The 72,089-nt window shown below is 36.7% G+C and overlaps 1 long non-coding RNA gene and 1 pseudogene across 8 annotated transcripts; both read left to right on the top strand.

Annotated features, from left to right (window-relative positions):
• Positions 1-2,845: 2,845 nt before the first annotated feature.
• Positions 2,846-4,682, top strand: LOC130812839 (uncharacterized; annotated as a pseudogene).
• Positions 4,683-23,706: 19,024 nt separating this feature from the next.
• LOC130812710 (uncharacterized) lies at positions 23,707-51,823 on the top strand. Of its 8 annotated transcripts, none has more exons than XR_009042107.1 (7): positions 23,707-24,209; positions 24,839-24,924; positions 39,636-39,665; positions 46,900-46,952; positions 47,572-47,733; positions 50,169-50,460; positions 51,368-51,823. It is a non-coding gene; the product is annotated as an uncharacterized LOC130812710 (long non-coding RNA). The 8 variants fall into 8 exon arrangements; XR_009042102.1 differs by lacking the exon at positions 39,636-39,665 and having other exon boundaries at positions 23,707-24,001; positions 24,085-24,209; positions 46,900-46,948; positions 51,368-51,822; XR_009042106.1 differs by having other exon boundaries at positions 46,900-46,948; positions 51,368-51,822.
• The last annotated feature ends 20,266 nt before the right edge of the window (positions 51,824-72,089 follow it).

Here is a 72,089-nt window from a genome sequence, read left to right as displayed (position 1 = left end):
GAGTGTCAGATGGGCTTTCTGGGAAACCGCCCTCGGAAAAGTAACGTTGTTCGTTCCTAAATTAAGTTGATAAATATACCATTCGATAAATACACCTTACAATTTAAGTCCGACAAAAAGCCATGAATTCCAAGAGAAACATGCAAGCTAATACGAGGCAATTATAACACCATTCGGTCAATTTGGTTCATGATTAGGGGCCAAGTCCGAACATGGCTCCGCCGCCGAACTTCATTACTCAGCAGGACTTGGATGCTTTTGCCGCAACTATCACAACCCGTTTTCAGGAATCATTGCAACAACCAGTTCAGACTCTGCCGAATATCCTGCAACCCCCATAGTAGACTATTTGGCATTCTGCCCGTCGACAAACAGAACAGGTTCCAACCTTTAACCAGCAGAATCAACACCAGGGTCAAGACCTCTAGATAGAGGATGTAGCGGAAAGTCAGGAGTCCGCCTATCGGGAAGAATATGCCCACAACCGCCAGGCTCAGCAAGAGACGTTAGGGAGTCGCCGTCCATTGAATTCTCCGCCCCGGATCCTAACCCGATTCCTACAGAGATAACTGATCAGGACCCTAGTAGGCTCTTGAACACTCAAGGTTTGACGCCCACCATATTATCAACAGGAGGAAGTTGAAAAGGCAAGACGCAAGGACCTACCTCAATTCAAAAAGGGTAGGAAATGAAATACTAGACGAATCTTACCACAGCCCCCTTCGGCAAGGAGATTACGTGAGGGAGGAACCCCTTTTTGCCCCCGTCGTTTTCTAGACGCCGCTATCAGCCCAAATACTATCCATTTAGAACCTGAACAAGGACAAGGTGTCGGCAGTCAAGCCTTTTGATGGGTCAGATGATCCTGATGAACGTACCGCATCATACCGCGCCCATATGGCAGTCAGTACGACATGCGAGGCTATGCTATGCAAGTTTTTTCCCTACTAGCCTTTTAGGGTTGGCCCTCAACTAGTACACGGTCCCTACCACCTGGAAGTGTAGATAGTTTTGCATCCCTCGAGTCTCTTTTCCTTGATCATTTTTTTGCTGCTTAGAGGCAAAGGAAATCCAACCTCCACCTGATGTCCGTGATCCAGAACGAAGGAGAATCTATCACTTCATATGTTCAGAGAACGATGCAGCCACGGTACCGGCTTTAATCAATGGTGTTCGAACGCCCAAGTTAAAATGGAAGCTCCTAGAGCACGATATCTCTACCTATGCCGAAGCTGTTGTGATAGTTCAGAGGTTTATTCGCGCATCGGACATATGCACACCCTTAGATCCGACGAAGAAGAAGGACAAGGTGGGAAGATCACAAGAACGGACGCCTAACCGGTGTAACTCGGACTCCTATGGGAGAGAGTGGTTACGCTCGCCGATGGTACCTCCCCAGGATGAAGGTAGGAGACAAGCACAGGCTTACCCTACATTTGAAACAAGGGATAACGGAGAATCCCGTTTCAACAGGAGCTAGAAGTATTTGTTCTATTCGGTCGGAGAACAACTATTAGTCCATCCTAGGGTATCCACCTCCCAGAATAGGAGAAAGATGGATTTATGGTGCGAGTACCACAAAGAGCACGACCACTCTTTGTCTCAATGCCGTGAATTGAAGAAAGTCTTGGATAAGTTGGCCGATTAAGGAAAGTTAGACAGATATTTAAAACATGACAGCTGCCGAGCCCGAGGCCGTCGAGAAGATAATCGCTAGAGGAATGCAAGGCGTTCGGATGGGAACGATCAACAGTTCGAGACCACCGAAGGCATAATCTATATGATATCAGGGGGATATTTGGAATACTACCCAAGCAACCGTTCAGTCAAGGACATCATTCATACCTTGAAAACTATGACCATCGAAGATAAACAAGCAGTTGACGCACCCAAGATGATATTCGGAGAAGCTAGTCAGCCCATTCAGCATATCCCTATTCTGACCCAATTGTGCTTACAATCAAAGTCGGCCTCATGAACGTCAGAAGGGTCATAGTGGACACCGGCAGCACTGCATACTTGATAACTATGGACTCTTTGAAACAACTCAAATACGGCCCCGAACACTTAGAGAAGCTTGAATGACCACTGGTTGGATTTGGAGGCAGCCGAGTCTGCCCATCTGGTACTATAGTTCTACAAGTCAGATTTGGAGAAAAAGGAAATGGCCGAACCTTGCTGGTTTGCTTTACTGTAGTTGACATTCTATTTCCCTACAATATTATCATAGGTCTTCCCCATATTAATAAAGTCAAAGTTGTCATATCCACACACCAATTGGTCATCCAATATGAAAAAGACGATGGCAAAGTCGGGATCTTGTATGGGGATCAAAAAATTTTGAGAAAATGTCATGTCAATTCACTTAAAATGGGGGCTGTAAGCAATGAACGACAGAATGAAAGTCGGAAGAGAAAAGTAGAGCAGGTAGAGTCGGTTTTTCATTTGGCCGATAATGACGCCCATAAAACAACTCAGCCTCAACTTGTAGAAGGATTAGAAGAAGTTGCCATCTGGGGGCAAAAAAAAAAAACGCATTGGCAAGAATCTAGTCGGACCCCTCACGGAGGACCTAATAGCTGTTATTCGGCAATACCGGAAGGTATTCGCATATACCGTCGAAGAAATGCCTGGGATCCCAACGGAGGTAGTTTCACATTACCTCGACATCAAACCCAGCTACAAGCTCGTTAAGTAGAAGCAATGACATCAAGGTGCAGAGAGAGCGCAAGCCGCCAAAGAAGAAATAGATCTGCTGCTGAAAGCCGGGTTCATTAAAGAGTGTAAATACTCGAACTAGTTAGCTGATGTGGTCCTTGTGAAGAAGCCATCCGGGAAATGGAGGATGTGTGTGGACTTCACGGACTTAAACAAAGCCTGCCCAAAGGATGACTATCCGCTATTCAAGATTGACGAGTTGGATCAATCTACTACTGGTCATGCTTTATTGAGTTTCATGGATGCCAACACCGGCTATTACCGAATTCCGCTAGACACAGAAGATAGGCCGCACACGGCCTTTATCACACCTACGGGGGTATAATGCTAGATGGTGATGCCTTTCGGCTTGAAAAATGCAGGGGAAACTTACCAACAGATGGTTAATAAGATATTCAAGGATCAAATCGACAGAAATCTAGAGCTATACGTCGATGACATGATAGCCAAAAGCAAGAGGCTCCGGCCATGGCTCTAAGCTACCAATTTCTTTCCCTTTGTTCATCGAACTCTGATCAAGCACATCCTTTTTGAGCTCATGGCAAATTCCACAGCTCACGGCTCGAGCATTTGTACCCTGGCTTAAGTGCGTGGGCCCACGGCTCAGGGCAAGGTTTCGACCATGGTTCTATTCTACCTCCTCCCCCTTAAGGAAAATAGTGTGTGTTTTTCCTTGTGACCCAAGTGGTAACCCAAGTGCGGGTTAAGTTATTCCATCTTTTTGTTTTTAAAAGTTACAATTTATTTGGCCAAGTAAAGAATCATAACCCCCTTTTTTTGCATCATAGTGATTTTTGGGGAGGAGTGTGGGTGGGACAAATCGAAACAACATAGGGCTGAATCTCAGTGGATCCTGGCAGCAAGGCCACTCTGCCACAGAAAATACCCCGTCGCGTATTTAAGTCTTCTGCAAAGGATTCTACCCGTCGCTCGGTAGGAATTGTACTTCAAGGCAGCTAACGCGGCACATCTACCGTGCTAACATAGCCCATGGCAATTGGACAGTGGGCACATGCGTCGCTTCTGGCCTGGATTCTGACTTAGAGGCGTTCAGTCATGATCATGCGCATGGTAGCTTCGCACCACTAGCTTTTCAACCAAGCGCGATGACCAATTGTGCGAATCAATGGTTTCTCTCGTACTAGGTTGAATTACCATCGCCACATTATCATCAGTAGGGTAAAACTAACCTGTCTTACAACGGTCTAAACCCAGCTCACGTTACCTATTGGTGGGTGAACAATCCAACACATGCTGAATTCTGCTTCACAATGATAGGAAGAGCCGACATCGAAGGATCAAAAAGCAACGTCGCTATGAACGCTTGGCTGCCACAAGCCAGTTTTCCCTATGATAATATTTTTGACACCTCTAGCTTCAAATTCCGAAGGTCTAAAGGATTGTTAGGCCACGCTTTCATGGTTCGTATTCGTACTGAAAATCAGAATCAAACGATCTTTTACCCTTCTCTTTTCAACACAAGATTTTTGTTCTCGTTGAGCTCACTTTAGAACACCTGCGTTATCTTTTAACAGATGTGTCGCCTCAGTGATACTCCCCACCTGACAATGTCCTCCGCCCGGATCAGTTCGCAGAGCGAACCTTAGGTCCCAAAAGAGGGGCAACGCCCCGCTTCAGATTCACGGAGTAAGTAAAATAACGTTAAAAGTAGTGGTATTTCACTTGTGCCGAAGCTCCCACTTATCCTACACCTCTCATGTCATTTCACAAAGTCGGACTAGAGTTAAGCTCAACAAGGTATTCTTTCCCCGCTGACTTTGCCAAGCCCGTTCCCTTAGCTGTGGTTTCGTTGGATAGGGGACAAGGACAGTGGGAATCTTGTTAATCCATTCATGCGCGTCACTAATTAGATGAAGAGGCATTTGGCTACCTTAAGAGAGTTATAGTTACTCCCGCCGTTTACCAGCGCTTGGTTGAATTTCTTCACTTTGACATTCAGAAAACTTGGCAGAAATCACATTAACATCCGCAAGGACCATCACAATGCTTTGTTTTATTTAAACAGTCAAATTCCCCTTGTCTGTACCAGTTCTGAGTTGGTTGTTCCACGCCCGGGGAAGGCCCCCGAAGAGGCCATTCCCAGTCCGTTCCCAGGCCGGCATTCGACGACTAGCTCTCGCCGCGCGAGCAGCTCTAACAGTCCAACAACAGCCGACAGGTTCGTTGTTGCATTGACTAGCACTCCTCAGAGATGAGCACCACCCAACGTCGGGAGGTGGGGCAATAGCTCGTTCATAAGGCTTCGCTAGGGCACCCCGCTGCACTTATGATAAACATGTTTGCTGGTCAATCTGCTAGGCAGGTTTCAACAATGATCCTTCCGCAGGTTCACCTATGGAAACCTTGTTAAGACTTCTCCTTCCTCTAAATGATAAGGTTCAGTGAACTTCTCGCGACGTCACTGGCGGCGAACCGCACACGTCGGCGCGATCCGAATACTTCACCGGACCATTCGATCGGTAAGAGCAATGGGCGGTGTGCACAAAGGGCAAGGATGTAGTCAACGCAAGCTAATGACTCGCGCTTACGAGGAATTTGTCGTCGAAGACCAACAATTGCAATGATCGATCCTCATCACGATGAAATTTCAAAGATTACCCTGCCGGCCAAGGCTATAGACTCGTTGAATACAGCAGTGTAGCGTGCGTGCGGCCTAGAACATCTAAGGGCATCACAAACCTGTTATTGCCTCAAACTTCCGTGGCTTGGTACAATCAAACAAACTATAACTGATTTAATGAGCCATTCGCAGTTTCACAGTCTCAATTAGTTCATACTTACACATGCATGGCTTAATCTTTGAGACAAGCATATGATTATTGGCAGGATCAACCAGGTAGCACCCTTCGATCGACATCAGCACGGATGAGCCCTCTCGTTTGCATGAGAAGCTCAGCCCTTACTAGATAGTTGTTCATGCTTAGCGTATAATGCTTTATTTAGGCATGCAACATGTCTACGTCCATCCCCAAAACAGCACTACCTTGAATAGGCATGCAACACAAGAGACCGCAACTCGCCCAAGGAACTATGCACTCTTGGAGAAAAAACTGAAGAGGTATGCCAACATGCGGTTCAATGCACAAGCAAGGACCTCGCAAGCCAAAAAAACCAATTACCACTCACACTCCTAGTGTATAAATTTGCCGGAATCTTCCCCACCAACAGCCATACGAATACATCGTACTCGAATGAATGAACAATGACATCCTAGCAAGCACCGTTTTGCGTGAAATGAATATGGGGACAACATACCGCACCATTCCCCAACCCGTTATGCCATAAGAGGAAGCAATAGAGCTCACGGGATGCAATGTCTCAACTTAACATCCTGAGCTTGGCCAATACAAGCCATGGAACCGAGGTGCTCTACTAAGCATCCGAAAGGGACAAGCAACCAAAAGGGACAAAGATACCAAGTCCAACCGAAAAAGCACTACTATGTCACGCCCCAAAAATTAATCATGCCATCGAAGAAGCAATGACACTAGTGGAAAAAAATTTATTTGCTGCTCATCATTTGCTGCGGTTTTTGTATATTCGCAGCAGTAAATAGGAAAATGAATTAGAAAAAAAAAACATTAATTGCTGCGGTTTACAATGGAACCGCAGCAAATACCCTTCACAAACACATTAATTGCTGCAGTTTAAGCAAAACCGCAGCAAATAACTCTTCACAAATGCTTTATTTGCTCCGGTTTTGCTTGAACCGCAACAAATAAACCTTCACCAATTTCTTAATTTCTCCGGTTTCCTCTGAACCGCAGCAAATGACCGTTGGAATTTTAATTGAAAACCCGCCATCAGTTTCTTTTTTCACAAAACCCTTCACAAATACGTATAACTTCGCTTTGTTCTCTCAAACGAACCCATTGAAAAACGTAAATCCTTGCTGCTGTTCTACTGCGTTCATCTTCATTTTCATTCACAAACCCAGAAATCAAACTTCTTGTTCACAAACGTTTGCTTGTTTCGTGCATTTGCTTGTTCATCTGCTGTTCTACTGTTGTTCTACTGTGTTCATTCTTCAAAACCTTTTGAAACCAAAGGCATTTGCTTGTTCATCTTCAAAACTCACTAATTAAGGTATTATTTCCCTTTTTAATTTCAATAAGCATTGAATAAATGCATTAGATTTTACCTTGATAAGTCTATTGTGTTTTCATCTTCAAAACTCATCTTTGTTCTTATGTTTACTATTTTACCTTGATAAGTCTATTGTGTTTTCATTCACACCGACTTTACTATTGCTTAAGATTTTATTGACAATATCATCCTCTTTAATCTCATCTCTATTCATTTTTATTAAATTGACTACATTTGTTACTCTTGTGTAGTGATTATTAATATTTTCTTTAGAGTCCACACTAAGATTACCAAAATCTCTTCTTAAGTTATGAAATATGGTGGTCTTCTTAAGTTATACTTGTCTTTAATTATTAGAATTAGAATACTTATATTTGTAATGTTAAATGATTTAATTTTATTATTTATATTTTGAATGTAATATTTCTCAGGTTATACAATGTTAATTATTCAAAGCATATTTTTTTAGGGTTAAATATGTTTGTTAGAAATAAGTATATATGTTTAAAAGTTGTGTATTAATTTTGTTTTAAATTAATTAATCGCACTAATTAGGATGACAAAAGATCGTTCTTGGATGTATCGAAGCATTGAATCGTCGAAATTTATTGATAGCGTATTAGAATTTTGTAGTATTGCGGTTGAACATCAAGTTAGGACGGGGGAGTTGGTTTTTATTGCCCATGTGTCAGTTGTGGCAATGTATCAAAGGTAGATAGTGTTGATATCCTTAGGGAGCACATACTTCGACGTGGGTTTAGGCCTCAATATCATGTTTGGGTTTGGCATGGTGAGGAGGGAGTTTACAAAGAGAAAAGTGTTGTTGAGGACGTCAATAATGTGGCCGATGTCAATGAAGATGTAGTAGATCATGTTTATGGGTATGAGACAGACGAAGAGAATGTCGATGAGGATGTGGATCGTGTTGATGAGATGATGGAGGGAGTCGAGGATGAGTTAGGAAAACGTCCTCGTGTTTTTGACTTGTTGACAGAGGCTTCTCAAAAGCCTTTGTACCCTGGATGTACAAAGTTCACTTGGAGTGACGCTAGTTTCACAATGTTATTAGAAGCATTATGTGACATGCTTCCTGAGGGAAATGAACTTGACATATTATGCCAAAAAGCTCATGTGTCTTTCGGCTTAGAGTACCAGAAGATTCATGCGTGTCCGAATGATTGCGTGTTGTATCGGAATGAAAATGAAAACTTAGAAGAGTGTCCTAGGTGTGGGTTATCGCGCTACAAGCGTAAAGGGGCTCGGGATGCTAAAGGGCCCCCGGCTAAGGTATTGTGGTATCTTCCAATAATACCTAGATTCAAGCGTGCAAATAGGGTGAAGAAAGGTCACTTGCTCACATATCCATCTGATTCTCTAGAGTGGAAGAGTATTGATAGGTTGCATAAGACTTTTGGGGATGAGGTTCGTAATTTAAGGCTCGGACTGTGTACGGATGGAATGAACCCATTCGGCAATCTTAGTTCTCAACATAGTACTTGGCCGGTACTTTTAGTGATCTATAATTTGCCACCTTGGTTGTGTATAAAGCGTAAGTACATAATGCTTTCGCTTCTTATCTCGGGTCCTTAAAAACCTGGAAATGACATAGATGTGTATCTTGCACCTCTCGTTGAGGATTTAAGAAAGATGTGGGATGATGGCGTTTCAGTGTTTGATGCATATGCTAATAAGGAGTTCACCTTGCGTGCAATGCTTTTATGCACCGTTAATGATTTTCCGGCATATGGCAACTTATCGGGGTATAAGAACAAAGGGAAGAAAGCATGCCCAATATGTATCGATGACATGGAATCCACGTGGATTCCTAAGTGCAAACACGTATTCATGCACCATCGAAAGTTCCTCTCACGAGACCACCAATATCGTAAGAAGAAGAAGTTGTTCAACGGGGAGGTTGAGAACCGTGTAGCTCGTCGACCGTTGACCGGTTATGAGGTTTATGAAAAGGTTAAGGGAGTTGAGACTGTATTTGGTATAATGGGCAAGTGCAAGGGGGTGAAGACCGATTATGGTAAAAAGAATCAATCTTTTGGAAGCTTCCATATTGGAGAGATCTACAGGTTACGCATTGTCTTGACGTTTTGCATATAGAGAAAAATGTATGCGATGCCATACTCGGGACTCTCATGAACATTCCGGGTAAGACAAAGGATGTTAGGGCCGTGCGAGATTGGTTTGAATGTAAGGGTCTTCGTCCGGAGTTGTAGGCACATGTTAAGGTGAGTAAGAAAAGAAATAGAGCTGATGAAGTTGGTGGCAGTAAGAAGAAGATGAGTAATGACAAAGTTTATTTGCCTCCAGCTTGCTACACATTGTCTAAAGCAGAGAAGCGGACATTTTGTGTGTGTTTGTATGGCATTAAGGTTCCGTCTGGGTACTCATCCAACATGAAGAGATTTGTGAGCCTAAATGGTGAGCTGAAGTTGGGAAGCATGAAATCTCACGATTGCCATGTAATGATGCAAATGTTCTTACCAATTGCAATCCATGGAATACTGCCAAAACATGTGAGATATGCTATTACTGAGCTCTGTTCGTTCTTCAACACAATTTGTAGTAAAGTTCTTGATCCCTTTAAACTTGATGCACTTCAACTCGACGTGATTGTAACTTTATGCAAGTTTGAGATGTATTTTCCACCTTCTTTCTTTGACATAATGGTTCATCTTATTGTCCATCTCGTTCGTGAGATCAAGCTTTTGGGTCCAGTTTTTTTAAGGTGGTGTTATTCTTTTGAAAGACACATGGGTGTTTTACAAAACAAGGTGAGGAATCCAGCACAACCCGAGGGGAGTATGATTTAAGGCACTGTGAGCGATGAGATTAGTAACTTTATAGCCGAGTATTTGGCCATGGCAAAGCCTATTGGACTTCCCACCTCTAGACATGAAGGGAGGCTTGAGGGAAAAGGAACAATTGGCTCCAAATCAGTCACACCTCCTCGAGAAAGCCTTCTACAAGCACACTTGTATGTTTTGCATCATATTCCGGAAGTTCATTCTTTTTTGAGTGAGCATTTTGATATCTTGCGCTCAAAACATCCTTCTAAAGGGGATAAGGCATTGATGCAGTTGCATAACAAGACGTATATTAATTGGTTTCATAATCGAGTAATATGCGAAGAACTCAAGGGTGAATCCGAAATTGTTAGGTGGTTAGCTTTTGGTCCTGGTGATGATGTCAACAAATATGAGGGTTACGATGTCAATGGCTTCACATTTTGGACTGAGGGTCAAGACAAGAAGTCATCATATCTACAGAGTAGTGGGGTTTCTATTTTGGCGTCATCTACATATTACGCGAGTGCGAAGGATCAAGTGCCGGTTGATGCTAAATTGGTATACTACGGGCGGGTACATAAAATATGGGAGCTTGACTAATCTACTTTCAATATTGGTCTTTTCAAATGTAAGTGGGTAGATAATAATCGATGATGCATTAAAAATGACGACCCTTGTGGATTCACTCTTGTAGACTTAGTTCGTTTGCGTGATAGTGAGGAGCCATTCATACTAGCTACCCAAGCCAAGCAAGTATTCTACATTGTCGACCCGTCTGATAAAAATGGTCTATTGTTGTACCGGGAAAAAGAAGTATCCTTGGTATAGGTGATGTTGAGGATGAGGAAGAATATGATGCTTTTGAAGACTCCCCTCCCTTTATCAATCCAAAATCAATGGATCAAGATGATGTAGATGTTGATTATATGCATGTAGATCACACGGAAGGAATACATTTGAATTTAATATTACTTAGCTTATGTTCTAATATATTTCTATTTATACACTTTCAGGTACTGATATACAATGCATCTATTCAGAGACGAAATTGTCCCCGAGATTAAGACCTCGGATAATGAGCATCGTAGTTATGACAGCGAAGAAGACCAAATTGTGAGATACGAGCGTAAGGCTTAAGACGCTCCACCGATTGACCATGATTTTGAAACTGAAGACGCCCCACCAATGGATGCTCCCACTACTAGTAAGAAAAGAAAAGGGCGAGGTCCTACGAAAAACCTCAAAGTCATAGAACCCATGCATTTGGAATACAATGCATTTGGAATACAATATGGAAAACAAGTGGGTCTATGTATCCGCAAGCTTTCCATATTGCACGCATGGAACGAGGTTCTAGAGGTTTTGAAGAACTCTCTATGGAATGATACTGTGGTAAGCAACTTTACTATTTTTACTCATTTATTTTCATTTTAAAATTAATTTGATTGACAGTAATAAATATAAATTTTTTTTGTAGAATCTTTTCCACATCGAGAGAGATGAGGACAAGAAGAATGTGTTTCTTTCAGCTGTTGCTGAAAGCTTCAAAGATTTCAAATCCAAGCTAGTAACTGGCTGGATTACGAAGACGCGTGCCCGTACGACCAAAAAGGTCAAAACGGGAAACGAAGGTGGAGAACAATCACCTTCGAATATGCCCTACGAAATATGGGGGCACATATCGAAGAGGGATTGGGAGGCCTTTGTTGCCAAAAGAGCAACTCCCATAGAAATTGTAAGTATTTCATATTATATTATAATTTACCAATTTGAATTTACTTCTTTTGATTCAGTCATTAAACTAATAATGACATTCGATTTCTATTGATTAATTAGGAAAAGCGTGGTAAAGCTTCTGATTCTGCAACCAAAAGGAAGTTTTACCATCGCTTAGGCCAGAAAATGTACGATGAGGTCCGAAAAGAGTGGGTGGATGCGAGTTTATACCCCAATCAAAATTCATCCACGCCCTCATCTACGACTACCTCCACATCCGTGAATACTCCTGCTGGAGATCGGGTGCGTGATTGGTATTGCGGGCTTCATTCCCGAGATGCAAGTGGTAAATTTACAATTAATGATCCGGGAACGAAGGTTGCTGATGCTGTGGTAAGTTTTGAAATTATTAAGTATATTCTTGATTTGTTTTGTATTCTTTGGCTTTGATGTACTTATACTAATTGTTATATATGTCACTTTTTATTTGAACAGATGGGCTGGAAGGAAAAAGAAGCTACGGGGGAGTTCACCCCAAGAGGCAATGTTGACGCATTGCATATGGTCTTAGGGAAAGACCACAGTGGGCAGGTAGTCGGAAAAGGAGGCGTCAGCATGGGGTTACAGAAGGCATTCGGCAAAGAGTGTGTTGCTACTCAATCCCGAACGGCGCTGCGGGATGAAGTAGCAACCCTCCGAGCGGAGATTACGAAGGACGTTCTCGCCAAGCTGGCCGCCGTGTTGCAGAAGATGGAAGCACCCATTGTGGACTTGTCAAACCTGATTGTCGAGGATCAGGAAAGTCAACATGGGGATCCTACCGCTTTGGTCGAGCCAACACCCGAGCCCATTACCCCCGTAGCACCCCAGCTCATTAGTAATACCCCTGAAGGGGAAAACCCCACACCGGAGAACATAAACTTCGTTGCTCAAAATCCGAAGCCAACTCCAGAGCCAGTGCTACAGGCACATAGATTTTAAATATATAAGCACTTATTAGTTTAAATTGCAACGCGTTTTAATATTTTATTATGATGCTTATTATACTAAACGACACAATTTTCATGAGGCGACTCCCTGTTCTCTTTTGCTACCTCAGTTAGGTGTTGCTAGTGATGGCGACTTAACTGAGGTTGCATATGGTGTGGCCCAGCCAAATAAAGAAAGCCAAACAGTGCATTCAATGCCTGTTACAAGTGGCCACATCAGTGTGGCCGTGGAAACTATTGTAAAGGTGTTTGAAGATTTCTTACTCCCAATTCCAATGCCAGCATGAAGCCTTGAGAAACTATAAGACGCCCTAGGTAATTTCGTCACATTGCCATATGCTTGGGTCCGATTCACTAACATGGTAAGAATCATTTGTACCTTATTTATTTTTTTTTAATTGCATGCTCACACTAATTTAATTGTATAAATTGAAATAGCAAAAGCGTCCAAAGGGATCTTGGAGAGAGGTCGGTTCCTCAGCAAAGGTGTCGACTGGGTCAAAGTCGATGCCAAGCACTCCAATTTTGACTGATGAGGAGCTAAAAGATCTCTCTTAAGATTGCAAATGGCTGCATTATTGTGCATCTCGCATAAGTGAGGAGGACCCACTCATTCTGAATCTGCTGAAGGAGCAATACTGCTTTTTAGAGAGCCCGTTTGTAATTATTGGTCCTAGTGACATCGGGCAATTTTTGAGAGGAGAGATGCTGAATGTAGCTTTTTTCCATGTCTACATGAGGTGATGTTCATTATCTTACAAGTTAGGCATTGTTGTTTAATTGTTTTAATAACCGAATTACTAACAAAATTTTCTTATTTGTGAGTTTAGTGCGGCTTACGAGGAGCTGAATTCTTGTGAACCTCCAATAAAAATTGGATGGTTTTGTCCAGAGTCGATTTTGGGTAGTTTATGTGTAAATGATCCAGATGACGTCAGAGCATACATTGAAACTGCTTTGACTAATTCCCTTCCATCTAAACACACATTCATTCTGGCTCCATATGTGAAAGAGTAAGTTTTATTTTTGAAATTAAACTTATCTTTTGATTTTTAAAGTCACCTAATCTCTAATTTGATGATTTTAAATTTGCGTTTGTAGTTTGCATTGGATACTTTTGGTCATATGTACTTTAACGAACACTGTGCACGTCTTCGACTCATTACAAAAACCTCAAAGCCCACCTCGCAACACAAAATTCTAAGCGTTGTTGAATGCGTACGTAATATTAATTATTTTACCAATTTGATTTAATTAAACGTTATATATATATATATATATATATATATATATATATATATATATATATATATATATATATATATATATATATATATATATATATATATATATATATATATATATATATATATATATATATATATATATATATATATATAGTATTACTTTTCCCATGCGTTTCAGCACAATGAAAAAAGTGCGTGGACAAATGGGATCTACATCCAGAGCCACATTTCCAAAATGGACATCAATTAAGGTACACAAATTAGATTTTATGCATTTGTAACCGTTTTTGTCAATTTCGCGCGTAAAGTAGGTCAAACATGGTTTGTTATTCTCGAAACTTGGCACACAACACTATTTGGCATATATTATTGTGTTGAAATGGTTATAATTGAAAATAATAGTCATATGCTAGAAATTAGGTGTTAAGTTGCGATTTTAAGGGTTTTTAAGCGTTTTTGTCAATTTCACGCGTAAAGTAGGTCAAACTTGGTTTGTTATGCACGAAACATGGCACACAACACTATTTGGCATATATTATTGTGTTTAAATGGTTAGAATTGAAAATAAAAGTCATATGCTAGAAATTAAGTGATAAGTTGCGATTTTAAGGGTTTTTAAGCGTTTTTGTCAATTTCGCGCGTAAAGTAGCTCAAACTTTGTTTTGATGCGAAACTGGGGCTGATTAAGGCCTTGGTTATGCAAGGATTAATGTTGTGTGTAAGCTTTGATTAATGAAACAGATAAAAACTAAAAATGATCATGAAAAGGACACGAAACAACCGCAAATAATAGTTTGTTTTGGCGATTTTAAGGATTTTTAAGGGTTTTTAAGCGTTTTTGTCAATTTCACGCGTAAAGTAGCTCAAACATGGTTTGTTTTGCACGAAACTTGGCACACCAAACTACTTGGCATATATTATTGTTTTGAAATGTTTAGAATTGAAAATTATAGTCTTATGCTAGAAATTAGGTGTTAAGTTGCGATTTTAAGGGTTTTTAAGCGTTTTTGTCAATTTCGCTCGTAAAATAGGTCAAACTTTGTTTGTTATGCACGAAACATGGCACACAACACTATTTGGCATATATTATTGTGTTGAAATGGTTAGAATTGAAAATAAAAGTCATATGCTAGAAATTAAGTGATAAGTTGCGATTTTAAGTGTTTTTAAGCGTTTTTGTCAATTTCAAGCGTAAAGTAGCTCAAAATTTGTTTTGATGCGAAACCGGGGCTGATTAAGGCCTTGGTTATGCAAGGATTAATGTTGTGCGTAAGCTTTGATTAATGACACAGAAAAAAACTAAAAATGATCATGAAAAGAACATGAAACAACCGCAAACACTTAAAGAATTTTGATCTAGCATACTGTCGAGCAGCCCTTCTTCAGGCCAGCTTCTAGGAGTCCACGGGGATTATTAGAATGGGTTTAGGATCTTGATAGCTAGATCCAAATACCAAGATACCATTTCCACTTTAGCCTAGGTCCTGGATGCATAGGTTTGGTCTCCACGTGTCGTGCAAGGTGGTCTGGTCGCTAGTTTGCTGCTGCGTCAATTTCGCGCGTAAAGTAGGTCAAACTTGGTTTGTTACGCACGAAACATGGCACACTACACTATTTGGTATAAATTATTGTGTTGAATTGGATAGAATGTAAAATCATAGTTATATGCTAAAAATTACGTGGTAAGTTGCGATTTTAAGGGTTTTTAAGCGTTTTTGTCAATTTCGCGCGTTAAGTAGGTCAAACTTGGTTTGTTATGCACGAAACTTGGCACACAACACTATTTGGAATTATTATTGTTTTTAAATGGTTAGAATTGAAAATAATAGTCATATGCTAGAAATTAGGTGTTAAGTGGCGATTTTAAGGGTTTTTAAACGTTTTTGTCAATTTCGCGCGTAAAGTAGCTCAAACATGGTTTGTTTTGCACGAAACTTGGCACACCACACTACTTGGCATATATTATTGTGTTGAAATGGTTAGAATTGAAAATAATAGTCTTATGCTAGAAATTAGGTGTTAAGTTACGATTTTATGGGTTTTTAAGCGTTTTTGTCAATTTCGCGCGTAAAGTAGCTCAAACATGGTTTTGATGTGAAACCGGGGCTGATTAAGGCCTTGGTTACGCAAGGATTAATGTTGTGCGTAAGCTTTGATTAATGACACAGAAAAAAACTAAAAATGATCATGAAAAGAACATGAAACAACCGCAAACACTTAAAGAATTTTGATCTAGCATACTGTCGAGCAGCCCTTCTTCAGCTCAGCTTCTAGGAGTCCATGGGAATTATTAGAATGGGGTTAGGACCTTGATAGCAAGATCCACATACCAAGATACCATTTCCACTTTCGCCTAGGTCCTGGATGCATAGGTTTGGTCTCCACGTGTCGTGCAAGGTGGTCTGGTCGCTAGTTTGCTGCTGTGTCAATTTCGCGCGTAAAGTAGGTCAAACTTGGTTTGTTACGCACGAAAGATGGCACACTACACTATTTGGTATAAATTATTGTGTTGAATTGGATAAAATTGAAAATCATAGTTATATGCTAGAAATTACGTGTTAAGTTGCGATTTTAAGGGTTTTTAAGCGTTTTTGTCAATTTCGCGCGTAAAGTAGGTCAAACTTGGTTTGTTATGCACGAAACTTGGCACACAACACTATTTGGCATATATTATTGTGTTGAAATGGTTATAATTGAAAATAATAGTCATATGCTAGAAATTAGGTGTTAAGTTGCGATTTTAAGGGTTTTTAAGCGTTTTTGTCAATTTCACGCGTAAAGTAGGTCAAACTTGGTTTGTTATGCACGAAACATGGCACACAACACTATTTGGCATATATTATTGTGTTTAAATGGTTAGAATTGAAAATAAAAGTCATATGCTAGAAATTAAGTGATAAGTTGCGATTTTAAGGGTTTTTAAGCGTTTTTGTCAATTTCGCGCGTAAAGTAGGTCAAACTTTGTTTTGATGCGAAACCGGGGCTGATTAAGGCCTTGGTTATGCAAGGATTAATTTTGTGTGTAAGCTTTGATTAATGAAACAGATAAAAACTAAAAATGATCATGAAGATCATGAAAAGGACACGAAACAACCGCAAACTCTTAAAGAATTCTAATCTAGCATACTATCGAGCAGCCCTCCTTCAGCTCAGCTTCTAGGAGTCCACGAGGATTATTAGAATGGGTTTAGGACCTTGATAGCTAGATCCAAGTACCAAGATTCCATTTCCACTTTAGCCTAGGTGCTAGATACATAGGTTTGGTCTCCACGTGTCGTGCAAGGTGGTCTGGTCGCTAGTTTACTACTGTGTCAATTTCGCGTGTAAAGTAGGTCAAACTTGGTTTGTTATGCACGAAACTTGGCACACAACACTATTTGGAATTATTATTGTTTTGAAATGGTTAGAATTGAAAATAATAGTCATATGCTAGAAATTAGGTGTTAAGTGGCAATTTTAAGGATTTTTAAGGGTTTTTAAGCGTTTTTGTCAATTTCGCGCGTAAAGTAGCTCAAACATGGTTTGTTTTGCACGAAACTTGGCACACCAAACTACTTGGCATATATTATTGTTTTGAAATGTTTAGAATTGAAAATAATAGTCTTATGCTAGAAATTAGGTGTTAAGTTGCGATTTTAAGGGTTTTTAAGCGTTTTTGTCAATTTCGCTCGTAAAGTAGGTCAAACTTAGTTTGTTATGCACGAAACATGGCACACAACACTATTTGGCATATATTATTGTGTTGAAATGGTTAGAATTGAAAATAAAAGTCATATGCTAGAAATTAAGTGATAAGTTGCGATTTTAAGGGTTTTTAAGCGTTTTTGTCAATTTCGCGCGTAAAGTAGCTCAAAATTTGTTTTGATGCGAAACCGGGGCTGATTAAGGCCTTGGTTATGCAAGGATTAATGTTGTGCGTAAGCTTTGATTAATGACACAGAAAAAAACTAAAAATGATCATGAAAAGAACATGAAACAACCGCAAACACTTAAAGAATTTTGATCTAGCATACTGTCGAGCAGCCCTTCTTCAGGCCAGCTTCTAGGAGTCCACGGGGATTATTAGAATGGGTTTAGGATCTTGATAGCTAGATCCAAATACCAAGATACCATTTCCACTTTAGCCTAGGTCCTGGATGCATAGGTTTGGTCTCCACGTGTCGTGCAAGGTGGTCTGGTCGCTAGTTTGCTGCTGCGTCAATTTCGCGCGTAAAGTAGGTCAAACTTGGTTTGTTACGCACGAAACATGGCACACTACACTATTTGGTATAAATTATTGTGTTGAATTGGATAGAATGTAAAATCATAGTTATATGCTAAAAATTACGTGTTAAGTTGCGATTTTAAGGGTTTTTTAGCGTTTTTGTCAATTTCGCGCGTTAAGTAGGTCAAACTTGGTTTGTTATGCACGACACTTGGCACACAACACTATTTGGAATTATTATTGTTTTTAAATGGTTAGAATTGAAAATAATAGTCATATGCTAGAAATTAGGTGTTAAGTGGCGATTTTAAGGGTTTTTAAACGTTTTTGTCAATTTCGCGCGTAAAGTAGCTCAAACATGGTTTGTTTTGCACGAAACTTGGCACACCACACTACTTGGCATATATTATTGTGTTGAAATGGTTAGAATTGAAAATAATAGTCTTATGCTAGAAATTAGGTGTTAAGTTACGATTTTATGGGTTTTTAAGCGTTTTTGTCAATTTCGCGCGTAAAGTAGCTCAAACATGGTTTTGATGTGAAACCGGGGCTGATTAAGGCCTTGGTTACGCAAGGATTAATGTTGTGTGTAAGCTTTGATTAATGACACAGAAAAAAACTAAAAATGATCATGAAAAGAACATGAAACAACCGCAAACACTTAAAGAATTTTGATCTAGCATACTGTCGAGCAGCCCTTCTTCAGCTCAGCTTCTAGGAGTCCATGGGGATTATTAGAATGGGGTTAGGACCTTGATAGCAAGATCCAAATACCAAGATACCATTTCCACTTTCGCCTAGGTCCTGGATGCATAGGTTTGGTCTCCACGTGTCGTGCAAGGTGGTCTGGTCGCTAGTTTGCTGCTGTGTCAATTTCGCGCGTAAAGTAGGTCAAACTTGGTTTGTTACGCACGAAAGATGGCACACTACACTATTTGATATAAATTATTGTGTTGAATTGGATAAAATTGAAAATCATAGTTATATGCTAGAAATTACGTGTTAAGTTGCGATTTTAAGGGTTTTTAAGCGTTTTTGTCAATTGCGCGCGTAAAGTAGGTCAAACTTGGTTTGTTATGCACGAAACTTGGCACACAACACTATTTGGCATATATTATTGTGTTGAAATGGTTATAATTGAAAATAATACTCATATGCTAGAAATTAGGTGTTAAGTTGCGATTTTAAGGGTTTTTAAGCGTTTTGTCAATTTCGCGCGTAAAGTAGCTGAAACTTTGTTTGTTTTGCACGAAACTTGGCACACAACACTATTTGGCATATATTATTGTGTTGAAATTAGGTGTTAAGTTGCGATTTTAAGGGTTTTTAAGCGTTTTTGTCAATTTCGTGCGTAAAGTAGCTCAAACTTGGTTTGTTTTGCACGAAACTTGGCACACAACACTATTTGGCATATATTATTGTGTTGAAATGGTTAGAATTGAAAATAATAGTCATATGCTAGAAATTAGGTGTTAAGTTGCGATTTTAAGGGTTTTTAAGCGTTTTTGTCAATTTCGCGCGTAAAGTAGCTCAAACTTGGTTTTGATGCGAAACCGGGGCTGATTAAGGCCTTGGTTATGCAAGGATTAATGTTGTGCGTAAGCATTGATTATTGACACATAAAAAAACTATAAATGATCATGAAAAGAACACGAAACAACCGCAAACACTTAAAGAATTCTAATCTAGTAAACTGTCGAGCAGCCCTCCTTCAGCTTAGCTTCTAGGAGTCCACGGGGATTATTAGAATGGGTTTAGGACCTTGATAGTTAGATCCAAGTACCAAGATTCCATTTCCACTTTAGCCTAGGTCCTGGATGCATAGGTTAGGTCTCCACGTGTCGTGCAAGGTGGTCAGGTCGCTAGTTAGCTACTGTGTCAATTTAACGCGTAAAGTAGGTCAAACTTGGTTTGTTACGCACGAAATTTGGCACACTACACTATTTGGTATATATTATTGTGTTGAATTGGATAGAATTTAAAATCATAGTTATATTCTAGAAATTACATGTTAAGTTGCGATTTTAAGAGTTTTTAAGCGTTTTTGTCAATTTCGTGCGTAATGTAGGTCAAACTTGGTTTGTTATGCACGAAACATGGCACACAACACTATTTGGCATATATTATTGTGTTGAAATGGTTAGATTTTAAAATAATACTCATATGCTAGAAATTAGGTGTTAAGTTGCGATTTTAAGGGTTTTTAAGCGTTTTTGTCAATTTTGCGCGTAAAGTAGCTCAAACTTGGTTTGTTTTGCACGAAACTTGGCAAAAAACACTAGTTGGTATATATTAATGTGTTGAAGTGGTTAGAATTGAAAATCGTAGTCATATGCTAGAAATTACGTGTTAAGTTGCCATTTTATGCGTTTTAAACCGTTTTTGACACTAACATCTATTTTCTCTTAGTGCTTTCAACAACCTTCTTCTTCCGTTGACTGCGGCTACTACGCCCTGAAGTATATGTACGATATTATACAATCCGTGAAGGAGTTTGGAGTCGAAAATATAGATGCCGTAAGTATTTGTTATGTTCTTAATTAAATATATTATTGGTAAAATATGTTTCTATATTAATCTTTTATTTTTATATTATATTATAGGTTTTAAACGACATTTCGAGGGAAACACGCCCTTTGAGAAGTGGCGAGATGCGCGAATTAATGGACAAGATTGCCGCGTATCTTGCTAATATTTGTCCTTTATAAATTGTAATTATTTTAGATTATTTTTTATACTTTTAATGTATATTATATATATATATATATAAATATATATATATATATATATATATATATATATATATATATATATATATATATATATATATATATATATATGTACGTACATAATATTATATTATATATATACGAGCGAGAGTTTATTATTACAAAGAGATTATTGTTGATTATCTGTGATTATCATTGGATTAGTCACGGTTATTACATTGTATTATTATTGGATTATTATAAGGATAAAACGAAAAAAAAAAAATAGAAGTATTTGCTGAGGTCAGGGGCACAATCGCAGCAAATATCCCTCCTTATTTGCTGCGGTTTTGCCTCTGACCGCAGCAAATAATGCTCTTATTTGCTGCGGTTTATAACCGCAACATTTAAAGTAGGACATTTGCTGCTATCACTATTGCTGGGGGCCAAAACTGCAGCAAAAAATGGCCAAAAAACCGCAGCAAACGAGGTTTTTTCCACTAGTGTGAAGACTCACGAGCGCAACCTTTTGCACTTTCTCAAGGGCTCAACACCCAACCTAATCCTAAAGGCCGAGGACTTATGAGGAAGCATTACTAAGAAGCGACCCAAACACTCGTCATGCCACCAAAGCAGCAATAAGGGATCACGAGACGTGATCTTTCACACCGTCCCCAAGAGCTCAAAGCCAGCACCCTTAACTACCCACCCATCTAAAGGCCAACCCCTTAAGAGGAAGAATTACTAAGCCATGACCCAAACACCAGTCATGCCACCAAAGCAGCAATAAGGGATCATGAGACGTGACCTTTCACACCGTCCCCAAGAGCTCAAAGTCAGCACCCCTAACTACCCACCCTCTTAAAGGCCAACCTCTTAAGAGGAAGCATTACTAAGTGTTAACTACATTTTACCTTTATTCTTACCCCTATTGGAAGAGGAAACTACATGTTATTGCATTGGTTTATTGGATTTTACGTTTGTTTTGTTGCTTTGGTATTTTATTTCATTTCAGGATCTAATCATATACACCGAGCAAAAACTAGCCCCTTTAGTTGCATACATTGCTTAACTAAACACCGAGGGCTCAAAGACGCGAAACATCATGAGCCAAGCCTGAAGAACAAGCCAAAAATAAGCCAAAATAGATCCACTCGACCAGAACAGGCTTGAGACAAGGTGGCTCGAGCAGCATTGCTCGAGTTAGAAGCAGAGAATTACACATCTGACACTCGCTCGACCGGTCGAGCAAGTTGGCTCGGATCGAGCGAAGTGCATTCACATTTCCAAAGCTTCTGATCATCAGCAGGATTTAATTCAGGAGCACAATAAATCTGCTCGACTGGTCGAACACAATGGCTCGGGTCGAGCGGAGCTGAATTTTACATTCTGTCCCATTCTTGAAGTTTCTAAAGTTGGACCTGAAGGTGGTTCTACTGGTCGAGCGGGATTCGCTCGGGTCGAGCAAAATGGGCGGCAGGAACATGTGCGATCTTTTAAAAGCATCATTTGAGGTCTAATTATATTTGTTGCTTCTAATTGCTGCTGCCAAGACTGCCAGCCACCCTATCCTATCCACTATGGGTGGCACCCCCCCTCTTACAACCTAGGGGTGGTGGAGCAATCATGAAACCACCACCCCCACTTGTTTTTGAAGCCTATAAATAGAGAAGAGGAAGAAGGAGCTTGCATCTCAGTTTTCACCTTTCATCTTGAGTAATTTATGTATTCTTCATAGCTTTGCTTTCATTTCAATTAAGAATTAGTGTTAGCATAATTTCTCTTTCAATTCAATCTAGTATTTTCACTTTCCAAATACAATCTTTACTTCATCCTTTATTGTAATGTTATGCAACTTGGAATTCTTCAATCATTGATGTACTATTATTGATGCTTTTGGAAGGTATTACTTTGAATCATCAATTCATTTTGTTCATCCTTAGATTGAGTTCATAAGAGTAACGTCTATCCTTGCTTATATTGTTTTCATTTCATGTCACTTAGTTCCTTTGATTGTTTGCTTTAGTTTCATATATTCATGCTTGTAGTTCTTCAACTTATATTTCTTTCATCTCTTTAAGATACTCTAGCTTAATTTATTCATCTATGATTCTTGACTTGTTGCATTCTATAATTTCAATATGAGTATGAGTGAGTAGTTTGTTTTTGCTTAGGCTAGGCATTATCACCATGAATGTAGTTTAAATTGCTTTCTTTACCTTTGGTTTGGTTGTGTTGTTTATGGCTTAAGATGGATTTTTCTATCATGTTGTATTGTCGTTGAATTAAGGGCGAGAGTCGATTTTTAATGATAATCTATGCTTAAAAGTTAAGACAACTCCAAGAGAATAGGTAGTTGAGTATGGTTAGGAAGCTTTTGTTGCTCGAGATAGCACATTAGTACTTATGATATGTTCTTCCCCATAACAAAATATCCATGACCTTAGGTTAATATTTAGTAAACACTACTTTGGTGAGAAAGCCTAGCCTATGCCTCTTAGTTTATTGATCATTTTATCCTTGCTTTTAGTTCATTGTATCCTTATTTACTTTTATGATTTTTTTCATTAAGTATTTTTTTTAGTTGCTTGTTTTGATTATTTCTATCTCCAAACATCATATTATATGTTTTCGAACACACTAATCGATCGAGAAACTATTAACTTAACCCCCACTCCTTGTGGATTCGACCAGTACTTGCCGACGTACAACGCTACGCCGTGCACTTGCGGTATTACTATTGAAGGACATAAAGCTCCCATCACTAAGCCACGACCAAAACACCCGTCATGCAACTAAAGCAGCAATAAGGGATCCCGAGACGCAACCTTTTCACAACAACCCTAAGAGCTCAAAGCCAACCTAGAGGCCAAACCCAATAGAAGAAGCCTTACTAATCCACGACCTAAATATCCATCTTGCTGCTGACATAGCAATCAAGGATCACGAGACACAACATTTCTGACTTCCTCAAGGGCTTTGTAGCATCAGAAAGGGACCATCAACACGAATCGGCCCGCGTACTAAATCACGTCCAAAGCACGGGACGCAACTTTTCCTTAGGCCTCAAGCGTTTGGGTAGTTAGGGGTTTGGGATTCCAAATTCACTAGAGGTTTTTTATTTGACCACAATGTTATAGCAGAATGTTAGTTTATTAATACCTCTTCATCCTTTTGCCTTCGTTTATGCATTCATGTTATCTTAATGGAAAAAAAAGTTGTCAGTATCTCTACTAGTAAGTATTGGCATGGCGCAATCAAATTGACGGGTGACATTTACATGTGGGATGGGATGAAAGCTAAGGACAAGCCACTAGAAGTGACTATGCCATTCACCGGGGCTTCGGTCGCCGGCTCCCCTGTCATCAGATCACCAACTTCCTTGACCTTCCGGCCCCACTGGGAGAATTTCATAACTGTGGAGATGGTCATTAATTACAAACTAAGGTTCGCGGGGGAATCCTAGAGGGGAAAGCGCAAGTTCTTACATTATTTCAAGTAAAATCTTTCCGTAAGCTTCGTCAAGCCCAGCTCTATAAATCCTTTGCTTTCCACTTCAAAAGGCCTTCCAAGCTTACTCTTTTTTTCTATTAGAGTCGCGTAGTGAAATCTTCTTCCGAAGCTTGAGCCGAGCCTCCACCTATTGAAGTAGAAAGATAAATTCCCCGACTCAACGGATTATTATGCCCTAGTCTTGCATTATCAAATGGATAGACCAGGTACTATTTCACTAATTTTATATTTTTTTGCTCCTTTCTTTAAATTTGCTTATGTGTTAAACTATTAATTATTATAATTGCATTCATATTTATGTATATAAATAATCATGACTAGAAACCAATGTGCTTATGATTGGCTGTATGAAGGATCTAATTAATATCTTAATGCAATTAACATGAAAATTTCTTCGTATTTAAATAACCTTAATTGATTTGATCAGCTCTGCTTAAGTAGTATCCTTATTCCTTAGGTAATGAATCATCCGATTAATTGTTGGGTAAATAGCCAATTCCACTCTATTCTCCTTTTGTGCCTTCTAGAGGCTATGAAGAAGAATGGCGTATACACCTCTCATCTTGAGGCGCTTGATGGTGGATTACTTTTTATCCATTAATTTCCACCCTTTAAAGATTGAAAGTAGACTTGAATTGCATGATAACATTTTGGCATGGTTTCTATTTAATTTGATTAATTAAAATAAGATAGATGTGACTAGATTAGCATAGCGATAATTAACAAAATTGGGCTTTTATTTCATCAACAAAGCATAACAATAATTAACGAAACTAGGCATTTTTTTATTTCATCTAAAGCTTTTAATCCTTATTACCTAACAATTTTTCTTAAGGGTCTTGATGTTATTTTCAAATGGAGTTGATTTCCAAGCTTAACAATCCATACATTGCTGAATATAAATATTCTTGGGTGGACAAGGTAAATATAGACATTCCATATGAAGTATATATTTTATGTTGTTTATGTCATGTTGTATTATTTGTTTGCAATGTGATTGATGAAGCAGATTATGATAACATGGAAGGTTGAGAAGTGAGAGATAATGTGTTGCACTATAGAGTTAAGTAAGAATTCTTGGATGATTAGAAAATAGAGATTTGAGTTGTTTTGGGGCTAGAAATGGAAGGGTGATGGATAAGGCCAGTTCGTAGTTACGTAATTGTTGGTATCTAATGGTGGTAGGTTATTTCTCAGTCGCCTAAACTCTAACCAAAAATAAATTCACTTAGTTTATAAATACAACTTAAAGTAGTAGGGTAGTAAGGTTCGTATCCATAGAGAGATGGGATTTAAGAAGGTTTTAGTATGATATGTGCTTTGAAAGATGAAATTGAAAACAATCAATAACACAAAGAAAAAGGGGGGGGTTTTGATTTGTCTTTCTAAAATAAAATAACTTGAACAAGCAATGAACTAAGTGAAATATATAACAATTGTGCTTTCTAAAAATCAATGGAAAGGATATCTTGAGTTAATTTTATTTTTATACTTCTTGTTTCTCATTGACCATTGAATACTTTACTTAAGAAATTCACTTTTGACTACCTATTGTGAAGATGATTATAATTCTATTCTCCTTAAGTGTAGCAAATCATCAAAATCAGTTTGAATGTAAAGTTCTTATCATTTGTTAATTCACTCCAATCAGGGAATGAATTCAATCCAACAATAGCTTTAAGAAAAGAGAACAATAGGTTTGCTAAAACTATTCAAGAAAATAGTTTTCAATCAAAATGAAAAGTTCATTTAGATTCTAATCATTCATAATCTAGATTCACAATTAGAAATAGTTGCTACCATTAATTTAAGTACATAACTAACTGATTCAGCAAATAGATTTAGCATAAATAAATATTGCCATAATAAGAACAATAGTTGATTTCCAATTCAAGCAATATTCATAAGATTATACTAAGAACTTTTCAATAATCAAAAGTATATTAAGTAGAGGAATTCTTACAATAAGTAATTAGAAATTTCCAATCGACTTTCCTAAATAAATGAAAATTTAAGCTTGAAGCTCCGTAACCATGGCAAAATAGAAATGAAGAAGTATTTTAATGAAAAATTACAAGATGATCTCATTCCTAAGCTTTCTTGCCTATTTATAAAGATTTTATGAAGCTTCTTGCCATTGGATTTTCTCATTATTCCTCTTTGCAAGTCGCCTCCAAAACCCCTCTAAACATCCAACTGAAAATGAAAGTCAAAATGGGAAAAATGAAATAGCTGCCCAGCCTACAGACTGAACTCCACACCCCGCGTAAAACTCCGCGTGGCGCTCACGTGCGAGCCGCGTAAAACTTCGTGGGTCGCGCATCTCAGTTTTATCCGATTCTTTGCTTGCTTCTTCTTCTTTGCTTGAAATGATATATTTACATAATGACCTTCTAAGAAAGCTAGGATTATCATCTTAGAGAATTACATCAATAAAACTATTCTATAAAGTAATTTCTCTAATTGTTATATAGTCAAATCTAAATTCTACTTAATAAAACCGAAATTGTAATGGAAAAGTACACAAAATAAGGTATTATCAAATTCCCCCACACTTCAACCTTACTCGCCCTTGAGTAAGTCCCAAAATGATAAATCAAATCCCAAAAGTAATTTCAAAAGAATTTATCAACCAAAAGAATTTTAAGTTTCAAAAAGAAATGACACTCTCATGAAAAACATACAAAGAATCCTTGAAATACTCGTGCCTAGTTGTTGCTTCCTTCTTGCATGAGTAGAGAGCTTCAGTACGTGCTTGAACTGGAGATGTTGGTGTTCTTTCTTCCTCTCTTTTCTTTTATCTCTTGATTCATTTTGCCTAGTCGCCCTTTCGGGTTTTCACATAGCCGCTGTTTTTACCTCATTTTCTCTCTATTCTTTTGTCTCACCACTCACTTACATAGCCTCTTGTTTTTGCCTAAGTACCTTTGAAATGTTTGCCAAAATCATTACGATGTTAAGAACGATGCAAACAACAATGAACAAAACAATGTTTGATAATGTAAACTAAGCAAAATAGACACAAAAATTTAAGGAGGTTCACCCAATGATGGCTAGCTACGTCCTCCGTGGTGTGTAGTTTCTGTTTATATTATATCAAAGAAGTGCAAACAACACTTACAAATGAAGTATTACAATTGTGTAAGAGATAAAAACATAAGGCTATGTGTTTGGCTTAGGGGTTGTGTTTGATGATGTTTTTGAGTGAGTATGAGAGCTCTATATATAGTACTAGATACATGAATGTCAATAGCTCACTTGAATACAAAGTTAATATAGAGTAATGAATAATATGAAATAACTCCAAGAACTTGGAAGGTCAAAAATCAGCATCCCATGCATATTAGAGAAACCGCTCGACTGGAACAGAGAGCTCGCTCGGTCGAGCGAGCAGCAGATACCTTCTGGATGCACTCTGTCTGACCGCTCGACCAACCAATAAGGCTCGCTCGGTCGAGCGGGTAGGTCGAGCGGCCATTCTGTTTCCTCTGCCAGAATTCTGATCGAGCAATCATAAACCAAGTCCTTTCTACTTCTTCATTAACCTTCATTAACACCAATAATTCCCATGAATACTCTTCCACATAATTACACCCTTTGGATTCCACAACTCACGAGTCACACACATGAATACACAATTCAATTGTGCACTCAAGTCACACATGATACCATTCATAATAATCTCCACCTTGACTTGAGTTAACCCAAGTCAAAAAATTCAACAATCCACTTCATAAACAAAAGAATATAAACAAAAATATCATACACACCTCAAATGCCCCAAAAAGGCATCAATTCAAGCAAGGAGCTAAACCAACCAAGTCAACACATAATTCAAACTTGGTTGTAGGTAATGACTTTGTCATCATGTCGGCCGGATTTTCTGTGGTGTCAATCTTCTTCAATAACACCCTTTTGTGCTCAACTTCTTCCCAGATGAAATTATACTTAATATCAATGTGTTTTGACCTTCTATGAAATGTATTTTCATTCCTAGCCAAGTGAATTGCACTTTGACTATCACAATGCTTACTTACCTCACACACCTTATTGCACATTTCACCAACAAGACCATTTAGCCATTTTACCTCCTTGAATGACTCAGCAACGGCTATATACTCCGCTTCAGTTGTTGAGAGAGCAACCACATCTTGCAATGATGATTGCCAACTTATCGCCGAACCACCCAAAGTAAACACGAACCCACTTGTGGACTTTCTATTATCCAGATCACCACCATAGTCAGAGTCACAAAACTCGGTTAGCTCGCTTGAATCTTTCCCATACATAAGACAAACATTAGAAGTATCTTTCAAATACCTCAATAACCATTTTAGTGCCTCCCAATGTCCCCTCCCCGGATTTGACATATATCTACTCACCAAACTCACCGCATGAGTTATGTCGGGTCTCGAACATACCATGGCATACATTACATTACCAACGGCACTAGTGTATGGGATTCTTACCATTTGCTCTTCTTCCGTATTTGTTTATGGACACAATTTCTTGGATAATTTGAAATGAGAGGCAAGAGGAGTAGACACACCTTTAGCATCATCCATAGAGAAACATTGCACAACTTTCTCAATGTACTTCCTTTGGCTAAGGTATAAGATGCCCTTAGTCCGGTCTCTCAAAATTTTCATCCCAAGAATCTTCTTGGCTTCACCAAGATCCTTCATATCAAATTCACTTGAAAGCAACTCTTTCAAGTTCTCCACCTTAAACAAAGAAGTACAAGCTACTAGCATATCATCAACATATAAGAGCAAATACAATAAAGAACCATCTTAAAATTTTGGGTTTTCACATAGCCGCTCTTTTTACCTCATTTTCTCTCTATTCTTTTGTCTCACCACTCACTTACATAGCCTCTTGTTTTTGCCTAAGTACCTTTGAAATGTTCGCCAAAATCGTTACGATGTTAAGAACGATGCAAACAACAATGAACAAAACAATGTTTGATAATGTAAACTAAGCAAAAGAGACACAAAAATTTAAGGAGGTTCACCCAATGATGGCTACGTCCTCCGTGGTGTGTAGTTTCTGTTTATATTATATCAAAGAAGTGTAAACAACACTTACAAATGAAGTATTACAATTGTGTGAGAGATAAAAATATAAGGCTATGTGTTTGGCTTAGGGGTTGTGTTTGATGATGTGTTTGAATGAGTATGAGAGCTCTATATATAGTACTAGGTACATGAATGTCAATAGCTCACTTGAATACAGAGATAATATAGAGTAATGAATAATATGAAATAACTCCTAGAACTTTAAAGGTCGAAAATCAGCATCCCATGCACATCGGAGAAACCGCTCGACTGGAATAGAGAGCTCGCTCGGTCGAGCGGCTCGTTCGAGCGAGCAGCAGATACCTTCTGGATGCATTCTGTCTGACCGCTCGAACAACCAATAAGGCTCGCTCGGTCGAGCGGGTAGGTCGAGCGACCATTCTGTTTCCTCTGCCAGAATTCTGATCGAGCAATCATAAACCATTTCCTTTCTACTTCTTCATTAACCTTCATTAACACCAATAATTCCCATGAATACTCTTCCACATAATTACACCCTTTGGATTCCACAACTCAAGAGTTGAATACATACTTCAATTGTGCACTCAAGTCACACATGATACCATTCATAACAACCTTTATGGGTTTTAACTTAGCGAGGCCCCGCTAACTTTTGCCTAGGTGCCCACCCTTGTTGGTTTTCATTTAACGGGGATTTCATTATTTCTTTCTTTCTTTTTTTTAAATTACAAGAAAATATAACATAAAAGGATTAAATAACAACGATTGAAAAGAAAAATTACTAGAAAGCTTGAATATGTACAATTCCTCCCCCACAGTAATTTGAAGTATTGTCCTCAATGATTCCTACTATGTACCCTCCTTAAGGCACGTTGCTCCCTTCGCCTTTCAAGATTCGCTTGGACGGAGGGTGTTGGGTCTGTGTATGATGGATGTTGAGACACAAAGAAGTTCTTCATGGCGGAAACCATGTTGGTCATCGAATACATTGTGTCCTCCAAATAATCACCTTGTTGTTGTAGCTCATTGAGTTGAGCCTCAAATGCAAGTTGTGCATTAGAAGCCATCCTTTCTTCCATACTTGCATAGAAATCTTGGGGCTGCTATGGAATTAGAGGTTCGGGAGCTACGATTCTCCCATATTCCTCTCCAACACCGGCTCTATAGTGCTCATCCAACGGCAGGTAAAGTTGGGCAGGGGTTGTATGCTCTGTAATCATTGTGGTTCTTGAGGGAGTACCATGTATTTGATATTATTTTCCCCAAAAATCCAAACATATGAATCTCCTACAGGTGGACTCCACAACATGAATGCCCTCTTTAATGCATCGAGGTTATAAAGGTAGGAAGGGAAATGATCATAGTCATTTGGGGTTCCTAACGGTTTTTAAATTCTATTTCCATCTTCAACTATAGGGACCTTAATGCCTAGATATGACGCTAACACGGTGACCATCCCTCCCATGCTGATTTTTCCTTTGTCCTTCTTGCCCAACTTCATGCAATTTGAAACCCAAATATTTACCCAATCTGGATATCCTACCCCTTACGGTGTCATTGCCCACAAACATTTTAAGTCAAACTTAGGTATGTTTGTGGGTTCCCCATGACAAAAGATTGTTGCACTAAGAAACCCGTTGATGAATCTCAATATTGGATGAGGTATATGACTGTTTTTGCATTTGCTGTTCCATCTTTGACCATGAGTTATGTGACCCCAAAATATGCCCTCATTGTATCATTCACAAGTATTAAAGCTAGGGTCATACTTATAATCCCACCCAAAAGCTTCTTTCACTTCCTCAAAATACATGGTATATTCGTCATCATTTAAGTGAAGAGTGATGAAAGGACCTTCCTCATCTTCTCCCTTTTCGAAAGTTGAGAGAATGTGAAAAGGGGTTAAACAAAAATCCCTAAATTTTCTAGGGTTTAAGAAAAAACATGAAAAGGGGTTAAATTTTTGATTTTTTGTGGACCTTTTGTTGTTGGATTGTAGTTTTACTTCTTGGAATGATGATTTTTAGGTAGGAATGAAGTAATGTGAGGAGGATTTAAGTGAGGAAGAAGGGCTTGAGAGACAAGGAATAGTTGGGTTTGAAAAGGGAAATGAAAGATTGAGGAAGATGATGGAATTTTTCGGGTATGTATGGGTGGGCGGCAGGTACTCCACGGGCCGCGTAGTTCTACCGTGGCGCGGATCTTGGTCAAGAGGTTCTTCGCGTGCCGCGGAGATTTGGGCGAGGCGCGGAGTTGGGTCTGTCTGCCTTTAAATTTATTCTTCACTTTTTTTTAATTTTTTTTAGTAATAACATACCCTATATTTGAAAGGTGTCCTAGCTAGCTCCAATGCATTGGTTACCTGTAAAAAAATAAAATAAAATAAAATGTGTAATGTAAAGAAAATCAAACTAAACACAATAATGAAAATTAACACAAACATAAACTCGGGATGCCTCCTGAGAAGCTCTATATATTTAACGTCGTTGGCACGACTTAGTGCTTCCGATGCCTCAGTACACAAGATCGTCTAAGCTTTGTTCTTCCACTTCTTTTAGCTGAAAACCTTCATAGTATGGGTTCAATCGTTGCCCATTTACCTTGAAGATTTTAGAAGTTTCTTCACTTTGAATTACCACAGCTCCATGTGGAAACACTTTGACAACTATATATGGTCCTATCCAACGGGATCTCAGCTTTCCTAGAAATAAACGAAGGCGGGATTGGAATAGAAGAACCTTTTGAACGACTTCAAAGGTCTTCCTGCTTATCATCTTATCATGCCAAGCCTTAGTCTTTGCCTTATAGATTTCAGCATTCTCATAAGCCTCATTTCTAATTTCTTCCAACTCTTGTAGCTATAATTTTCTACACAAACCGGACTCCTCTAAGCTCATGTTGACACACTTTACGGCCCAATACGCATTATGTTCTAACTCAACAAGCAAGTGACAGGATTTCCCGAAAACAAGATGGTATGCTGACATTCCTTTCGGTGTTTTGTAGGCTAATCTGTATACCCATAGTGTATCATCCAACCTTAAACTCAAATCTTTTCTATTTGGATTGATCGTCTTTTCCAAGATGGACTTGATTTCTCTATTTGATACTTCTGCTTGCCCTTTTGTTTGTGGATGGTAAGCGGTGGATATCTTGTGTGTCACATGATATTTCTTTAATAAAGCCCCAATGGTTTGGTTGCAAAAATGAGTTCCCTAGAAAAGATGTTAGCTTTGATAAAATCTGCAACAATTCTAGAATCATCAGTTCGAGTGGCCCTTGGTTTCACCCATTTCGAGACATAATCAACAGCTACTAATATATAAATAAAACCAAAAGAGTTGGAAATGGTCCCACAAAATCAATGCCCCAAACCTCAAAGATTTCACAATATAAAAGAGGTTGTTGTGGCATCCCATTCCTTTGAGAAATATTCCCTACTCTTTGACACTTATCACATGACTTACAAAAGTAGTAAGCGTCTCTATTCAAACTAGGCCAATAAAATCCACAGTCTGCAATTTTCCTTGCTGTTCTCCTAGGTTCGAAATGGCCTCCACAAGCATATGAATGACAAAATTTTAAAATTGAAATTACCTCACCATCAGGGACACATCTTCGTATGATTTAATCCGCACACTATTTCCATAGGTATGGATCGTCCCAAATGTAGTGTTTGGCTTCACTTCTTAGCTTGTCTTTTTGAGATTTTGTGAAATATGTGGGAAACCTGCCAAAAACAAGAAAATTTACATCATTAGCATACCATGGATGGTAAGCGTTGACTGCGAACAGTTGCTCATCTAGAAATTCTTCACGAATGTTATACTTCAATGAGACATCTTTGTTTGAATTCATGCTTTCATGTGGTTTAATCCTGCTCAAATGATCTGCTCCCACGTTTTCTGTGCCTTTTTTGTCTTTTACCTCCAAATCAAACTCACTTAAAAAAAGAATGCATCTTATTAATCTTGGCTTTGCCTCTTTGTTTGTCATCAAGTGACGTAGGGCTGCATGATCAGTATATACAATAACCTTTGTACCAAGCAAATAAGATCTAAATTTTTCTAACGAAAGTACTACCGCCAACAACTCTTTTTTAGTGGTTGAATAGTTGTGTTGAGCCTCATTCAAGGTCATTGACGCATAGTATATAGCATGTGGAATCCTTCCTATTCTTTGTCCTAGCACAGCCTCAGTAGCTTAGTTACCTGCGTCACATATGATCTCAAATGGAAGTGACCGAATTGGGGGTTGAATGATTGGAGCTGAGATGAGTTTATTCTTTAGCGTATCAAACACCTTCTTACAACTTTCGTCAAAAATGAACTCTACATCCTTTTGCAACAACCTGCATAATGGAACTGCCATCTTGGAGAAGCCTTCAATAAACCTACGATAGAAACCTGCATGACCAAGAAAAGATCTTATTTCTCAAACATTAGTGGGATAGGGTAAAGATTGTATGATGTCAATGTTTGCCTTATCTACCTCGATACCCTTTGCAGACACTGCATGACCTAGCACAATTCCTTGTTCAACCATAAATGGCATTTTTTTGAGTTTAGCACGAGATTAATGTCTATACATCTCTTAAGTACTAACGCAAGATGATTCAAACATTCATCAAATGTGTCTCCATGGATTGTGAAGTCATCCATGAAAACTTCCACAAAGTTTTCTATAAATTCATAAAATATACTCACCATACACCTTTGGAATGTAGCAGGTGCACTACAAAGTCAAAAAGGCATGCGCCTACAAGCCAATGTGCCGAAAGGGCATGTGAATGTTGTGTTTTCTTGATCTTCTGGAGTAGAAGGTACCTGCAAATAACCTGAATATCCATCAAAGAAACCTTTCTAGCATTTGATCAATAAAAGGCAATGGAAAGTGGTCTTTTCTAGTCACCGCATTTAGCCTACGGTAATCAATGCATACACGCCATCCATTTTGGATGCGTGTTGGAACCAACTCACCATTTTGGTTCTTCACTACAGTAATACCAGTTTTCTTTGGCACAACTTGAGTAGGACTCACTCATTCACTATCAGAAATTGGATAAATAATACCTGCTTGCATTAATTTAAAAATTTCAGCTTTCACTACCTCCATCATTGGTGGGTTCTACCTTCTTAGGGGTTGTCTTACTAGCTTGGCATCATTTTCCAACAAAATCTGATGCATGCATGTAGTAGGACTTATGCCATTGATGTCTGTAAACGACCATCACATGGCCTCCTTATGTTGCTTTAAGACTTCAACCAACTTGTTCTCTTGCTCTCTTGTCTACTTGAATGAAATAATTAATGGCAAGATCTCATTCTCCCCATGGAATACATACTTGAAATGTTCAGGTAATGGCTTAAGTTCTACCTTGGGTGCCTGGAAAACATATGGTAACAAATTCTCCTTGGGTATGGTTAGTGGTAATGGCTCTAAATGCGAAGGAAGAAGTGGGAGTTGTTCTTGCTTCTTTAAATCTTGCAAAACTTCCTGCAATTCAGCTGATTCGAGTATGGGGATGGTCGATCCAAGAACCCGCTTAAAGCCTTCAAGATTGATGCCACGACCCCTCGTGACACACAAAGAATAGATAAAACCTTCTGTTTTGTATGAAAACAGAAGGGTGACAAGAACAATTCGGATGAATGGTTCTATGTCGTGGATGGAGACAATGAACCTTCACTCAGTCCCTGGCCTCCTCCTCACACTCAAGTTAAGATTCACTCTCTTAAGTCTCGTGGAATTGACTGAATACCCTCTTTGCTTCACTCACAAAGAACACACTCAGGTTTGTAATTGCACCAATTACTTTGAATAAAAATTCATAAAACCAAATTTGAAGTCCATCATACAATGAGGACGCCCTTATATAGAGAGCTTCTAACGGCTAGTTTTAGGAGCCTAACAAACTAAACTAACTCCGTGCCTATTATTAAAACACGTGTAAAATTAAGAAAATTAAAACAGAATGCTAAATATGCTTCCAGCCTGATCTGTCTGACAGGGGACCTTCAGCTCCCTTTCTTGGTGTCTTACTGTGATCGTTAGGAGGCACTTAAGGTCTTGATGGAAAGGTCCATGTATAGAGATTCCAAAACTACCCTTGGTGTATCCTGGGATGCTCACGTTGACTCTGTGGAAGGGCCTCAAGGTCTGCTGCTCAGCAAGTGATGGCTGGCAGTTCTAATTACCCTCTGAATCAGCCATTATCAAACAGTTGGTGAACACGCGACCTTGGAGCTGTTCTCGTGGGTTCTGTGAGAGTTAGCTCCATCGTCCTTGGGTCCTGGCTTCTTATTTCATGTCCAAAGATGACAACCCTTGGATTTCCTCGCTCATACGTGCACCAAGTTGGGCGTTCCATGGTTCGCAAGCTAGGCTGCCCGGCAGATTGATACTCTACTTGTTCTGTTGCTGGCATGCTTCTTTGTATACTTCTGTTCTGTTTGCGTGCTGCTGGGAGCTCTTCTTTGGGTACCTTATAATCTTGCCATGCTTCCATGTTGATGGCTAATACAATTTGAAGATGATCCTCCTTAGTCTTCAAGCAAAAATCAGCAAGTTCCATAGGTTCAATGGGTTGAGCAAGTGCAATGATGCAATTATGCTTTTCTTCCTTTGCCTTGGATTGTGGGCTATCCATAATTGCATCAATCCCTCCTTCTTTAAACAGAATTGTCCTCAATTCTGCGTTGCCCTCATGTTTTCTAGAATCATCTACGTTGAACGCCTTCGAGATTCCATCGCTGTCAAGGAGATCATTAACATGTATCCATGCCAATGTTCCTTCCTGCAGTTCCTTTGGCTTGATGGCGCCTTCTACTTGGATATTACACTGCTCATCTTCTACTATAGTTTGCTCTTTGAATCCATTTTGTGGTTGCAGCACCTTTACAGTCCTTTGTTCATCATTTGTATAATACCTGCAAATAGGATGGATGTCAATGATAGTGTCTTCCATGAAATAAAAGCCACTCATTTCACAGCATGTAGATAAATCTTGCAAGTTCAGTTTATTTGATTCACCAACATCAACAGGCATAGTTTTAATCAACTCAATGTCTAACGCTTTATCCTTTAATGAATTCAATGCCTTGGTTTGCTGTTTGACTTGTTCTTCACTAATCCTTGTAGTGAACAGATCCTCCTTCTTTAATTCAATGTCATCAATAGGTATAGCTTTGATCAATTCGGTGTTTAACGCTTCATCTTCTACTGAACTTAATGTTTTGGTTTGTTGTCTGACTTGTTCCTCACTGATCTCTGTAGTGATCATGTGCACAGATTCCTTCCCCTTCTGAATTTCTTTGTGATATTCACTCTAATTCAGAACATAGCTTATTTCCTTAATAGTTTTCTTCATGGTCAAATGCCTAGATTCTCTTCCATTCTGAACTCCCTTGTAGCAGTCATGTTTAGTCAGGGCAGAACTTGTTTTGTTTTGTTTTGTAAGAGTAGTCATGGTCTTGCGTGGAAATAGAGGTTTAAGATTTGTTAATTTTTCCTCATTTTGGACAAGTTTGATTACTCTTTGTGCAAGTTGTTGAATGGCAAGGGCCATTTCAGCAAATCTCTCATCCGTGTTCATGATGTTCTCAATACCACAATGCAAGAAATTCTTAAACAGCAAAATTTTCAGAAACAAGGATGAATGCACAACAATACAGCACAGATGGTTTTAATGTCTTTTGACAGCAGCAAGAGGAAAGCACCCAGAAACTTATAGTTTAGATTCTTTGAAAATTTTACACCAAAATCTCTTGATTAGAATCAATTTTAGCCAAACATACAGAAAGAAGAACAAAATTTCTCTCAAAAGTGATCAATGCACACGAATTTCTGGGCAACAAAAGGAATTCTGACCCTAACTTTTGGTTTTCTGGTTCTAATTGTGATTATGCAATGAAAAACCGAGAATAAGATATCATGGATTACAAATTTCGCACATGAATTCAATGATTAGTCTAATGTTATTAATTGTTTCAGATAATTTACGCAAAAGCAAATGCAAACCCTAATTTTTCAGAACAGATTTCTCAAGTCAGATTTTTATTATAAATTTTCCTCAAAGCAAACGCAATACTCAATGATTCAGCACAATTCTTATTCAATTCCTAACAGATATCACATCCACAACAATCAGAGAATCAAATTACAAGAATCAAAATCGCATATATCAGTTTTCTCAGCGAAGACTTTTGTTCGAATGTTTAAATCGCAATTGCATTCAAATTTCAATGAGTATTCATTCAGAACATACAAGAATTGAATTTAAATGAATTATTGATCAAAATTTGAAATGTATGATGACTCAGAAACAAATTTCAACAATTAAATTGAAGCACTTTCATTCATGCGAAAATAAGAATTTTAGAAATTCGTATTCCACAATCAAATTCATGTAATGACAAGATATAACACGTATTACTTAATCACAAATGAGTAGTTAACAATGAAAGATCGAATTATGAAAGTCTAGACTGAATTCGTACCTGTATTCGTGAAAATTGAAAAAAATGGCACAATACCTGATTTTCGAGACTACTTCTTACCAGCACGTTTGAATGACTCTTTATACCTGATTTTCTCGACTCCTTTGATCGTGTCCCTACTCTACAGCCTTGCTCTGATACCAATTGATGCGAGTATGGGGATGGTCGATCCAAGAACCCGCTTAAAGGCTTCAAGATTGATGCCACGACCCCTCGTGACACACAAAGAACAGATAAAACCTTCTGTTTTGTATGAAAACAGAAGGGTGATAAAAACAATTCGGATGAATGGTTCTATGTCGTGGATGGAGACAATGAACCTTCACTCAGTCCCTGGCCTCCTCCTCACACTCAAGTTAAGATTCACTCTCTTAAGTCTCGTGGAATTGACTGAATACCCTCTTTGCTTCACTCACAAAGAACACACTCAGGTTTGTAATTGCACCAATTACTTTGAATAAAAATTCATAAAACCAAATTTGAAGTCCATCATACAATGAGGATGCCCTTATATAAAGAGCTTCTAACGGCTAGTTTTAGGAGCCTAACAAACTAAACTAACTCCGTGCCTATTATTAAAACACGTGTAAAATTAAGAAAATTAAAACAGAATGCTAAATATGCTTCCAGCCTGATCTGTCTGACAGGGGACCTTCAGCTCCCTTTCTTGGTGTCTTACTGTGATCGTTAGGATGCACTTAAGGTCTTGATGGAAAGGTCCATGTATAGAGATTCCAAAACTACCCTTGGTGTATACTGGGATGCTCACGTTGACTCTGTGGAAGGGCCTCATGGTCTGCTGCTCAGCAAGTGATGGCTGGCAGTTCTAATTACCCTCTGAATCAGCCATTATAATACAGTTGGTGAACACGCGACCTTGGAGCTGTTCTCGTGGGTTCTGTGAGAGCTAGCTCCATCATCCTTGGGTCCTGGCTTCTTATTTCATGTCCAAAGATGATAACCCTTGGATTTCCTCGCTCATACGTGTACCAGGTTGGGCGTTCCATGGTTCGCAAGCTAGGCTGCCCAGCAGATTGATACTCTACTTGTTCTGTTGCTGGCATGCATCTTTGTATGCTTCTGTTCTATTTGCGTGCTGCTAGGAGCTCTTCTTTGGGTACCTCATAATCTTTCCATGCTTCCATGTTGATGGCTAATCCAATTTGAAGATGATCCTCCTTAGTCTTCAAGCAAAAATCAGCAAGTTCCATAGGTTCAATGGGTTGAGCAAGTGCAATGATGCAATTATGCTTTTCTTCCTTTGCCTTGGATTGTGGGCTATCCATAATTGCATCAATCCCTCCTTCTTTAAACAGAATTGTCCTCAATTCTGCGTTGCCCTCATGTTTTCTAGAATCATCTACGTTGAATGCCTTCGAGATTCCGTGGCTGTCAAGGAGATCATTAACATGTATCCATGCCAATGTTCCTTCCTGCAGTTCCTTTGGCTTGATGGCGCCTTCTGCTTGGATATTACACTGCTCCTCTTCTACTATAGTTTGCTCTTTGAATCCATTTTGTGGTTGCAGCACCTTTACAGTCCTTTGTTCATCATTTGTATAATACCTGCAAACAGGATGGATGTCAATGATAGTGTCTTCCATGAAATAAAAGCCACTCATTTCACAGCATGTAGATAAATCTTGCAAGTGCAGTTTGTTTGATTCACCATCATCAACAGGTATAGTTTTAATCAACTCAATGTCTAACGCTTTATCCTTTAATGAATTCAATGCCTTGGTTTGCTGTTTGACTTGTTCTTCATTAATCCTTGTAGTGAACAGATCCTCCTTCTTTAATTCAATGTCATCAATAGGTATAGCTTTGATCAATTCGGTGTTTAATGCTTCATCTTCTACTGAACTTAATGTTTTGGTTTGTTGTCTGACTTGTTCCTCACTGATCTCTGTAGTGATCATGTGCACAGATTCCTTCCCCTTCTGAATTTCTTTGTGATATTCACTCTGATTCAGAACATAGCTTATTTCCTTATTAGTTTTCTTCATGGTCAAATGCCTAGATTCTCTTCCATTCTGAACTCCCTTGTAGCAGTCATGTTTAGTCAGGGCATAACTTGTTTTGTTTTGTTTTGTAGGAGTAGTCATGGTCTTGCGTGGAGATAGAGGTTTAAGACTTGTTAATTTTTCCTCATTTTGGACAAGTTTGATTACTCTTTGTGCAAGTTGTTGAATGGCAAGGGCCATTTCAGCAAATCTCTCATCCGTGTTCATGATGTTCTCAATACCACAATGCAAGAAATTCTTAAACAGCAAAATTTTCAGAAACAAGGATGAATGCACAACAATACAGCACAGATGGTTTTAATGTCTTTTGACAGCAGCAAAAGGAAAGCACCCAGAAACTTATAGTTTAGATTCTTTGAAAATTTTACACCAAAATCTCTTGCTTAGAATCAATTTTAGCCAAACATACAGAAAGAAGAACAAAATTTCTCACAAAAGTGATCAATGCACACGAATTTCTGGGAAACAAAAGGAATTCTGACCCTAACTTTTGGTTTTCTGGTTCTAATTGTGATTATGCAATGAAAAACCGAGAATTTGATATCATGGATTATAAATTTCGCACATGAATTCAATGATTAATCTAATGATATTAATTGTTTCAGATAATTTACGCAAAAGCAAATGCAAACCCTAATTTTTCAGAACAGATTTCACAAGTCAGATTATTATTATAAATTTTCCTCAAAGCAAACGCAATACTCAATGATTCAGCACAATTCTTATTCAATTCCTAATAGATATCACATCCACAACAATCAGAGAATCAAATTACAAGAATCAAAATCGCATATATTAGTTTTCTCAGCGAAGACTTTTGTTCGAATGTTTAAATCGCAATTGCATTGAAATTTCAATGAGTATTCATTCAGAACATACAAGAATTGAATTTAAAATTAGTGAACAAAATTTGATCTGTATGATGACTCAGAAACAAATATCAAGAATTAAATTGAAGAACATTCATTCATGCGAAAATCAGAATTTTAGAAATTCGCATTCCACAATCAAATTCATGTAATGACAAGATATAACACGTATTACTTAATCACAAATGAGTAATTAACAAAGAAAGATCGAATTATGAAAGTCTAAGACTGAATTCGTACCTGTATTCGTGAAAATTTAAAAAAATGGCACAATACCTGATTTTCCAGACTACTTCTTATCAGCACGTATGAATGACTCTTTATACCTGATTTTCTCGACTCCTTTGATCGTGTCCCTACTCTACAGTCTTGCTCTGATACCAATTGATGCGAGTATGGGGATGGTCGATCAAAGAACCCGCTTAAAGCCTTCAAGATTGATGCCACGACCCCTCGTGACACACAAAGAACAGATAAAACCTTCTGTTTTGTATGAAAACAGAAGGGTGATAAGAACAATTCGGATGAATGGTTCTATGTCGTGGGTGGAGACAATGAACCTTCACTCAGTCCCTGGCCTCCTCCTCACACTCAAGTTAAGATTCACTCTCTTAACTCTCGTGGAATTGACTGAGTACCCTCTTTGCTTCACTCACAAAGAACACACTCAGGTTTGTAATTGCACCAATTACTTTGAATAAAAATTCATAAAACCAAATTTGAAGTCCATCATACAATGAGGATGCCCTTATATAGAGAGCTTCTAACGGCTAGTTTTAGGAGCCTAACAAACTAAACTAACTCCGTGCCTATTATTAAAACACGTATAAAATTAAGAAAATTAAAACAGAAAGCTAAATATGCTTCCAGCCTGATCTGTCTGATAGGGGACCTTTAGCTCCCTTTCTTGGTGTCTTTCTGTGATCGTTAGGAGGCACTTAAGGTCTTGATGGAAAGTTCCATGTATAGAGATTCCAAAACTACCCTTGGTGTATCCTGGGATGCTCACGTTGACTCTGTGGAAGGGCCTCAAGGTCTGCTGCTCAGCAAGTGATGGCTGGCAGTTCTAATTGCCCTCTGAATCAGCCATTATCAAACAGTTGGCGAACACGCGACCTTGGAGCTGTTCTCGTGGGTTCTGTGAGAGCTAGCTCCATCATCCTTGGGTCCTGGTTTCTTATTTCATGTCCAAAGATGACAACCCTTGGATTTCCTCGCTCATACGTGCACCAGGTTGGGCGTTCCATGGTTCGCAAGCTAGGCTGCCCGGTAGATTGATACTCTACTTGTTCTGTTGCTGGCATGCTTCTTTGTATGCTTCTGTTCTGTTTGCGTGCTGCTGGGAGCTCTTCTTTTGGTACCTCATAATCTTGCCAATCTTCCATGTTGATGGTTAATCCAATTTGAAGATGATCCTCCTTAGTCTTCAAGCAAAAATCAGCAAGTTCCATAGGTTCAATGGGTTGAGCAAGTGCAATGATGCAATTATGCTTTTCTTCCTTTGCCTTGGATTGTGGGCTATCCATAATTGCATCATCAGCACTCAAAACATATTCCTCATTATTTTCATTCAAATCATGCTCATTGGCGACTTTGAGTTTATCTTGGCCATCTATATCAAACATATCTTGACTAGAGGTATCAACTAAATCAATAGCAAAACAAGAATGGTCCTCAAGCGGAAATTTTATAGAGTCATAAATGTCAAACTCTACCTTACTACCATCAAATTCCATGGTAAGTGATCCTGTATCTACATCAATCTTAGTCTTGGCAGTTTTCATGAAAGGTCTACCTAGCAAGATAGGTGCTGCATGTTTATCATGTTCTATATCTAAAACATAAAAATCACCAGGAAATATAAGATCCCCTACTTTAACTAAGACATCCTCTAGTATTCCCTTAGAATATGCATTAGACATGTCGGCTAATTGTATCACAACACTTGTTTCATGTAATGTACCAAGTTTCAAAGACTTATATAGTGAATATGGAATTACATTGATTGATTCTCCTAAGTCTAACATGGGTTTTTGAGATGTAAGCTCACCTATAATACAAGGGACAGTGAGCATACTTGGATCTCCACATTTACGCGGTAACTTCCTTTGAAATATGGCTGAAATGTGCTCGCTCATCTTCACCTTTTGAATTCCCTTTAATCTTTGCTTTCTCTTTGCCGTACAAAGTTCTTTAAGAAATTTGGCATATCTTAGAATTTGCTTCAAAGCATCTAAGAGAGGGATGTTTACTTCAAACTTCTTGAAAACCTTATAGATGTCCTTGTCAGCTTCATGCTTTTTCCTTTCCTTCAATGCCTCTGGAAAAGGTGGAATCGGTTCATATGGTGGTAAGGGTGCAGTTGCAACATTCTTCTCTTCTTGTGACAAGGTTGCTTGATCTTCAGGAGATGAAGGTTCATGCACAACAGTTTCTTCTTGGAGTTCTTTATCTCTTGCTATGGTTCTCTCATTACCTTGCAACTCTGTTCCACTTCTAAGAGTCATAGCAATAGCATTGATCCTTGGATTTGGTTCTGTTTGTGATGGCAACTTTTCTGAATCTCTAGCCTCTAACTTGCTAACTGCTCCTGAGATTTGACCCATTTGTATTTCAATGTTCTTGATGCTAGAACGAGTCTCATCTTGGAATTGAATCATGTTCTTTGTTAGAGTATTCAACATTTCTTCGATGGACATATTGGAATTCAAACTTGATCCTTGACCGTGATGTGGGGGTCTAGGATAGGATTGTTGTTGTGGCTTGAAGAATGATTGTTGTGATGATGTTGTTGATTCCCTGATGGATTCCCATACTTGAGATTTGGATGGTCTCTCCACCCTGGGTTGTATGTATTGGAAAATGGATCATTTCTTTTTTGAAACCCTTGGTTTTGAAAACCAATTGCACTAACTTCTTCATTGCCTTCTTCTTGTAACTGAGGGTAAGAATCTGTAGGATGATTAAAAGAGCAAATGTCACATGACTTCACTTGTTGTGCTTTTCCCTTAACCATGAAATCTCTCATCATTGATGTTAATGCGTGCATTTGATATTCTAGTTTGCCAACCTTAGACTCAGTGCTAACATTTTCTCTAATTGCTCTTTTATCGTGGGATCTCTTGTTGAATTGCCTAGAACCTTCAGCCAGTTCTTCTATCAATGCCCTTGCAGATTCCAGTGTGTTATTGAGAATGGAACCCCCACTAGCTGCATTTATCATTCTTACATCATCATTGAAAAGCCCATTGTAAAAATACCTAACGAGATCTTCATCGTGGTACCCATGATAGGGACAGCTCGCACACAACCTTTTAAATCTTTCCCAATACTCATAAAATGATTCATCACAATTTTGTTCAATGTTGCTGATTTCTTTCTTTAGAGTGGATGATTTTGGAGCTGGAAAGTATTTTTCAAGGAATCATTTTTCATCTCTGCCCAAGTGGTAACACAACCTGGTAGTAAGTAATAAAGCCAATCCTTAGCCGCATCCTTTAGGGCAAAATGGAATGCTCTAAATTTCACTTTCTCTTCTGTTGCTCCATTCGGTCTCATACCACCACAAACCACATGAAATTCAGATGAAAACTTGTTGGCATCCTCTCCATTTCACCTATGGAATGAAGGTAGTAAATGGATTAAACCCCACTTAAGCTCAAAAGTGCCACTTTTATCTTCTTGTTGATATGTAATGCACAAGGGTTGTTGATCAATATTGGGAGAAGTGAGCTCCCACAAGGTACGATTCTCTCTTCGAGTCATTTCTCCTTCTACTTTTTCTACAAATGGTAACTCTAGAAAATTGTTTCTCAATTCCTTCCTTATCCTGAAAAGGGTTAGTTCCAATTCAGGATCGTACTGTAATTCCTACTTGTTAGAGTTAAGAGTATGTACCATAAACAAGGAATGAAAGCACACAATCAAAAATTCACACTAAAACATACAAACACGCCAATTCTCCCCGGCAACGGCGCCAAAATTTGGTAGGTTATTTCTCAGTTGCCTAAACTCTAACCAAAATAAATTCACTTACTTTCCAAATACAACTTAATGTAGTAGGGTAGTAAGGTTCGTATCAATAGAGAAATGGGATTTGAGAAGGTTTTAGTATGATATGTGCTTTGGAAGATGAAATTGAAAACAATCAATAACACAAAGAGAGGGGGGGTTGATTTTTCTTTCTAAAAGAAAATAACTTGAACAAGCAATGAACTAAGTGAGATATATAACAATGGTGTTTTCTAAAAATCGATGGAAAGGATATCTTGAGTTAAGTTGATTGTATACTTCTTGTTTCTTATTGACCATTGAATACTTTACTTAAGAAATTCACTTTTTGACTACCTATTGCGAAGATGATTATACTTCTATTCTCCTTAAGTGTAGCTAAACATCAAAATCAGATTGAGTGTAAAGTTCTTATCATTAGTTAATTCACTTCAATCACAGAATGAATTCAATCCAACAAGCTTTAAGAAAACAGAATTAATAGGTTTGCTAAAACTATTCAAGCAAAGAGTTTTCAATCAAAATGAAAAGTTCATTTAGATTCTAATCATTCATAATTTGCATTCACAATTAGAACTAGTTGCTACCATTAATCTAAGTACAAAACTAACTGATTTTGCAAATAGATTTAGCATAAATGAATATTGCAATAATAAGAACAATAGTTGATTTCCAATTGAAGCAATATTCATAAGATTATATTAAGAACTTTTCAATAATCAAAAGTATATTAAGTAGAGTAATTCTTACATTGAGTGATTAGAAGTTTCCATTCATCCTTCCTTAAGAAATGAAATTTTAAGCTTGAAGCTCCATAACCATGGCAAAACAGTAATGAACAAGAAGTATTTTAATGAAAAATTACAAGATGATCTCATTCCTAAGCTTTCTTGCGTATTTATAAAGATTTGATGAAGCTTCTTGCCATTGGATTTGCTCATCATTGCTCTTTGCAAGTCGCCTCCCAAACCCCTCAAAACATCTAATTGAAAATGAAAGCCGAAATGGGAAAAGTGAAATAGCTGCCCAGCCTACAGACTGAACTCCGTACCCCGTGTAAAACTCTGTGTGGCGCTCGCACGAGCCGCGTAAAACTACGCGGGCCGCGCATCTCAGTCTGATCCGATTCTTTGCTTGCTTCTTCTTCTTTTCTTGAAATGATATATTTACATAATGACCTTCTAAAAAATCTAGTATTATCATCTTAGAGAATTACATCAATAAAACTATTCTATAAAGTAATTTCTCTAATTGTTATATTGTTAAGTCTAAATGCTACTTCATAAAACCGAAATTGAAATGGAAAAGTACAGAAAATAAGGTATGATCAATAGGTATTTTCTATAGTTATATTGATCAATTTGAGTTATATGTGTAGGAAGGATTGTACTTTAAATGGATTTTAGTTTTTAATTTTTTACTTAGGTTATTTAGAATGCTAAAATTGATAAGTGGTAAGCATCATCTTTGGGTTAGATTTGATTCACAGTTTGAAGCTTAATTATACTCATACAGCAAATTTTTATTTATTTATTTAAAGCAAATTTTAAGACATTAGTGCTCCTGGATTTCTGGACATGGAACAAGGTACTAAAGAATAGTGGGATAATGAACGAGGTACTTATGAATTGGACATTAGATTTTCTTACAAGTTAACCTTTGCCTTAAAGAATGTTTGGGATGTTAGTGGAGATGAGACTTAAGATTGTGAAATGTGACTTTTCAAAGTTGTTGGATAAGAGCTCTATGACATTATAATTGATGTTTTTGTCATATTTACTGAAGTTATGAGAGATTTAACAAACTGATTTTGTTGCTAAAATTTTCTATGTGCAATTTACGTTGATATTCTCAAGCAAGAAGAACTTCATATGAGTTAACAAGCGGATTTGTTGTGGAATCGAAGTTAGAAATTGAATTGAATTGAGTTTGGTTTGTTTAGGTTTTGAATTCGAACATTGAAATTTGTTGTTTGATTGGTTAAGCACTTAAGCTTGCATTGTTCTAAGTAATTTGGGAAGGAATCTTGGGTTTTGCAGGAAATGGCTATAAGATTCATGGGTTATAGAGGATAAGCTTCATGCTAATGATGTCCATTTTTTGCCTTTAAACAAGTATTTGATTTCCTTTATCGGTATTCTCTGTTTCAAAATTCAGGCTATTTTGTGTATTCTTTATATCACAAGGTAATTTTGGGCTATATTTTTCGTCTAGCAAGCTTGGTTTCTATTCTTCTCAATAACATTTGCAGAACCTATCAGAAACAAAAATGACTAGAGTCCATAGCATTGCACAAACTTTACTCTTGTAAAGAACCTGCTAGATGCCTAGATAGTATATATTGTTGAATCCTTGCTATATTAATATGCAATGATAAGGTTATTTCAGCCTTTCAGGTGCTCTTATTGGTGTCGTTTTATCACTCTAATCTCTACTTCTTTGTTAATGATCCCAGGACATACTGACATGAGTTAAATGAGGTTGGGAGAAAACAAGCCATCATAGTAAGTGAGTTATGCTATTCTGCTCTAGTCTAGGTTATCTTGTTGAGTACTTGAATATAATCCTTTTTTTTAAGGTTTCTGAGAGACTATCAAAGGAGTCTAATGTATCCACTATATACTCATCTGATTTGAATAGGGCTCTCAAGACAGTAGAAACAATAGCATCTAGATATTGGCTTAAGGTTTGTTACTTATCAATTAAAATAACACAACTTTATCTCTCTTTGGGTATAACAAAGAGAGCTATATTGGGGCTTGAATTTGATGAGATGAACTAGAATTTCAGTAGAGTATGTGGTAATAAATCGAATTCAAACACCAAGAGTTACATTAAAAATGAAAAAAAATTAAAATAGAAAAGAAAATTGTTGGAAGAGACTTTCCTTAGTGGCAGGTATTAGCTGTAGTGTAAACCTTTGATTACTGTTTAAACATGCATGTATTAGGTTATACTAGACGTGTACTAATCTTATATGTTTACATGGTAACTAGCTACTCATCAGTTTTATATGGGTTTCTGGCAAAACTTTTGCTTGCCAAACCTTGCATCTTGCTCTCTTTTCTCTTATTAATGAATAAACAAAACAACCTCAGGGCTATTGATGTGGTTTATTTTATTGCAGAGAGAGAAAATGGGGTAGATCAGATAGTTGCGTGGATTACTGGTATAAATGGTTTTTTCCGACTCCGGCCGTTTATAGTTTATTCCCTTCCAAGCTTGAGCCCGCCACTTGTCATATGTAATCCATTGTCTACCAAAAAGTTGGTCACCAAATCTCTATGAGGTATTCCTTATTTTCTCACTAATTTGATGATGGCTTTGTGTCGTTGGATATATATTGTTGAATTGTTTTTATGTATTTGTGTTGTTGGCAAATTTTGTTTGGGAATATGTTCGTAAGAGTTGTTTTGAATAATTGTTCCAATTAGTGTTGAAATGAGATATAAGTTAATTTTATTATTGGATAAAGTTCCCTCTTTTGATTATAGCTACAGTAACACTTCAGAATTCTTTATATAGGGCTAATATGTTCATTGGATGGCCAATTCTTGAGTTTTCCTGAGTTTTAGTACTTGAGTTTTCTTGTGGTATGTTGGAATATGAAGAGATGATCAAATGCAACAAGAGAGGGGGGTGAATTGTTGTGTATTGAGTTGTACTACGTTTTTGCTCTGACTTGCGGAATTTTAAGCTAGCAAAACAAAACTTAAGCTTAAGAAGCAAGAAATAAAAAGGAGACAAAGATTTTACGTGGAAACCTTCTTGGCCTAATAAGAAGAAAAAACCACGACCCCCCGGGATTTCAAAATTCTCACTATGTTTAGGCAATCAATTACAATTACACAAAACAATGTTTGCTTCACTTGAAGCTTCTCTACTCTATGCCTTATTTTCTTTCTCTATTCTCCCTTTCTATTTCTCTTCTCACGTTTCTGTTTTCTTATACCCTTAGACTTCCCACAAGTCTAATTACAACAAATCACACATCAACCCTTACAAGGCCAATTCTTAAGAAGATTAAAATTAAGTAATTGCTCAAGAAAAATATAAAGAATTAATTGGCAAATTCATGAACAAAATATTTTTCTTATTTTGATCTCACCTTAAGGACACTCTTAGATGGATATCGGTTTAGCGTAGCTTCCCTCGTTTATAAAGGGAACAGCCATCAGTGCACTCAACCCACGATTACCATGTAGTGCACTCACCCCATGACTTCCATTTACCTACTTGCTCCCAAAGAAAGTTGGGAAGTTATTGAAGATAGAGGTGGAAAATGACTGCAGTTCTCTTGTACGGTTAACAGATCATGAGTCACCAAGAAGATTCTAAATAATAGGAGACTCGTTCAAAGTAGAGAATAAATCTCTTGGGCGTCCGATTTTATAGGAGACTTATTCAAAGTGAGGAATAAGTCTTCTCCATATTTTAAGTGTTTTAAAAAAACTTTTTGCCAATTAATAAATTAAATTAATCAAGCAACTAATTAAACTTTTAACCTTTTACATTAACTAAAAACAGAAAACGTAATTTTCGTAACTTCCAGTCAATGTCTTCTCCAGACCTGTATCGTGGGAACAGCGTACTGTCTCCAGCTTCAACTTCAGTCAGAATGTTCATGTTAGTAACAGTAGATTGTACGTCTACCTTGAACATTATAACACTTATCTAACATCTTGGACATATTAAGACATGTACATCTTCCACGAACCAAGTCATAGGCTTCATCAACGATTCACAATCGGATATATATACCTACAAAACAATCTCTAAAAATATGTTTGTTTATTTAAAAGTGAAGTCATCATCAAAACCTTAAGAGGCCAACATGGTAATATGCAAAACCAGTTAAGATTGTATGAGCTAATTAGGCAGTCACGTTTATTCTTTGGAGTTCTATTATTTCGAGTCCATCTAAGTTATTAGGCGAAAGTGTGCAAATGTGGTGGTAAATAAGAAGGTAATTTGACATCATGTATTTTCATGTTTCATTTTTACTATCTGAATGACCCTTTTATCATTTGAGATAGGGTGGCATTGCTCAAAAATGAAGCAATAATTATTTTTTCTATATATAAAATAAAAAAGAGTGTTTTTTAGGTCAAGTTTGAGTTTTAGTTATCTGGACTGATCTTATTTGATTAAACTTATCTATACTTTTTGTAGATGTAAAGTGGACTTAGGTAGCCCTTTGAGACCATAACATTATTTATTAACTTATATTTGAGCTTAGTTCCATGAATTAAGTGTAAATAAAGGGAGGAATATAGATTTTAAGGGCATGCCTAGATTCCATGTTACCGGGGTGATATTTAATAGGGCTAAACTTACAGTGGAATAATTAAGGGGATAATATTTCATTTTTCATAGTTTGGCAACGGTAATGCTGTAATAATTATGGAAGAAGAAATCAATAAGCAACTTCTACAAGGAGAGGAGAGAGAAGAGAGTATAAGTTAGAAACTTGAAGGTGGTGTATTTTGTTGTATGCTATTTTTTTGTTCAAATTGAATTGTGTTCATAATTTATATAGTCTCTAAATGATTTTAGTTTTTTTATTTCTAAATATGTAATATAATATGCAAACATATACATGACTATGAGCAATCTAGAATGTATTACATGTATTGAACTCTTGGATAAGAACTTGGGGGGTTTGGTTTTGATGAGTCTGTCCTTGATTTTGCTCAACTGATTTATTGAAACTCTGTTGGTCAGTCAAGCATAAAAGTTGCGCTTGATTTTGTATCCCCTGAGAATGTTCGTGAGTGTATCCGCCTGGCTGGGGACTTCCGGGATCTCCCTCAAAACCACAAGGCCAAGGAGGATATGTTGGAGATATATGTTAGTTGCAGTTTGTGGTTAGTGTTATTATTGCTATTGTAACCTCAGGTTGCAACAGTACCAATTGTCAAGGATGCTATTCAATATTTAGTTATTAAATTCTCTTCTTGATGCTGGAGAAAAATATGACGCTTTATGCTGTGAAGATGGCTATACAAAATTTAGGGTAAGTTACTTATAGATATATGGATCTTTGTTTATTACTCCCTTCCTCCCTATTTGTTTGTCACATACATAGTATTCCACTTTAAAATGTCCCTTAAAAATTGCCCCATTTTCTTATATAGTGTCATGTCATTACCATTAACCCTACTTGCCTACACTCACAAAAGTGAAAAAAACAAAGATAAACCCACTAACTTGCAGCATTTTGGTTCAATCCCTAATGAAGCAAATTTTGCTTTAGAGGAAAAAAAATAAAGAAAAAAGTCAGACCAGCTGAATGTAGCTCCTCAAATTGGGTAGTATCATAAAGTACCTTGAATTTATTGTAAGACGCCAGTTCTGCTTGCCAGGACTGGATTCCTAAGTAGGCATATTGTCAAATTAGATTTTGAGAAAACAAAAGGGGTTTTGTTTGGAAGAGTAATTAAGTGATTAAATTTAGAAGAAATAATAAACAGAGATAAGTGAGTTGTGACTGATATACATAAAGAGCAAGTTAAGGGAAAACTTCCAAGTCATAATTCATAATCACAAAACTAATCTCTTGTAGGGCTAAAGTAATGAGGATATGTTAATTATATCGCATAGGTTTTATGTTTTTTCCCTCTCTTTTGTGATTATAGACAAAATAATGTTAGTTTCTTCCTTTGTTTTAACTGACCTTAGAAACATTGCCATGTTATATACAATCACACAAAGTACAAAACTATGTTTTTTTATAGATCTAGTTTAACCTTCTGTAAGCAATTTGTAAGAATATTTTTTTGCTATTACAATTTTTGACATGATGTGTTGTGTGATTAGAGTAGTTTCTTCAGGTACGTTTATTTTTTTCCCCTTCCCTTAGCCTTTTATTACTGAACTGCAGTTGGAGAGCTGATGTATTTTTTGGTGGTGTGTTTCTTCAGGTTTCAGGAGAGTGATGACTCGGATGTTGACAAAAATATTGATTTCGAGCATGAATCTGAGCAAAAGTCAGAGTTAGAGCTAAACAGGTCTGCAGTTAAAGGGTGTTTTTGATCCTATTAGTTACCAGAGAAGGCTTATCTTTTGTAGTACCACTATAGTCTGCTGGGTAACTATTTGAGAGGTAGTCTGATTGTGTCAATTAGACTTGACGGAAGATTTAGGGCATTTTGTGAAGTTGATTGTACAGATCTAATCTTAAAATTTATCAACAAAATCGAGGGAATTAAGTAATACGAGGTAGATAAAATCAAAAAATCAAGAAAAAAAAAAAACCATAACTAACCATTGATAGTAATCCACATAAATATGATACTATGTGTTAGACATGAAAAAACAAAAAACTCTCCATGGTTACCTTGAATTATAATAGAAGCAGATTTTTTTTTAAAAAAAAAAAACAATGAATATTTTGTACATCCACACTCCTAGCAAAATGACATTTAGAACAAAGCGTATGGGTTTTGTAGCAAACTCCACATAACCAAATCCCCATACGCACAAAAGTATCGTCTGCCTCAGTATAAACAACCAAATTAAAAGTAAGAGAATGTCGGGTGATATTTCGGGCACCGATACAACAATGACGATCACTAAGGTGCTTGATAGGAGAACTTCTAGTAAGGCCATTTCCTATCCCATCTAGACAACCACTAAGACCCAAAAAGACCCAAATTATTATTATTATTATTATTATTACTACTACTACTACAACTCCTACTACTTTCGATGAGCTGCATCATGCACAACTCGTCCAAGAACAAAATCGAATAACCCAAAGGAGAAGACCCTGTCAAGTCAACACAGACATATAATGGCCCGGATAAAGTCAACTAGAAAAATCTACATAAAGTCGTAGTTCTCTGTTGACATACGAACCATTAATGAAAGTTTAAACACAGAAGTCCAATGATTTGTTTCACCCTGAACGGGTTACATTCTGATGGTAGAGACTACAGTAATCAAATTATAGCAGCGGAAAAATAAAAGAAAATCTAAATGAAATCCTCATACAACTCGAGAACCCCCTTGGGCCTCTAAAAGACAAATAAACATAATATAGTCTTTAAGAAAATCAAAGTTTTAAACTTTCGAAACCTAAAAAGATAGTTATTCGAGGTCTCAAATACTAAGGTAGAATCCTGACTCCAGATGTTCCAGCCTGCAAACAGTGTACTAGTCGTCAAGGACAACATCATCGCAGGTGTTCAAAACACAGTATGTTAGTTGCAATTTCTTCATATTTTATCCCCATTATTTGGCTTTATTGTATTGAGATTTTGCATCACTATGCTTGCTTCATTTGGGATTTTACGCTTGGATGGGTATTTTGGTGTTTTTGTGCATTTTAGGTAATATTCAACAAAACTGATCACAAACCCAAGTACATTTGGCGCATACAATAATCACTTAACTTCAAAAGCTCAAGTAATCAAAGCCTTGATGACCCAAGTCAAGGAAATAAGGCCAAAAGGAGCTAAAGTAGACCTTTCTAAGCCCACTTGGTCAAAACTAGGTCGAGCCAAGCATTCTCGAACATAAAAAAGACTTGTATTAGAGATAGAAGTTGAGCAGGACCATCCTAAAGGCCGCTTGACCCGGTCGAGCGATGTTGGCTTGCTTCGAGCAAAAGTACTATTGACATCCAGTAGCTTTAGAATGTCGACATAAGCATTTTCAATGGGTCGAGCGGACAGGTCAAGCGGAGCCTTTTTTGGTGACTGCTCTATTTTTAAAGATTTTGACCTGTGTACCTGATGCTCGCTCGACACGACGAGTGGATTCGCTCGGGTCAAGCAATTTGGGCGGTCAGAAATAATTATACTTTTAAAAGCTGCTGATTGGATGCCCTAGCCATTTCTTATGCCTCTCATACTCTACTCCTCCACCACCCCTATTTGCCACCCATCTATAGCCTACTTATCTCACACATAGGGTGGTGGAGAAATCATGAAGCCACCACCCCCCACTTGTCCTCTCTCCTATAAATAGAGAAGAAGATCATTATGTATTTGTTCTACTACTCATTTTTCTGTTCTTCAAGCTTTCTTTGGTATTTGTTAGTTTTAAATTTCCTTATGTATTTCCTTGATTCTTGTCTTGTATTCTTAATTGCATTTTTCTAGTCAAGCATTTATTAGATAGTTCAAGCTTTTGATTTATCATAGAAGATCATTTGATACATTAACGCAATTCAGATTAAGTTAATTCTATTAAAGCATTTCATCAAGCATTTGAATTGCAATTGAAGCTTTATGGAGTTTATCATTGGTATTCAGTAATTCTTATTCTCTACACTTTATTGTTTTTAATTTTATTGTTATTTATCATGAATTCAATGTCTTTAGTTATGTTCAATTTCAATATGAGTGAGTAGTTCAATTTGGCTTAGGCTAGGTATTATCACCATGTATGTATTCTAAATTGCTTTCTTTAACTTTGGCTTGGTTGTGTTGTTTATGAGTTGAGTATGTTTCAGGAAACTTTTGTTGCTCGAGAGAGAACGTTAGTATCCAAGATTCGTTCTTCCCTATAACCCTTATCCATGACCTTAGGTTGAAGATTAGTAAACACTACTTTGGTGAGAAAGTCTAGTATTTGTCTCTTCATCATCATATTAGCTTTTGATGTGTTTGTATTGCTTTTGATCTTACATTCTTGGTTAATTAGCATCTTTACTTGTTTTATACGTTGTTTTAGCTTTAGTCTTTATTTACTTGTTTTAGTTAAACACCTATATATAAATTGTTGAACCAACTATTTGATTGAGAATCCCTTGATATACACCCCACTCCCTGTGGATTCGACCTGTACTTGCCGACGTACTATGCTACGTCGTACACTTGCGGTATTACTATTGAAGGACGTAAAGTCTCGATCACAGTACACGTCAGAGGCAGATATTCCAAACCACGCATTAGAGTGTATTCCAAACCAACATCCAAGTGACTTTACACTTAACCATTTAGTTCTTATTTAAATATCTACATTGTAATAGAATAAGAAATCTAAGTAGCTAATTGTTCCAAAAACGTACAACAAAACATATTACTTGCGGCAGTTTTTGATGTGCGAATTGAACTTTTACAAATTTTTTAAATTTATTTGATATTTATTCACATTATTTACCAATTAACGGATAAATTGTTATGACCACGAAATCTCAAAATTTAAATCTTCTTTCCATCAAACAAAACAAATATTTACAAGAGCTAAATTATTATCATAATAAAACTGAAATTTTAATTATATCTTATCCCATTATATTTTTTTATACATCCAATTAGTCAAATCCGAAATTCTAAATTTAAATCTTAAGGAATAACCACATATAAATATTAATGCAAATCTTAAGAAATAATAATATATTCATATCATGTATATATGTATACCATTTAAACATAGAAAAGAACATCAATTAAAGAGCTTTAATTTATTTTTCAAGAATGTCACATAGATAATAAAATTCCAACTTTAAACTTCTGCATTTATCCATCCATTTTTCATTCATATTATCATTTTTTTTCTCCTACACAAAAATCAAGAGTGATAAAAAAAACATACAAAATTAGTTTTAAGAGAATTTCATCATACATATTATTTTTTTCATGAATGTAAGATATAAAAGAATTTTTTAAAAAAGTTACAGATTAAAACATACGAATTCCAAAGCTTAGATCGATTCGACAAAAAATCGAGCAACCGAAACATCTCTCCTTCGTCCAAAGGTGGCGGCACAAGAGACATTAGGATGATATTTTTTTATTCTTTGTTTAACTTGGATGATAGAATGAATAATGAAAATTAGGGTTTTGAGGGGTTTTATTATAGTGGTTACATTTCTTGATTAGGGCCACTTTATTATACCCCATAATTACAATTATTCCCCCCTTTCACCTTTCCATAACCTACCCCCTTAATTAATACTGATAAATTTTATTATTTTATATTTTTAAAATTTATATCTCATATATAAGTTATACGTGCCTATGCAAAAACGTGACATTGACACATAACGCGACGCAAAGCAACTTAACCGCACAACATTATTTATTATTATTATTATTATTATTATTATTATTATTATTATTATTATTTATTTTATTTTATTTTTTAATTTTTTATGCGAAAAATAGTAAGGTGTTACAATACATCACGACCACGATCCCATGAATAAAATAATACATCTGCAGGTCTGAGGGCCCCATCGTTCCCTCCAAACCCCCCAATGTCAACCTCTTTTCTAGCTGAAATCCCAGATCAATAACAAAAATCAACAAGGGTATCTCGCACAACATTATGCCGATGTTTAATACCCACTATACCAGCACACGACACCGCGTGATCACCGAAAAAAATCCCCAGTAAAAACCCTTGAACAAGCAGAGTACGGCGTGGAGAGAAAGAATAATGGAATACCCAAGCTGTAACACCTAGGGATGGTCATGGGTCCAGGACCCTGTAGGACCTGCCCCGGACCCGCCCCTTTTATAAGGGTCTGGGTCTTAATTTTTGAGACCTGTCGGATCCGGGTCCGCGTCTGGAATCAAATTTTTTTTGACGGGTCCGGGTCCGGGTCCTAAGATGAAGACCCGGATCCGGACCCTAAACTTTAAAATTTTAAATTTTATATTTTTGAATGGATGGGCGTGGAACTGGGAGCAGTGGGCCATTCTCATTCTGAAATATCAAAAATCCAGTAGAGTACATTCTCAAATCTCAAAAATCTCATCTAATCCTCGAAAACCCTAATTTTTTTCTCTTCTCGACTTCTCCTCTAATCCTCCGCCTTCTCGACTTCTCCTCTAATCCTCCGCCTTCTCGACTTCTCGACTTCTCGACTTCTTTCTAGTTTCTCTGGCTCTAGTCCTCCGCGGCTCCGCCTCTGCGACATCACCATCGCCATCGCCTCGAAAACTCCAGGTACTCCATTCTTTGATTTTGTTTAATTTTTCTTTAATTTTTCTTTGTATTGTGTTGAAGATTATAAAGATATACTAGTGGCCTACTGGGTATTAATTTTCTCCATTTTTTGTTCTAGAATCATCTGACTTGTAATATATTTTGTGGGATATCAAGAAACTGACTTGTAATATATGTGAATTTGGGTCTTTTGAAACTGACTTCTCTTTCATTATTAGGGTTTTGTTTTCTGCCGCAAAGAGTTATGATATCAGTTCTTATTTAGATTGTATATGTATATATTCTGTAGTGCTAGTTATGATACTTATGAATTATGATTGTTAATTTTTTTGATTTATATGTAAGTTTTAGCCTTTTTGTTTTGGAATGTTATAAGTTTTGTTTTCTTAAGTTGCTACTTGCTAGTTGCTACTTCTTTGTAAGTTTTGTAATTTTCTGTAGGAATGTTATGATACTTATGTATGCCCTCACTGTATCATCTGTATGCCCTCACTGTATGATGTGTCTGTATCACTGACTCACAGTAGCATCTGTATGCCCTCTTAAATCTATTGTTATGATTTGAAAACGAATTTAGATTTATTGTTATGGTTTTGATATGAAATATATTGATTGAATAGGTGTTTAAATTTAGATTTATAGTCGTATTCGTATAGATAATGGATGAAAATCAATCACAATGTACGTCCAAATCAGTGGTACAACCACAAAATGATTTTGGTATGGAGTCAAAAAATACATTGAATGTGGATGAAGAAGGGTTCGTTAATGATAATGTTGATGGTATTCCAAGTTCTTGCACAAAAGATAAGGGAAGGAAAACAACCTCTGAGGCATGGAATTATTTTGTAAGAGAGGAAGTAAATGGTGTGACTAGAGCTGTTTGTAAGCATTGTGGTGTTAGTCTAGTAACTGGTGGTAGTAGTGGAACTTCTCATCTCTTGAAACACGCAAAGAAAGTTTGTTCAGGAAGACATTTGAATCTTGCACGTGGTCAAACAACTTTAAGAGTTAAGAAGGAATGTGATGGGTCAAGTTCTCTGGAATATAGTGGTAAAAGCAACCTTAAAGAGTTCGACCAAGAATTTTCGAGAAGGGAATTAGTTTGCATGGTTATTATGCATGAGTATCCATTGTCTATGGTGGATCATATTGGGTTTAGGAGGTTTGTTGAAAGCCTTAATTCCAATTTTAAGATGATTTCTAGGTCCACATTAAAGCGAGATATCATGAAGATGTTTAAAGAAGAAAAACTTTCTCTACATAAATTGCTCGATCATAATGAAAGTAGAATTGCAATCACTACTGATATGTGGACTGCAACCAACCAGAAGAAGGGTTACATGGTCATAACTTCGCGTTTTATCGATAAACAATGGGTCTTACGAAATCGCACCTTAAGGTAAAATCTTACTTATTTACTCATGCAATCATGTTACTTTTAATTTTATCATTATCCTTTGACTAAAACATATATTATGTTATTCTATATAGGTTTTGCTATGTGCCTTGTCCTCACACCGGAAGTGTTATTGCAAAGGTAATGATGGATTGTTTGTCTCAATATTGTTTAGAGAATAAAATATCTGCAGTTGTTGTTGATAATGCCACTACTAATGATGCAATGATGAAGATTTTAATGAATAAGTTTGAGAAAAGGTCTTTGATGCTTGAGGGTGATCTTTTGCATTTACGTTGTAGTGCTCACATATTGAACCTAATAGTTCAAGATGGATTAGGGGTTATTAGTTCTGCAATTGAAAAAGTTCGTGATTGTGTGTCTTTTTTGATATCAACTCCTAAAAGAATTAAAAAATTTGAGGAGGCTTGTCGTTTTTTGGACTTAGTTAACATTAAAAGACCTAGTCTTGATTGTAAAACAAGATGGAATTCAACCTACTTGATGCTTAAAAGTGTTTTGCCATTTAAAGATGTGTTTTCAAGGTTAAGGCGAGTGAATAAAAAGATGAATTTTGTTGTTCCTAGTGATAAGGATTGGGAATTAGCTGAGCTTGTTTGTGATAAGTTAGAAATTTTTTACAATACAACTAATGTTTTTTCTGGAAGAAAGTTTATCTCTATCAATCTTTTTTTCCGAAGGGTTTGTGAGATTAAGCTTGCTATGGGTAGGTGGTTACAAAGTGATGTTGAAATTATTAGATTGATGACAGAGAATATGCTTGAAAAATTTGACAAGTATTGGGAAAACATGTGTGAACTTTTGGCTATTGCTACTATCTTAGACCCGAGAAATAAAATAGATTGTGTGGAGTTTTATTTTAGGAAGTTTTTTGATGTTAATGAGGTTGATATGCAATTAGCAAGAGTTCGTAGGTGTCTTGATAATTTGGTTGTGGAATATCAAAGGAAAAGTGATATTGTGAAAAATGTGAATGATGTTGGGAAAAGTAGGAAACGACCTGCACCAAGTTCTATAGACGGTGCACAAGATGAATTTGCTCAATCTAAGAGAACTAAGTTTAGAAAGGTGAATAGGTGTGAATTGGATTTTTATTTAGAAGAAGAACCATTATCGGATGATTAGGATTTGGATATCCTTTATTGGTGGAAAGTAAATACGAAGTATCCGACTTTGCAAAAGATTGCGAAAGATATTCTTGCCATTCCGGTTTCTTTCGTTGCTTCAGAAAGTGCTTTTAGTACCGGAGGAAGAGTTATTAGCCCTCATCGTTCCAGACTTCATTCACAAACTGTGGAAGCATTAATGTGTTTACAAAATTGGATGATGGAAGACATAAAAGGTAAAAGTCTAACTTTTACTGATTTAGTATTGGTTTTTTTTTTGGTTGGTGATCTTAATTTGTTTTTGTTTTTAAAATCTTTTTCTAAGGTTCTTCGAAAGATGCTTATGCTTGCTCCACAGTAATTGATGATTCGGATGCTAATGAAGAACAACATATAGATGCGATTCAACTAGTACGCTTTAACTTTAATGGATTTGTTTTTATTTACTTTTTCTTTATTGAAAAACTAACTTATACTTGTTTGATATTTCCTTTAGGATCTTGATGAAGTTGAAGAAGATTGATCAAAATTTATCGTAATTTTTAATGTTATGAAATATACACTATGTTTCTCATTTAGTCTTTCATATTTGATTTTTAATCATGTATTTAGACAAGTATTTTTACGTTTTAGTAATTATTTTGTATTTGAATTTCATGGACTCGAACTAGTATTTGTAATACGATAATAAGTTGCTTACAAAAATACAAAAAAACTCGAAAAAGGTTCAATTTTGACAAATCAAAGATTCTTTGTATAAGACCCATTAAGGACCCATTAAGGACCCTAGACCCTGTCAGACCCGTAGGGTCCGGGTCCGGGTCCGGATCTGAAAATTTTGGACCCTTAGGGTCCGGATCCGGGTCTGGATCCAAAAAAAATAGGGTCCGGGTCCGGGTCTGGCCAGACCCGCTCCAGACCCGCCCCATGACCATCCCTAGTAAGACCCCGTCATTTTTATGACGTCGTTAATTATTATTATTATTATCACTTTTGGAGATTTTATACATATATTAACTTATTTTGAATTAGTCTTAATAAATTTCATTCACATACGAATTTAAACATTGACATACTTATATTAAAAATAAATTTGCGTTTACTAAAAATAAAGAGGTTCAAATCGAAATTATTTTATTTATTAGAACTTGTGAGCACACATAAGTGAACCTTCTTAGTTAGGCATTTCAAGAAAGTGAATTTAGATAATTAAATAAATAAATAAAGGGGAATAATAACAATAATAATAATAATAATAATAATAATAATAATAATAATAATAATAATAATAATAATAATAATAATAATAATAATAATAATAATAATTGTGATAAAAGGGCTTGAAACCCTTGTTGGTCTACTAGTCGTCATCCCTAAGCTCCCCACCCTTCTTCTCTCCTTCTCCCTCACTCCTCACAGTAGCAGCAGCCCAGCCACACCACAGGCCACGCAAGACTCCCCACAAACACCACCATCAGCCGGCAGCCAGCCACATAGCAGCAGCGCCGTCTCCCCCACCAGCAGCTAGGCTGCGTTGTACAGCCAGTGGACAGTAGTTTGGCTGTGTTGTGCAGCTCGTGGACAGTAGCTAGGATGTGTTGGGCCCTTCAACCACCACGACAGCCTCGGTTCACCACCACCACAACCTTCCCTTACTCTCTTCACCATTTTTGCTAGTTTTAACATTGTAAGCCATCTCTTGTATTTTCTATAATTAATTTTGTAGTTATATTTAGAGTTTTATTAAGTGTATTGAGTTTGATGTTGGTTTTGTGTTAAGTGCATTGAATCTTTTTGTGGGTAAGAGTTTGATGGATGAATTGAACATATTCATGGTTTAGGGTTTGAAGTGTGATTAGAAATTATGGGTTGTGTGTTGATTGTGTGTTAGTTTCTTTAAATCTTACTATGAATAACAATTAAAGGTGTCATCTTTGAAATTAGTAATAGTGTGGGCTTTTATGTACATTATGGTAGTGTTTTAGTTTATTGATTCTTGCTATGGATAATGGTTAAAAATATATCAAATTCTTATTACACTATAGCTCTTATCCTTATTCAGGTTCAAACTACTTACGATCATACTTGCACAATCATTAACCATATTTAAGAAAATTATGATCACCACCTTCTATGTTATGATGAGCGAATGCACTTGACAAATAAAATGCGCAAGTGGATAAATTAACAATGGGTTCATGTATAGGATCAATATCAAAACTCATAAGCTTTATGAAAACAATTAACATGAACAAATATTCAGACACATAAGACTAAATTTCATATTATCATCACAAGCAAGAGAAAGTTCCCGATGCAACCAACTTCTCTAGAATTTCATCATTCATACTTTATATCTCCATAATTACTACTTATAATACAACTCATCAGTTGAACCAAATACTCAAAAATTTCATTATTGCTTGATACTACAAGATTCAAATCTACCGATTCGTTAAATCATATCATCATTCAAACCACCATCATAACTTTTAATTATAATAATAACACACATGAGAATGAGTCTCACAACAAGCTAAACAAACTATATATTTATCTATGCACTTGCAATGATAATCATTTTGCATGAATAATATGCACCTATCCCATATCTACCCAAACTCTCACGAATAACTTCTAACTTCAAGCAATTTCTCAACGAATTTGAGAACACAAAGCGTCAAAAAAGGGACCACTGGCTCTGGTAACCACCTGTAACACCCCTGAATTTTCGACCCCTTTTATGAAACCGAAAATTGTGAATGACGGGAGGAAATTAGGGTGTTACATAAAAGAAAAGAAAAAGAATTTCTAGATAAACGTTAAATATTAACTTTAAAAAGGTAAGTGAAAACTTCAGCAGCATCTCTACTAAAACTTGAACATGTGATAGAGCAATTAGCACAATAAAAACATTAAACTAATCTAAGGCGTCATTGCCTTTAAAATCTCACACCACGGTGAGATGATTATCGCTGGTTTCTTAAATCAACATGCCAAGCATGGATCGTGGTTCCAATGTCGACGCTTGCGTTTTAAAATGACTTAACTCGTTAAAACCATATAGAGTTATAAACTACGCAGCGGAAATACAAATATGCAAGGGAGGACACAAGGCCTGATAACAAATCATATACAACCAAAGTTTACAAAGGATAACACGAGCTACAAAATCGAAAGATAACGGTATAACACCGGTTATGCTTCGCCCTCATTACTCTCCTCCAATGCAATGCAATGCAAAAGAAGCTCCAATACCTACAACGCCTGTCTACGATCCTCCTGCTGCTCGACATCAGACCAAAGGCCAATGTGTCATAGCAGGACAATCATAGAATGTCATCAACAATCAAACATAAACACAAATACGTACACGTCAGTAACTAGCATCAAATATAATAAGGCCAACTACTAGATAACATTATGTTATACAACAACATAAGATGGTTTCATAAGATACAAGCACAAATAGTAACCGTTTATCGTCCACCTATACTTTTTAATCTCATTACGTCTTTTCTAACCCGAAAAATGTGTTCTTGAGTGGAATGCAAGTCTTCACACTTCTCTTCTCAAAACATAAACTCTTGGAAAATATGTGGAGTATCAACTCAACCAAGGCATTAACAAACTAACTAACACATGAACCTATAGAGCTTGTCTATCTTAGAGTAGGTGTGATGATAGTCTATTTTTGGGACTGGTAACTCCCTTGAGTTAACTTAACTAGGCGCACTTCTCACTAGCATAAACTACTCTATCATTGAATAAATTTTCTATCAATGAGTACACGTTCAATCAATGTGTAGGCTTCATATGAATGAATAAACTTTCTATCAATGAGTAACATTCTATTAGTGGATCTTTTCCCCACTTCATGTCATAGTGACACGGCCAAGGGCGTTATCAGCCATCCGGCGCCCATGCAAAGCATGAGCTCATACACTCTCCAGCTGACCCTCTCAGGACCTAACTTTGGGAAAAACTAACACACTGGGGTACTAAACCAGTGAAGAGGCCACCATATTGGGGTTTGTAAGACCTGCATGGTAACACCTCGGTCAAGGGGCGGTATCGGCCATCCGGCACCCAATGATAAAAGTATGCTCATACCCCCCTTACAGTGATCCCGTCGGATCTCACCTAGGGTACTACTAAATCAACCGAAAATAATCCAGCTGAGTCACGCCAGCTAATCATAATCTAATACTTTATAAAATAGGAATAACTCCCACTTTCGACTATTAATGAGTGCCCTAGGATAGCAGAATGCCGAGACCCACTGAGCAACTCAAACAAAATATGAAATTCACCTATAAAGGAGTCATTCTAACTCCAAGTAAGGCATAATCTAATTCTTAAATAAATAAAGGGGGTGAAAGCTAGACAAGTGGTTGATATGGTAGCGATGACCTAAGGACCGTGTCGGATGGTGGAGAAAGCACCGAGTGCGGCTGCTCCTGCTGGCGGCACAAAGCACCTCAACTGCTGATGGGAGGAAAACATGCAGCCTTCATTTTAGTAATAATTTGATTCGAGCCTCTTCATTTTAGTAATTGCAAATCTATAATTTTTTTTTTGTTTATAATATAAATATGCTAATATTTAAATTCGTATATGAAAGAAATTTATCTAAACTCAAAATAATTTAATATAATTATAAAATCTCCGAAATTGATTATAATAATAATTAATGACGTCATAAAATGACGGGGTATTACATCTCATCTTTTAAGATCTTTTCAATATGAAACATATCAACGAGAGCTTTAACTAATTCGTCTTAAAGTAAGAATATAGTTAATCTAGTTAATCTGGGCCAGTCTTCAAAACCTTGAGCAGTAATTCAAAATGACGCTCCTCTGAAGATTTAATCAAGCACGTCATGAATTGCTATTATGCTGCCACGTTAATACTTACACAACACATTTAAAATTCAGTCATTTAAATAAATATTCACGTGTAATATTTAAACCTTGATTTCAAAGCCTATAATTAGTAAACCTTGATTTCAAAGCAACTTATTTAATTTCAAATTACATATTTATTCAAATATTTAAACATAAACCGTGGAATAACATATTTAACCTTAAGTATAAAACGTGTAATATATCCAAATACTTAAATATCTTAAGCACATGTTTATTTTAAAACTCAAATTTAAAATACAAATATTATTCAAATATTTCAACGTCTTGAACATACATTTATTTAATTCAAATTCAAATATAATCTTATCAAAATACAATTATCTCAAGTTATTTAAACTTAGTTTAAACTTCATTCAATATGTATTTCGAACTTAAAACATTTATCAATTAATCATTTAACATTTAATATGATTTTGGACTTACTTAAACAACTAAATATAATTACTTAATTTATTTTTTAATTTAATATGTGTTTTGAATTATCATCACTTAAGAAAATTGAGTCTTCATTCTTCTCTTGGCCAAAGGATTAAGATTGATTCGAGCGTGTGTCATCAGTGCCACAGGGGTGACAAAGGAGAGTTATTAGGTGCTCCAAATGCAAGACCAAACGATTTCGCATTCCTTGCATCACAACCTGGTCTGTCTTTCTATTTTTGATGTTCATTGTGCTTGTTCAATAACATGGTTGAACTTATTATAAAGTAACAAGTGTACTTGAAAATTAACTTTATATCATGTGCTGATAAATACCAAACTTTCACTTGTTCTGTTGTATGTTGAGGAATTTTGTCATGTACTTGAGTGTGATGCGGAATAAATTTTAATCATATTTACCCCTTCTGAATTTGTTGTATAACTTCCTACTTGCTGCGATATTCTTAGCTACTACATCTGCCTCTTATTATGTTCAACAAAGCTCACATGGACTTCTAGGCAAATTTGTTTGTGAGTGATAACGGGAGATAGAAAGCTGGACATGCGTGTGATAAGGAGTGAGATAGAGAAATGACAACTTAAAATGGAAAGAAAACATTTGTTGCACATAGTGGCTAACATACGTTTTGAGTATATGTTAGATATAATATGAAACGGAGGTAGTATTTACTTTGCATAACTAGTGATTGTTCTGAATTGTTACAAATAGTAAAATTTTGTCTATTGAGGAAACTAAATTAAATAAAGAGATATGCTTATAAGACATTTTTATAGCTTATTTTGAAATATTTAAAAAAGTGTTATATTAGATTGGTGTTTTGGACTTCCATAAAAACATGGTTAAATTTTCACTTCTCATTTCAAAAGGTCATGTGTTCGAGTTTTTTTTAATTGAGGGGTCACGTGGAATTTTGACACTTTTCAGTACAATACGAAGTATCATAGGTATAGATTGTTTGCTTTGCTCAGCTAGTTTCTTTGTATTGTCTATTCTATTGGTTAAAATTGTTCATTACTAATAGTTGTTTCTACTTTATGCAACTGCTCTTTATTCTTTATCAACAAGATGTTGTAGCGTATGTTGTCAAGTTATAACCTGACTCTTTTAAGATGAGCGCCATAATGCCTACCATACATTAACTGTAGAGAAACTCCTATTTGTGCTACCGTGCACTGTACTTATTGGAAATATAATGCAAATACAAATAAAACAAACTGATTTGTATATCCCTTGTGTGGATGGTAATGGAACTCTTGCTTTGTAAATCACCAAATGGACACCATGAAGATAAGGTTGTGACAATCAAATAAGTCGCTCGGAAACTTGATATGAGTAGAAGGCATTCATGCACTTTCCTATTGTGATATTTCTCCCACAAAGGTGCTTGGGATGATAAATGAAATTCACAATGAGACACAATCTACACAACAAAATCCTAGCACAAGGAAATTGCAATAGTAAATACAAGTGTTGTAGTAAATTATGAACTTTGATGATATTAAGAGTTAATTACTGTCTCAATATTATTTCATTAAAGGAAGAATAAGAATGAGAGTATTCATAAGAGAGAAATCATAAATGAGATGAAATTGAGATTAAATGTCCCTTGGCATGCAACCTCTATTTATAAAGCTACGCATCAAACGATACCTCCTTTCGAAACAAAAGTGTTTCACCAAGCAAAGCTTATGAATCAAAGTAATGTTTCATCAAACAAAGCTTACGAACCAAAGTAATGTTGCACCAAGGAAAGCTTATGAATCAAAGTAATGTTTCACCAAGCAAAGCATACGAACCAAAGTAATGTTTCACCAAGCAAAACTTATGAATCAAAGTAATGTTTCACCGAACAAAACTTATGAATCAAAATAATGTTTCATGAAATTCTTTGAGGCATTTAATTGGACTTATAATATATTTATTTAGTCCCACTCTATATTAAGTATGTAATATGTAAATCTAGGTTTATATACTCTAAATGTTCAACAGTACTCCCTCCTCCCCTCTATTGTTACGTTTTTTAAATCATCTCATTTAACGGCGTTGGTGTCTTATTTCCAGTAGTACTGTTCTAGAAATATAATAATAACTAAAAAAGAATTCCAATAATATTATGGCTTTTGATGGAAAAAAGGATGTTAAAATCCTCTTGATGATTCTGTGGACCAGGTATCCACAGATGACCGAAGAGCAGATTGCGCTGGCTTGTCCAATTTTCCGTGGGAACTGCAACTGCAAGGCATGTCTGCGCATGGAGGGACGTTTCAAAGTGTGATTTTCCTCTCTTTATCTCAGTGAGATGTTTCTTTTTGCTGTATTATTTTACTTACAGAATTCATGGGTTGACATTTTTTTATAGAATCAAGTGAAGGATGGATATAATATTAGCGTAGAAGTAAAGATTGACCATACCAAAAATCTTTTGAGGACTATTCTGCCATTTCTAAAGCAATTTAATCAAGAACAAATGACAGAAAAGGAAATAGAAGCCAAAATTCAGGGTATTGTTTCATGTTCTCTTGTAGGATGGCATAATATGTTTTCTAATTCACAGTTGCTTTTATGTGCATGTTGATCACTTTTGTTGATTTCTTGTAATTTGACTTAGATGCACATTTTAAAATGACTTGATGTGAGAACCATTTCCTTGTGTACCAACAATTTTTCATGGGGATAATAATGTTTGGAACTAGGGGGACGTATAGTGAAATATTGCTAGGGGGATCATAGAGTTTTTTCTGTGCACTCTAAATATTGACCCGCGCATTTATTATGATTTTTATCTACTTGCTATCGTCTGTTCCCAGTTGCTTATTCATACAATCATACTTTTATTGTGTGTGTATATGTGTGTGGGGGTACGTGCGTGCGGTGCATGTGCGTGTGTTTGTAAAACTTTGGACATTAATATTGTTGGTTTTAGTTTTAGTAAAAGTTATAAAATTTGATATCTGAAAAGCATAAATCAAAACGAGTATTTTTTCTCTTACATATAAAACACAAAAGATGGTCAAAGAAGGATACGTGAATAGCGAATAAATCCAAATGGAGCTATTAAAAAAAACATATAATTTTTTTTTTTTTTTATGGATTTTAGTTTATCATCTTGTGGTTTCAATTCCCCGTGTATACCCTAAAAATTGGCTCAACGAAGATACCCTTGTGATAGTTGTTATAAATTGGTGGTTGTTCTTGTAGGTGTACTAGTAACTGAAGTAGAAATTCAAAATGCAATTGGGCGAGAAATTAGCGTGTATTCTAGTAAAGGGGTATACTTTTGTGCTTTGTTGTTCCTGATGAGTTGCTATTAGTCTTCAGGCCATGATTCGGTTATATTTGGTGTAGCAACAATTGCAGAAACTCCATTCACTAGTGGAAAAAACCTCATTTGCTACGTTTTTTGGCCATTATTTGTTGCGGTTTTGGCCCAAGCAATAGTGATAGCAGCAAATGGCCTATTTTAAATGCTGCGGTTAAAAACCGCAGCAAAAAAGGGTATTATTTGCTGCGGTCAGCACAAAACCGTAGCAAATAAGGAGTAGTATTTGCTGCGGTCAAGAGCAAAACCGCAGCAATTATTCTGGGTCAGAAGGCACTCCGCGGGCAGCGGAAAATTACGCGTGGCGCGGAGCCTGGTCTGTCTGATTTAGATTTTTTCTTCACTTTTTTTTTTAATTACTTATTTGCTGCGGTTTTGAGGCTGACCGCAGCAAATAGTTGGTATTTTGTTTTTTCTTTTTTCGTTTTATACTAATAATAATCCAGTAATAATTCACAATGTAATAACAATGATTAATCCAATAATAATCCAATAATAATCACAAATAATCACCAATAATCTCTTTGTAATATATATATATATATATATATATATATATATATATATATATATATATATATATATATATATATATATATATATATATATGTATATATATATATATATGTATATATATACATATATATATATATATACATATATATATATATATATATATATATATATATATATATATATATATATATATATACATATATATATATATATACATATATATACATATATATATATATATATACATATATATATATATATATATATATATATATATATATATATATATTAAAGTCCTAAAAAAATCTATACTAATTGCAATTTATCAAGGACAAAAATTAGCAAGATACGCGGCAATCTTGTCTTTTAATTCGCGCATCTCTCCACTTCTCAGAGGGCGTGTTTCCCTCGGAATGTCGTATAAAACCTATAATATAATATAAAATTAAAAGATTAATAAACATTAGATTTTACCAATAGTAATAATTTAAGAATGTAACAAATACTTATTTTCGACTCCAAAATCCTTCACGGATTTTATAATATCGTCCATGTACTTCAGCGTATAGTAGCCGCAATCAACGGAAGTAGAAGGTTGTTGAAAGCACTAAGAGAAAATAGATAGTGCCAAAAACGCTTAAAAACGCATAAAATCGCAACTTAATACATAATTTCTTGCATATGACTATGATTTTCAATACTAAACACTTCAACACAATAATATATACCAAATAATGTTGTATGCCAAGTTTCGTGCAAAGCAAACCAACTTTGAGCTACTTTACGCGCAAAAGTGCCAAAAACGCATAAAATCGCAACTAAATACGTAATTTCTAGCATATGACTATGATTTTCAATATTAACCACTTCAACACAATAATATATACCAATTAGTGTTGTGTGCCAAGTTTCGTGCAAAACAAACCAAGTTTGAGCTACTTTATGCGCAAAAGTGCCAAAAACGCTTAAAAACCCTCAAAATCGCAACTTAACACGTAATTTCTAGCATATGACTATGATTTTCAATTCTAACCACTTCAACACAATAATATATACCAAATAGTGTTGTGTGCCCAGTTTCGTGCAAAACATACCAAGTTTGAGCTACTTTATGCGCAAAAGTGTCAAAAACGCTTAAAAACCCTTAAAATTGCAACTTAACACGTAATTTCTACCATATGACAATGATTTTCAATTCTAACCACTTCAACACAATAATATATACCAAATAATGTTGTATGCCATGTTTCGTGCAAATCAAATCAAGTTTGAGCTACTTTACGCGCAAAAGTGCCAAAAACGCTTAAAAACGCATAAAATCGCAACTTAACGCCTAATTTCTACCATATGACAATGATTTTCAATTCTAACCACTTCAACACAATAATATATACGAAATAGTGTTGTGTGCCAAGTTTCGTGCAAAACAAATCTCTTCATGCTTGCAATTGGTAAGAACACTTGCATCATTACATGGCAATCGTGAGATTTCATGCTTCCCAACTTCAGCTCACCATTTAGGCTCACAAATCTCTTCATGTTGGATGAGTACTCAGACGGAACCTTAATGCCATACAAACACTCACAAAATGTCCGCTTCTCTACTTTGGACAATGTGTAGCAAGTTGGAGGCAAATAAACTTTGTCATTACTCATCTTCTTCTTACTGCCACCAACTTCATCAGCTCTATTTCTTTTCTTAATCACCTTAACATGTGCCCACAACTCCGGGCGAAGACCCTTACATTCAAACCAATCTCGCACGGCCCTAACATCCTTTGTCTTACCCGGAATGTTCATGAGAGTCCCGAGTATGGCATCGCATACATTTTTTTCTCTATATGCTTAACGTCAAGACAATGCCTAACCTGTAGATCTCTCCAATATGGAACCTTCCAAAAGATTGATTCTTTTTTCCATAATCGGTCTTCACCCCCTTGCACTTGCCCCGTTTTACCAAATACAGTCTCAACTCCCTTAACCTGTTCATAAACCTCATAACCGGTCAACGGTCGACGAGTTACACGGTCCTCAACCTCCCCGTTGAACAACTTCTTCTTCTTACGATATTGGTGGTCTCGTGGGAGGAACTTTCGATGGTGCATGAATACGTGTTTGCATTTAGGAATCCACGTGGATTCCATGTCATCGATAGATATTGGGCATGCCTTCTTCCCTTTGTTCTTATACCCCGATAAGTTGCCATATGCCGGAAAATCATTAACGGTGCATAAAAGCATTGCACGCAAGGTGAACTCCTTATTAGCATATGCATCAAACACTGAAACGCCTTCATCCCACATCTTTCTCAAATCCTCAACGAGAGGTGCAAGATATACATCTATGTCATTGCCAGGTTGTTTAGGACCCGAGATAAGAAGCGAAAGCATAATGTACTTACGCTTCATACACAACCAAGGTGGCAAATTATAGATCACTAAAAGTACCGGCCAAGTACTATGTTGAGAACTAAGATTGCCGAATGGGTTCATTCCATCCGTACACAGTCTGAGCCTTAAATTACGAACCTCATCCCCAAAAGTCTTATGCAACCTATCAATACTCTTCCACTCCGGAGAATCAGATGGATGTGTGAGCAAGTGACCTTTCTTCACCCTATCTACATGCCACCTCAAATTTAACGCATCTTTCTTTATAAAAAACAAGCGTTTGAATCTAGGTATTATTGGAAGAATCCAGAACACCTTAGCCGGGGGCCCTTTAGCATCCCGAGCCCCTTTACGCTTGTAGCGCGATAACCTACACGTAGGACACTCTTCTAAGTTCTCGTTTTCATTCCGATACAACACACAATCATCGGGACACGCATGAATCTTCTGGTACTCTAAGCCGAAAGGACACATGAGCTTTTTGGCATAATATGTCGACTTTGGAAGTTCATTTCCCTCAGGAAGCATCTCACCTAACGCTTCTAATAACATTGTGAAACTAGCGTCACTCCAATTGAACTTTGACTTAATGTTGAAAATTGTCGACACTGCTGTTGAACTTTGTACATCCAGGGTACAAAGGCTTTTGAGAAGCCTCTGTCAACAAGTCAAAAACACGAGGACGTTTTCCTAACTCATCCTCGACTCCCTCCATCATCTCATCAACACGATCCACATCCTTATCGACATTCTCTTCATCTGTCTCATACCCATCAACATGATCTACTACATCCTCATTGACATCGGCCACATTATTGACGTCCTCAACAACACTTTTCTCTTTGTAAACTCCCTCCTCACCATGCCAAACCCAAACATGATATTGAGGCCTAAACCCACGTCGAAGTATGTGCTCCCTAAGTATATCAACACTATCTACCTTTGATACATTGCCACAACTGATACATGGGCAATAAAAACCAACTCCCCCCGTCCTAACTTGATGTTCAACCGCAATACTACAAAATTCTAATAAGCCATCAATAAATTCCGACGATTCAATGCTTCTATACATCCAAGAACGATCTTTTGTCATCCTAATTAGTGTGATTAATTGATTGAAAACAAAATTAATACACAACTTTTAAACATATATACTTATTTCTAACCAACATATTTAACCCTAAAACAATATATACTTATTTATACAAAATCTATTTAACCCTAAATATACATACTTCATATTCTAATTCTATACTTCATACTTCACTATTAAGCACTACATTGTAAATAAAATCATATTCTAATTCTAATAGTTAAAGACATAACTATAACAACAAACCACATTTTTATCAAATAATACAAATATTTAACAAACTAGCATACAAGCAAAAGCAAAACATATCATTTGCAAATAACAATTCAAACAAAAATTCACTGAACTACTAAATTACATCTATATATATATATATATATATATATATATATATATATATATATATATATATATATATATATATATATATATATATATATATATATATATATATATATATATATATATATATATATATATATATATATATATATATATACACGTATGTATATATATATATATAT

This window comes from Amaranthus tricolor, chromosome 5 (assembly GCF_026212465.1).
Source record: "Amaranthus tricolor cultivar Red isolate AtriRed21 chromosome 5, ASM2621246v1, whole genome shotgun sequence".
NCBI classification, from domain to species: Eukaryota; Viridiplantae; Streptophyta; class Magnoliopsida; order Caryophyllales; family Amaranthaceae; genus Amaranthus; species Amaranthus tricolor.
The sequence above is the reverse complement of the archived record's forward strand: the minus strand, read 5'-3'. Positions and strand labels throughout refer to the sequence as shown.